This window comes from Tachyglossus aculeatus, unplaced genomic scaffold (genome assembly GCF_015852505.1).
Source record: "Tachyglossus aculeatus isolate mTacAcu1 unplaced genomic scaffold, mTacAcu1.pri scaffold_67_arrow_ctg1, whole genome shotgun sequence".
Taxonomy (NCBI): Eukaryota; Metazoa; Chordata; class Mammalia; order Monotremata; family Tachyglossidae; genus Tachyglossus; species Tachyglossus aculeatus.
In genome coordinates this window covers 260,559-332,202 of record NW_024045089.1, presented here as the reverse complement: position 1 = coordinate 332,202, position 71,644 = coordinate 260,559, and the positions used below count along the sequence as shown (strand labels likewise).

Below are 71,644 nucleotides of genomic sequence, written 5' to 3'. Positions count from 1 at the left end.
TGTTCGTGACTGTTGTGAAATGTTTTCAGTGGTTTCAGAGTTAAATGAGAAGTGCCTTCAAACATAAATGCCTCCATTTAGTGGAGAAAGAATGGGCCTGGTAGAGAGTAGTACCTGGATTCTGATCCTCTTTTCGCTCCTCGTCTGCTGTGTGACCTGGGGTCCGTCACTTACCATCTCTGTGCCTTGGTTACCTCATCTGAAAAGCGGGGGTTACAACTGTGAGCACCCTATGGGGAGTGGACTGTGTCCAACCTGATCAGCTTGTATCCACCCCAGCGCTTAGTACAGTACCTGGCACATAGTGAGCACTTAAAAACACCATAAAACAAACAAACAACAAAAAAACCCACGTATAACCCGAAAGCAATCCCATTTGCTCCCATATCTGCATTCACACTTGCACACACACAAACACAAGTATACCCCATCATTCATCGAGTCCTTTCCTATAGCATCGCTCAGCCTACATCTCTCCTCTCCTCACCCTCCTCTCATGACAATTGGTGTCTTTTCACAATGAACAAAAACTCTTGATCGGCTTGAAGACTCCCCTCCCTACGACTGCACTTCACCCCCTTTCCATCGTTCAACTCGTCTTCTCAACTCTCAAAGTAACTTTCTAGTTGTTACTCACGATCGACTCTCCCGTTTCCATCCTAGGCTGGAACTCCCTCTCTTATCAGCTCAAAATCAGAGCGAGTACAGTTCTTTCTGAATTCTTTACTGCTAAAATCCCCCCCACCTCTAACCAGCTTCCCCGATTTATTTCCCAGCCCTCTAAACCCACTTCACCTAACTCAAGCATGAATCAACTCAAGTCCAACCTCATTTAGCGGAAAAAGGATGGGCCCAGGAGTTCTCTTCTTGACCCTGTGCTCTTTGAGGGGAGAGTACACATCTCCCAGCTCTGTACCATTGTACTCTCCCAAGCATAGTTTAGTGGGAGTCAGAGGACTTGGGTTCTAATCCTGCCTCTGTCCCTTTGCTGCTGTGGGACCTTGGGCAAAGTGCTTCAATTCTCTGGCCTCAGTTTCCGCATTGGTAAAATGGCATGCAAAAATTGTACATTCATCTTTCCATTCATTTTTTTTCTTCTAGTAAGGCCAGGGAATGTGTCTGTTGCGGTGTGATAAAGTGGATAGAGAATTCCCCCCTGCCTTCAAACATGCCCACGTCTCCCACAAACTAGCTCCCTTCCCCTGTTCAAAGCCCTGACGCCTGTCTGCTTATTTTTTTTTTGTGGACTGTCTCCCTCTTCTAGACTGTAAACCCATTGTTGGATAGGCATAATCGCTATCTGTTACCGAATTGTACTTTCCAAGCACTCAGTACAGTGCTCTGCACACAGTAAGCGCTCAATAAATACGATTGAATGAATTAATTAGAGCCCAGGTCCTCTTTACTCCCGGGCCCGTGCTCTTTCCACTAAGCGACACTGCTTCTGATTTAGAGAAATGGCGATTCTGACCCTGGTCATCCCAGTTCCCTATTGCAATTTCCCTCAGCTTTCCCCCACTCCTCTCCGAACTCACCGGGCCAGTCCTGGGCTGCGGAGCGTTAACCTCTGCTGAGACAGAGGCTCACTCCATCTCGTCGGTCCTGGAGGCGGATGGGGATGACAGGAAGGTCTGGGCGAGGGATGGGGGCTGTCAGGATCCTCCCTCCCCCTCTCCGTTCTCCGGCTCGCTGCGCCGTCCCCTCAGATGACGGCTGACTATTTCCTGGAAGAGTCCCCGTGGGAGGATGGACCCGGGGCTCCGCTGAGACGGCCTGCCATCTAGGAATCTCGGATCTCCGGGATCGTGGTCTCCTTGCTGTCCCGGCCCTCACAACCTAAATAACTACCCATTCCCGTGTGGTTCCCACTCTGGGACTCCTTCAACAGACTAATCATCATTCCCTTTCTGTGATTCGTTCATTCATTCATTTAAACATATGCATTGAGCACTTACTGTGTGTAGAGCTCTGTACTAAGCGTTGGAAAAGTACAATTCGGCAACAGAGACAATCCCTACACAGCAACGAGCTCACGGTTTGGAAGGGGCAGCCAGACAATGAAACAAAAGAAGTAGACAGGCGTCAATACCATCTAAATAGATAAACTGAATCATAGATATATGCATATCATTAATAAAGTAAATAGATTATAAATAGCGTTCTGGTTATGCTCTGAGGATTGGAGTTTCCTCCCACGCCAGGCCTTGGGACCCCTTCTAGACTGTGATCCCACCGATGGGTAGGGACCGTCTCTCTATGTTGCCAACTTGTTGTTCGCAAGTGCTTAACACAGTGCTCTGCACGCAGTAAGCGCTCAATAAATACGATTGAATGAATGAATAAATACGATTGAAATAATGAATCTGAAATCTGCAGCAATCCAGCTTTGACATTCCCCTCTAGACTGTAAGCTCATCATGGGCAGGAAATGTGGCTACCAACCCTGTTACATTGTTATATCGTACTCTCCCAAGCACTTATTACCAAGGTCTGCACGTAGTAAGCACTCAGTAAATAAGATCGATTGATTGATGCGCATTATCTTCCCCTACTGAATTTCTATCTGCATTCTCCATCCCTCCCAAGCTCACCCTCTTATTGTGCCTCGTTCCCAACTCCCCAGATTCAGACCCCTACCTCACCACCTTTCCCCCTCTTGGAATTCCCTTTCCCTTCATATCCACCAGCCCTCGGGGCTTCTCATCTTCCTCACTCCTTCCCGAAACTCTATGAAATCCACGGGACCTTCTCCGATTAATTTTTTCATAATGGTACATGGTAAATGTTTCCTATTTTCTAGGGACCGCTCTAAGCGCTAAAGACCCTACAAGCTAGTCAGGTTGGACCAGTGCCCATCCCGCATAGGACTTCCAGTCTTAATCCCCCTTTTACAGTTGAGGTAGTTGAGGTAAGAAGTGAAATGACTTGCCCAAGGTCACATGGCAGACAAGGGTTGGAGGTGGAATTCGAACCCAGGCCCTCTGACGCCCAGGTCCATGCTCTATCAACAGGGCTATGCTGCTTCCCCGTGCTTCCTTTTCTCAGGGTGCTTAATTGTCTCCGTCTGGGCCTGTGTAAAAAGCCCCCCTCCCCATCCTTAATAAGAATGATAACAATAATAATAATCATGGTATTTGATAAGCGTTTATTATGTGCTGGAGTGAATAGAAGCCAATTGGGTCAGACGTGTCCCTGTCCCACACGGGCTCACAGTCTCAACCCCCATTTTACAGCCTAGGGAACTGAGGCCCAGAGATGTGAAGAGACTTGACCGAGGTCACACGGCAGACAAGTAGCAGAACTGGGATTAGAACCCACGACCTCTGACTCCCAAGCCCGGGCTCTGGATGGATGAATGGATTGATGGATGGATGGATGGATGGATAGATGAATGGTTGGAAGGATGGATGGATGGAAGGAAGGAAAGATGGATTGCTGAGAGAGGATGGATTTGACAAGACAGTAGGAGCTGCAGTCGTACTTTCTTCCCTTCACCCATACCATCTCCCATTTTCCAACTTTCATTCCCACCCCCAGAGTCATGCTAAAGAGCGTATCGTTCCATTTTCATAGTCATTACTAATAATGATATCATTGTCATATTTATTAAGAAGTCGTGTGTCTAAATAGGTCCGCTTGCTGGAGTAGAAACAAAAGAATCAGTTCGGACACAATTTCTGTCCCACAGGGGCTCAGAGTGTAAGAGGAAGAGAGATCGTAGGGATGTTACGTCATTGACCCTAGGTCCCTTCTCCCTTGTGACCCCCTGATTTTCTGATTCATAACCGCCAAGAGGGATCTTAAAGTTCATAGAATTACTATGATCATCAATAGTAGTATCGACATTATCATTATTGAATTTATTAAGAATTTACTTACAGAAAGACTGCCAAGTGTCAGAGTAGAAACAAACAAATCATATCGGAGACGTTTCCAGACCCGCGGGGGCTCAGATTGAAAGACAAAAAGAGAGCACATATGGAATGCCGATTTTACAACGAGACTCAGAGGGGTTACGTAGCTGAACCAAGGTGATACGGCAGGCCCGTGGCAGAACCGGGCAGACCTTCCTAATTTCATGACGCCCAACCACATGCTCATTCCACTAAACCATGGAGTAGCCCAAACAATCACTTGTCAGTCAGTCATTCATTCATCAATCATATTTATCAAGTGCTTACCGCGAGCAGAGCACCGTACTAAGCATTTGGAAAGTACCATTCAGAATAAAGAGAGACAATCCGTGCCCACACCGGGCTTACAGTCACACCCGGCTTGTCAGCTTCCATCCCAGACATTGTCAAATCCTCAAACGCTGGGCTTTGTCTTTGGAAAGCTCTTTATATGGCTACCCCCATGGTCGGAATCCTGATGAGAAACGGAATAGTCAGCAAAGGGAAAGAGATGTTTTGTCCCTTAGAAGAGAGAGGAGGAGTCTCCCCTTTAGGACTCTCCCCAGTCCGGCCTTCATGTCTCGGTTCCTCAGGCTGTAGATGAGGGGGTTCAGGGTGGGGGGCATCATGGTGTACGATATGGATAACAAGAGGTCCAGGGTCGAGGGGGAGTCTGACACGGGCTTGACGTTGGTGAAAGTTCCGGTCAAGAGGAAGACGATGACGACGGCGAGGTGAGGCACGCAGGTGGAGATGGCTTTGGCCCGGCTCTCTTTGTCCGGCATCCTCAGCACGGCCCGGAAAATGTGCACATACGAGACGATGATGGAGACCAAGCAGATGACAACTACAGCTACCCCACAGGTGACGGTCACGTCGACGACAACGTGGTCCTCGGAGCAGGAGATCTTCAGCAGGGAGAGGATGTCACAGAAGAACTGCTGGATGATGTTGGACCCGCAGAAGCTCCGGGAGAAAGTCGAAGCTGAATACAACACCCCCAAAATCACCCCAATGAGCCAGGAGGCGGCCGCCATCTTTCCACAGGCCGTGTCGGTCATGATGAGCTCATAACGCAGGGGGAGGCAGATGGCGGCGTAGCGGTCGTAGGACATCGCCGTGAGGAGGTACATCTCTGAACCACCAAACAGGATCACCAAGAAGACCTGGGCGGCACAGCCCAGGAGGGAGATGGCTCTACGATCGGTCAGGGAGATGACGACAGACTTAGGGACGGCGACGGAGATGTAGCAGATGTCGACGACGGACAGGTTCTTGAGGAAGAAGTACATGGGGCTGCGGATGCGCCGGTCGAGGGCGGTGACGGCGATGATGAGGAGATTCCCCGTCAGGGCCGCCAGGTAGACCAGGAGGAACAGCGCGGCGTGGACCAGCTGCAGCTCCCGGACGTCCGAGAAACCCAGCAGGAGGAATTCCTTCACCGTGGAGACGTTGGGCATTCTCGGGAGGCAGCACTGACTTTCTGCATGTGATGAGAGAAGAGCCAAAGTTAGAGTCCTTCAATGGGATGAGTGAAGGGAGTGACAGGACACTCGGTGGTGATTCTCAATGGAGAGGAGGGAGTTACTGAATTCAAAATGATCTCTGAGTTCACGGTGGAGGCACGAAACGTTCCTGGGGAATGATGTCGACTCCCTGCACAGGATGAGGGAAGACTTCAATTCAGAGACATTAATGTTGGGGGTGAAGGAATAGGACTAAGTCGATCGGTTCTATATATTGAGGACCTACAGAGGACATGGTATTTATACATATAATCACTGCCCCCGGGGAGCTTCCATTCTATTGGAGGCACCAAGCTTCGAACTGTGTAGAAGCAGGGGGCTATTGTGAAGAGCACAGGCCTGGGAATCAGAGGACCTGGGTTCTAATCCCACCTCTACCAGTTCTCTGCTGCATAGCCATGGGAAGTTGACTTAATTTCTCTACAGCTCAGTTTTCTTACTAGTAAAATGAGTATTCAATATCTGGTTTCCCTCCTAGTCTGTGAATCCGTCATGAGACACGGACTGTGTTCTACCAGATGGTCCTGAATCTCACCCAGCATTTAATACTTTGCTTGGAACATTGTAAGCACTTAATAAATATCAAGAGTATTATTTTTGGTTGAGGAAACCAAAACTAAAATGAATAGCAGACAGCAGAGGTAAGAGAATATCAAGATATGTTCGTGACTGTTGTGAAATGTTTTCAGTGGTTTCAGACTTAAATAACAAGTGCCTTCACACATAAATTCATCCATTTAGTGGAGAAAGAACGGGCCTGGTAGAGAGTAGTACCTGGATTGTGATCCTCTTTTCGCTCCTTGTCTGCTGTGTGACCTGGGGTCCGTCACTTACCGTCTCTTTGCCTCGGTTACCTCATCTGAAAAGCGGGGGTTACAACTGTGAGCACCCTATGGGGCGTGGACTGTGTCCAACCTGATCAGCTTGTATCCACTCCAGCACTTAGTACAGTACTTGGCACATTGTGAGCAGTTAAAAACACCATTAAACATACAAACAACAACAAAAAAAAACACGTATATCTCGAAACCGATGCCATTTGCTCACATATCTGCATTCACACTTGCACACACACAAACACAAGTATACCCCATCATTCATCGAGTCCTTTCCTATAGCATCACTCAGCCTACATCTATCCTGTCTTCATCCTCTTCTCATCACAATTTGTGTCTTTTCACAATGAACAAAAAACCTCTTCATCGGCTTGAAGTCTCTCCGCCCTCTGACTGCACTTCACCCCCTTGCTATCATTTAACTCGTCTTCTCAGCTCTCAAAGCAACTTTCTAGTTGTTACTCACGATCGACTCTCCCGTTACCATCCTAGGCTGGAGCTCCCTCTCTTATCAGCTCAAAATCAGAGCGAGCACAGTTCTTTCTGAACTCTTTACTGCTAAAATCCCCCCCCCGCCTCCAACAAGCTTCCCCGATTCATTTCCCAGCCCTCTAAACCCACTTCACCTAACTCGTGAATCAACTCAAGTCCATCCTCATTTAGCGGAAAAAGGATGGGCCCAGGAGTTTTCTTGACCGTGTGCTCCTTGAGGGTAGCGTACACATCTCCCAGCTCTGTTCCATTGTACTCACCCAAGCATAGTTTAGTGGGAGTCAGAGGACTTGGGTCCTAATCTAATCCTGCCTCTGTCCCTTTGCTGCTGTGGGACCTTGGGCAAGGTGCTTCACTTCTCTGGCCTCAGTTTCCGCATCAGTAAAATGGCATGCAATAATTGCATATTTATCCTTCCATTCATTTTTTTTCTTCTAGGAGGGGCAGGGAATGTGTCTGTTGCGGTGTGATAAAGTGGATAGTGCACTTCCCCTCTGCCTTCAAACATGCCCACGTCTCCCCCAAACTAGCTCTCTTCCCCTGTTCAAAGCCCTGAAATCTGTATACTTGGTTTTTTTTGTGTGGACCGTCTCCCCCTTCTAGACTGTGAGCCTGTTGTTGGATAGGGATTGTCTCTATCGGTTGCCGAATTGTACTTTCCAAGCCCTTAGTACAGTGCTCTACACATAGTAAGCGCTCAATAAATACGATTGAATGAATGAATTAGAGCTCAGGTCCTCTTGACTCCCGGGCCCGTGCTCTTCCCACGGAGACACTGCTTCTGATTTAGAGAAATTGCGATTCTGACCCTGGTCATCCCAGTTTCCTACTGAAATTTCCCTCAGCTTTCCCCCACTCCTCTCCGGACTCACCGGGCCCGTCCTGGGCTGGGGAGTGTCTAACTCTGCTGAGAGAGAGGCTCACTCCATCTCGTCAGTCCTGGACGCGGATGGGGGTGACAGGAAGGTCTGGACGAGGGATGGGGGCTGGTAGGATCCTCCCTCCCCGTCTCCGCTCTCCGGCTGGCTGCGCAGTCGCCTCAGATGATGGCGGTTTATTTCCTGGGAGATTCCCCGTGGGAGGACAGACCTGAGGCTCCGCTGAGACGGCTGGCTGCCTGGGAGTCTCAGAAGGCCGGGATCGTGTCCTCCCTGCGGTCCCGGCCCTCACAACCTAAATCACTACCCATTCCCTTGTGGTTCCAACTCTGTGACTCGTTCAACAGACTAATCATCATTCCCTTTTGTGATTCATTCATTCAATCATATTCATTGAGCGCTCACTGTGTGCAGAGCACTGTACTAAGCGCTGGAAAAGTACAATTCGTCAACAGAGACAATCCCTACACAACAACGGGCTCAGGGTCTAGAAGGGAGAGCCAGACAACAAAACAAAACAAGTAGACAAGCATCAATACCATCTAAATAGATAAATGGAATTACAGATGTATACATATCATAAATAAACTAAGCATATTAATAATAGCATTCTGGTTATGCTCTGAGGTTTGGAGTTTCATCCCATGCCAGGGCTTGGGATCCCTTCTAGACTGTGAGGCCGTTGTTGGGTGGGACCGTCTCTATTTGCTGCCAACTTGTACTTCCCAGGTGCTTAGTACAGTGCTCTGCACGCAGTAAGAGCTCAATGAGTACGATTGAATGAATGAATAAATACGATTGAATGAATGAATGAATCTGAAATCTGCAGCTATCCAACTTTGACATTCCCCTCTAGACTGTAAGCTCATCATGGGCAGGAAATGTGGCTACCAACCCTGTTACATTGTTCTATCATACTCTCCCAAGTGCTTACTACCAAGGTCTGCACATAGTAAGCACTCAGTAAATAAGATCGATTGATTGATGCGCATTGTCTTCCCCTACTGAATTTCTATCTGCGTTCTCCATCCCTTCCAAGCTCACCTTCTTACTGTGCCTCGTTCCCAACTCCACCAATTCAGACCCCTACCTCACCACCTTTCCCCCGCTTGGAATTCCCTCTCCCTTCATATCCACCAGCCCTCGGGGCTTCCCATCTTCCACACTCCTTCCCAAAACGCTATGAAATCCATGGGACCTTCCCCGATTATTTTTTTCATAATGGTACATGGTAAATATTTCCTATTTTCTAGGGACCACTCTAAGCGCTAAAATCCCCACAAGCTAGTCAGGTTGGACCAGTCCCTGTCCCGCATAGGACTTCCAGTCTTAATCCTCATTTTTACAGGTGACGTAGTTGAGGCAAGAAGTGAAATGACTTGCCCAAGGTCACATGGCAGACAAGCGGTGGAGGTGGAATTAGAACCCAGACCCTCTGATGCCAAGGTCCATGCTCTATCAACTGGGCTATGCTGCTTCCCTGTGCTTCCCTGTCTCAGGGTGCTTAACTGTCTCGGCCTGGGCCTGTGTAAAAAGCCCCCTCCCCATCCTTAATAATAACGATAACAATAATAATAATCGTGGTATTTGATAAGCATTTATTATGTGCTGGATTGGGTACAAGCAAAATGGGTCAGACAAGTCCCTGTCCCACACGGACTCACAGTCTCAACCCCCATTTTACAGCCGAGGGAACTGAGGCCCAGAGAAGTGAAGAGACTTGCCCAACGTCACACGGCAGACAAGTAGCAGAACTGGGATTAGAACCCGCGACCTCCGACTCCCAAGCCCGTGCTCTGGATGGATGGATGGATGGATGGATGGATGGATGGATGGATGGATGAATGGTTGGAAGGATGGATGGATGGAAGGAAGGAAAGATGGATTGATGAGAGAGGATGGATTTAAGACAGATGGAGCTGCAGTCAACCTTTCTTCCCTTCTCCCATACCACCTCCCACTTTCCAGCTTTCATTCCCACCCCAAGAGTCATGCTAAAGAGCGTATCGTTATATGGGGAGAGTTCAGTTTACCAGAGTTGTTAAATGCATTCCCTGCCCACAGTGAGCTAACAGTCTCCAGGGCCTCCCCTTCATTTGAGCCATGATGCCTCCCCGAAACCGGATTGTCAGTCTTGCTTCCGTCTTAGCAGCCTCCCTCCCAGACTTTGACAATTCATCGATGTCCAGCTTTTTCTGTGAACCCTGTCGGACAGGTAAGTATCTGGCTAGGTCCAAGGGCAATTCCTTGGTTAAGTGGTGGGGTGAGATGATTTGCACAAGGAAGGAGACATTTTGTCCCAGAGCGGAGGCCGGGCGAGTGACCCTTTTAGGATCCTGCCCAAGGAGGCCTTCATGTCCCGGTTCCTCAGGCTGTAGATGAGGGGGTTGAGGGCGGGGGGCACCACCGTGTAGAACACGGACACAAGCAGATCCATGATCGAGGAGGAGTCCGAAGGTGGCTTGAGGTAGACAAATAGCGTCGCCGAGATGAAAATGGTGACGATAGCAAGGTGGGGCAGGCAGGTGGAGAAGGCTTTGGCCCGGCCCATGGTGGCCGGAATCATCAGCACGGCCCGGAAGATGCGCAAGTACGAGAAAATGATGAGAATGAAGCTGGGGACGCCTAACACTACCCCAGCGGTGACGTTCACGTTGACAGTGACGTGGTCCTTGGAGCAGGAGATCTTCAGCAGGGAGGGGATGTCACAGAAAAACTGCGGGACAATGTTGGACCCACAGAAGGACAGGGAGAACGTCCCAGCTGAACACATTACTGCCAACAGGTCCCCAGTGAGCCACGAGGCGGCCGCCATCTTCCCACAGGCCGCTGTGTTCATGACGACCTCGTAGCTCAGGGGGAGGCAGATGTCATAGGACATCGCCGTGAGGATAAAATATTCCGCACCTGCAAAGAAAATCACCAGACAGACCTGTACTCCACAGCATAAGAAGGAGATTTCTCGACGGTCTGTCCGGGAGTCGTGAATGGATTGGGGGACGGTGACAGAGATGTAGCAGAGGTCAGACGGGGACAGGTGCCCGAGGAAGAAGTACATGGGGGTGTGGAGGCGCCGGACGAGGGCGGTGGCGGCGACGATGAGGAGGTTCCCCGTTAGGGCCGCCAGGTAGACCAGGAGGAACAGCGCGGCACGGACCAGCTGCAGCTCCCGGACCTCCGAGAATCCCAGCAGGAGGAATTCCCTCACCGTGGAGATGTTGGGCATTTGGGGAAAGTTGCATGGACTTTCTGCAGTGGATGAGGGAAGAGTCAAAGTCAGAGTCCATCGATGGGAAGAGTGAAGAAACTGACAAGACATTTCTTGGTGATTCTCTATGGAAAGGAGGCAGTTATTGAATTCAAAATGATCTTGGAGTTTCATATCCAGCAGGGATAAGGAAAGATCCAGATTTTCACAGTACTTTGGTCGATTGAAAGGGAATCCCTGAGATCGACCCCCACCTCAGCCACCCCAACAGAGTCGGCAGACATGTTCCCTACCCACATCGAGTTCATAGTCTGGAGGAAGATCTTTTTCTATCTTCGTCTTCAACCCTCCCCGCTGCCTGAGCTTGTTTGCTGCTTTCACTCCCCGATACTTTGTGTACGCACACACACACACTCACACCCCTCTTCTAGCACAGGGAACCTGATTGCAGCAGCTCCCGTAAAGTGGAAAATGAATGCGTTCAGTAATATTTATGAAGCGCTTGCTGTGTGCAGAGCACTGTACCGAATGCTGGGGAGAGTACACTAGAATAATAAACGGACACAGTCCCTGCCCACAGTGAGCATACAGTCTTGTTTTTACTCACGATCGACTTTCCTGTTTCCACCCTAGCCTGGAACTCCCTCTCTTATTAGCGCAAAATCAGAGAGAGCACAGTTCTTTCTGAATTCTTTACTGCTAAAATCCCCCCCGCCTCCAACCAGCTTCCCCAATTCATTTCCCAGCCCTCTAAACCCATTTCCCTTAACTCAAGAGCGAATCAACTCAAGTCCATCTTCATTTAGTGGAAAAAGGATGGGCCCAGGAGTTCTCTTCTTGACTCTGAGCTCCTTGACGGGAGCATACACATCTCCCAGCTCTGTTCCATTGTACTCTCCCAAGCATAGCTTAGTGAGAATCAGAGGACTTGGGTCCTAATCCTCCCTCGGTGGGACCTTGGGCAAGTCGCTTCACTTCTCTGGACCTCAGCTTCCTCATCTGTAGAATTGCATGTAATAATTGCATCTTCATCTTTCCATTCATTTCTTTTCTTCTAGAAGGGGCAGGGAATGTGTCTGTTATGGTGTGATAAAGTTGATAGAGCACTTCCGCTCTGCCTTCCAACATGCCTACGTCTCCCTCATCCTAAAAAGATCCTCTCTTGACCCCGCTGCCCCTTCCAGTTATCATCCTATCTCCTTCCTACCCTTCCTTTCCAAACTCCCAAAGCGAGTCATCAGCACTCGCTGCCTCGAATTCCTCAACTCCAACTCTCTCCTGGGCCCCCTCCAATCTGGCTTCTGTCCCCTCCACTCCACCGAAACTGCCCTCTCAAAGGTCACCAATGACCTCCTTCTTGCCATATCCAACGGCTCCTACTCTATCCTAATCCTCCTCGACCCCTCAGCTGCCTTCGACACTGTGAAACCCCCCTTATCCGCAACACGCTATCCGACCCTGGCTTCACAGACTCCATCCTCTCCTGGTTTTCCTCTTATCTCTCTGGCCATTCATTCTGACTCTCCTTCGCGGGCTCCTCCTCCCCCTCCCATCCCCTAACTGTAGGGGTTCCTCAAGGGTCAGTTCTCGGTCCCCTTCTGTTCTCCATCTGTACTCACTCCCTCAGTTAACTCATTTGCTCCCACGGCTTCAACTATCATCCCTACGCAGATGTTACCCAAATCTACTTCTCCACCCCTGCTCTCTCTCCCTCCCTTCAGGCTCGCATGTCCTCCTGCCTTCAGGACATCTCCATCTGGATGTCTGCCCTCCATCTAAAACTCAACATGTCCAAGACTGAGTTCCTTATCTTCCCTCCCAATCCCTGTCCTCTCCCTGACTTTCCCTTCACTGTTCATGGCACTACCATCCTTCCCGTCTCACACGTCCGCAACCTGGGTGTCATCCTCGACTCCGCTCTCTCGTTCACCCCTCACATCCAATCCCTCACCACAACCTGCCGGTCTCACCTCTGCAACATCGCCAAGATCCGCCCTTTCCTCTCCATCCAAACTGCTACCCTGTTCGTTCAGTCTCTCATCCTATCCTGACTGGATGACTGCATCGGCCTCCTCTCCGATCTCCCATCCTCCTGTCTCTCCCCACTTCAATCCATACTTCACACCGCTGCCCGGATCATCTTTGTGCAGAAACGCTCTGGGCATGTTACTCCCCTCCTCATAAATCTCCAGTGGCTACCAATCAACCTACGCATCAGGCAGAAACTCCTCGGAGACCTGGGTTCTAATCCTGGCTCTGCCCCGTGTCGGCTGGGTGACGTTGGGCAAGACATTTTGCTTCCCTGTGCCTTAAATACCGCATCTCTAAAATGGGAATTAAGATGGAGCCCTAAGTGCTCAGTAAATACCATTGTTTGATTAATTGATGGGTAAATACCCCTACCCCCTCTCAGGATCACACCTGGAGAGTTTCCAATTCCCTACCAGTCTCAGCCAAGGGAGGGAGAGTCAAGCAGAGGAATGCCCATTCCATTCCTAGCTTGGGCAATGGCTAGCAAGTGGAAGGCAGTCCGCTATAAGTCAAAACGCACCTGTTCTGGGCAGCAGTGGCAGGGGAGAGAGTCGAGGGTGGAGACTGAGGTTTACTGGGTGGAAGAGGGCAATGGTAAACCACTTCTCTATTTTTACCAAGAATAGTCTATGGATCCACTACCAGAACTCTTGCAGATGGAGTTGGGGCATTCTGGGAGAGATGCGTCCATGGAGTCACTAGGGGTCGGAGACGACTCGACAGCATAAGACAAGGCATGCTATATCCCTGCAAATATTAATACTATGAAACACAATACGTGACAAATAAATGCAACAGATTGATTTAATAATAATGATGATGGTATTTGTTAAGCACTCTGGCAAACTCCAAAAGCAATTAGTGTTTATTACTTCATCGATGCTGTCCTTCCATCGTATTTATTAAGCATTTACGGTATGCAGAGTCTACCCACTAGACTGTTACCTCCTGGTGGGCAGGAACATATCTGCCAACTCCATTGGATTGAACTATCCCAAGCACTTAGTACACTGCTCTGCACACAGTGAGTATTCAGTAAATACCATTGAGCTATTAATTGATGTGTTCATACCACTCATTGCATCAATATTATTGAACTCTATAGGTGATCAATGAATACAACTGATTTATTTATTAAAATGGGAATCAATCATATTTACTGATCACTTACAGTGTGTAGAGCACTGTACTAAGTGCTTGAGAGACTACAATATGACATAATTTGTAGAAGTGTTACCCGCCCAAAAGGAACTTACAGTCTGGAGGGAATGCCAATGATTCTAAATTGAAGTTCCCCTCTTCCTATCCAGGGAGTCAGCATCATCTCCCAGAAATGACCAACATCTCCACGGTGGCTGAATTCCTCCTCCAGGGGTTCTCTGACATCCGGGAGCTGCAGCTGCTCCATGCCACACTGTTCCTCCTTGTCTACCTAGCGGCCCTTCTGGGGAATCTCCTCATTGTTGCTGTCACCACCCTCGACCAGCGTCTCCACACCCCCATGTACTTCTTTCTCAAGAACTTGTCCTTCATAGACCTCTGCTACATTTCTACCACGGTACCCAAATCCATTGTCAACTCCTTGACCGGTGACAGCTCCATCTCCGTTCTGGGTTGTGTCTCGCAGCTCTTCCTAGTGGTCTTGTTTGCCAGTTCAGAGTTTTATGTCCTCACCGCAATGTCTTATGACCGCTATGCTGCCATCTGCTCCCCCCTCCGCTATGAGCTCATCATGAACAAAACAGCCTGTATATGCATGGCAGCAGCATCATGGCTCAGTGGGGGTCTGCTTGGGGTCTTGTTTTCAGCTTCTACCTTCTCCCTGACCTTCTGTGGGTCCAATGCCATCCAGCAGTTCTTCTGTGACGTCCCCCCTCTGCTGAAGATCTCCTGCTCTGAAGTCCACATTGCCATTGACGTGAGTGTGGCTGCTGGATTCTTCTTAGATGCTGTATGTTTCATTTGCATCATTCTCTCCTACGTCTTCCTCTTCTCAGCTGTGCTGAGGATCCCGTCCTCCGAGGGCCGAAACAAAGCCTTCTCCACCTGCCTGCCCCATCTCACTGTCATCATCATTTTTCTCTTCACCGGAGCATTTGCCTATCTCAAACCACCTGCAGCCTCGCCCTCGGCTCTGGATCTGCTGGTTTCCATGTTCTACACTGTGGTGCCCCCCACTGTGAACCCCCTTATCTACAGCCTGAGGAACAGGGACCTGAAGGCTGCCCTGGGCAGGTTCCTCAAGGGGACATTCCCCCAGCATCCATTCTGGGACAAAATTTCTGTGTCCATGCACGAATAATCCCCTATCACCCTTTAAAATAGGAATTGCCCTTAGACATAACGATATATACCACTGACCCAGAGGCCCAAACAACAAGTCGGGATATTCAGGATTTGTCAAGGTCAGGGAGGTTGGCTGATAAGACTAGTCAGCTGCACCCAAGAACTGGAGTGGAGAGAGGTCCATCCCAACCCAGCAGAGGTCAGAGTCCTCCAGCTCTACGCTGCCCCAGTGAGTGTGCCCCAGGGGGTGGTGGAAGAGGAGGCATAGACCATGATGAGGATGCAAGAGATGGAGCCATTCAGGGGAAATGCTCACACATGGGGCCAGTGTCGGACTTTGGGGCAGGGCTACATCCCCAGAGGGGCAGGTGGGCTTTCAGGAAGGTATGTATTTGACAGTGCAATAGCCCCAACCATCACTCCTCTCCCCTTCTTCATCCACCTCCAACCAGCTAACATGGAAGCCACTTGCCTGGCTGGGGCCCTGCAGCACAGCATCAGCACTTCGGCCAGGAGTTTGTCCTGGAGGTCAGAAAATGTTTCTGGTGAGAAATGACAGGGAGGGAATGAGAGAGTGTGATTGGTTCTAGACCAACAGCGCTATCATCAACTCCTCCATGCAGGAACGTTGGGTGAACGCAATGGAGGCTAGACTGATCCAAAAGAATTTACAGCTAGGGGAAAATGAGAATGGAAAGGTGGATGCACAGCTTAATAAGTGCTTACATAGTAATGTGAATCTATCGGTATGGAAGAGCTGTGAGCAGTTGCGAATGTGTAAATGCAGAGGTGGTATCTGGCCTGATGCGGCATGGGGAGGAGAAACATTACTCTGGGCAAGTTTGAAGGGAGAGGGAGATTCGGGCAGAAGGAAGGATCTAAGCCATGTGTTGGAGAAGGGAATGTCCTTGGAGAGGCACAGGGAGAATATCTGTTTCCAAGGGCTGGAGGGGAATTGGTGAAGAGGGAAGGGAAACACAGAGGACAACACCGGTAAAAAGCCTTGAAGCTAATGGCAAGGAGTTGATTGGAGTCAATGAATCTTCTGTCTTTTTCATTTTCCTCTGAGAACCACAATCGGATTTGTTGTGTTGGCGGCTGTTTGTGTGCCCTGGGTGGGGCAGGGGAGGCAGTGAACAAATCTTGGCGGTGGAGGCCTGGAGGGGAGGAGGAGAAGGGAATCTTCTCCCATCACCTTCCGGGGAAAAAGTGTGTCTGGGCCCAGGGAGAGGCAAATAGTAGTGGTAGTAGTAAGGGGACCTGGGTTCTAATTCTGACTCTGCTATTAATTAATTAATTCATTCAATCGTATTGGAAAGTACAATTCGGCAATAGAGAGAGACAATCCCTACCCAACAAAGGGCTCTGGGACCTGGATTCTAATCCTGGCTCTGCCCCTTGTCGGTTGGGTGACGTTGGGCAAGTCACTTTGCTTCTCTGTGCCTCAGAATACCACATCTGTAAAATGGGAATTCAGATTGAGCCCTAGAGGAGATAGGGACTGTGTCTACCCAATTTTCCTGTACCTTCCCCAGTGTTCAGTGTAGTGCCTGGCACCTAGTAAGCACTTAGCAAACACCATTTTTTTTAGAAAAGTATTTATTGAGCACCCACTTGATGCGGTGTATAGGACTAGGTTTTGGCAAGGTTTGAAAGCAAGTGACCCATTGCTTGTCTACAAGGAGATGAAAATAAAAAGACTTACAGCACTGAGAGTTCATCCCAGCCCGCACCCTCTGCTCCTCTGCCGATAATCTCCTCACCGTGCCTCGTTCTTGCCTGTCCCACCGTCGACCCCCGGCCCACATCATCCCCCTGGCCTGGAATGCCCTCCCTCCCCACATCCTCCAAGCTAGCTCTCTTCCTCCCTTCAAGGCCCTACTGAGAGCTCACCTTCTCCAGGAGGCCTTCCCAGACTGAGCCCCCTCCTTCCTCTCCCCCTTCTCCCCCTCTCCATCCCCCGCACCTTACCTCCTTCCCTTCCCCACAGCACCTGTATATATGTGTATATGTTTGTACATATTTATTACTCTATTTATTTATTCATTTTACTTGTACATATCTATTCTATTTATTTTATTTTGTTAATATGTTTGGTTTTGTTCTCTGTCTCCCCCTTCTAGACTGTGAGCCCACTGTTGGGTAGGGACCGTCTCTATATGTTGCCAACTTGTACTTACCAAGCGCTTAGTATAGTGCTCTGCACACAGTAAGCGCTCAATAAATATGATTGATTGAGTCATTGATTGATTGATTGTAGATGAGTGTAAGGAGCTTGCAAGTCACCACAGTCAAGCCAGAGTTTTCTGTAGGAATGATATGGGTTAGTGTGCCGGGAAATTAATCGGGGAAGCCGGTTAGGGGAGGTAAGATTTAGCAGGACTCTGAATGTGGGGAAAACTGTGGTCTGTCTGATATGGAAAGGAGGAGGGAAGTCACTTGGGTAAGTCACTTCAATTCTCTGTGCCTCAGTTATCTCATCTGTAAAATGGGGATTAAGACCATGAGCCCCATGTGGAACATGGACTGTGTCCAACCTGATTAACTTGTCTCTACCCCAGTGACTAGTACAGTGCCTGGTACATAGTAAGCTCTTACTAAATACTATTAAAAAAAGAAGAATTCCAGGCCCAGGCCAGGGGAACAGTGAGTCAAAGGATGGAGAAGGGAGAATCAAGAGTGAGTTACAGCTTGAAATTTGGCTTGGGAGCAATGAAGAGGAACTGAATAGAGGAGATGGACAAGGGCTGGGGGGTGGGGGTGGGGGACCTCACATGGTAGAATGCCTGGAAGTTGATTGTGAGGTGTTTTTGTTTCATGTGAAAAGATACATGATGCATGCAGGTGAAGGGTTTGAAGGAGAGGAGAGATACTGCCTTGGCGATGCTTTGTCTTTTCTTATGCTGTTGAGTCATCTCCTACCTATCAGTGGGCACATGTCTCCCAGAACACCCCATTCTCCATCTGTAAGTTTATCCAAAATTTTTCTTGGTAAAAATACAGAAGTGGTATTCCATTGTCTTCTTCCCTGCAGTAAACCTGAATCTCCACCCTCGGCTCTCTCCCTTGCTGCTGCTGCCCAGCACAGGTGAGTTTTGACTTAGAGCAGTTTCCCTTCCACTCACTAGCCACTGCACAAGCAAGGAATGGAATGGGTATGCTTCTGCTTGACTCTCCTTCCCATAGCCAAAACTGGTAGAGTACTGGAAACTCACCAGGTACGATTCTGAGTCCGGGGAGCGATGCTTTAGCAAATTGTTAAATGAGTAAAGGAGTGGCTAAATAGGTGTAGGTTTGTGTGGTTGTGGGTGTTGATGTGTAAGTAATCACAGTCAGTTGAAGCTTGTGTGTGAGCTTGTGTGTGTGTGTGTGTGTGTGTGTGTGTTTGTGAGTGGCTGTGTGTGTGTGCTCGTGTATATCTCCATGATAAGTGTGTTTACATATGAGGGTGTTGTTTGTCTGTCTCCCCCTTCTTGACTGTGAGCTCATTGTTTGGTAGGGACCATCTTTATATGTTACCAACTTGTACTTCCCAAGCACTTAATACAGTGCTCTGCACACAGTAAGTGCTCAATAAATACGACTGAATGAATGAACGAATCGAGAGCAATTCATAGCCATCATGTGCATCTCTTGATCCTCTCTGGCCTTCTCCTATCTTATTTTAGTTTCTGCCTTCTCCACGAATAATGCTAATTGTGGTATTTATCAAGACCTTACAATAGACTAATCAAAATATTGAGGGCCGGGTTCAAATCATGATAATCGAGTCAGACACAGTGTCCATCTCGCGTGGGACTCAGGGTCTAAGTTGGAAGGAGAAGTATCAAATCCCCATTTTACAGAGGAGGAAACTGAAGTAGAGAAAAGCTACATGCCTATGGTGACAGCAGGAAAGTGGCGGAACCAGGATTACACACCAGATCCTCTGACTCTCGGGCTTGGGATCTTTCCACTAGGCCCCTCCACAATGGAATGGAAGCACTGTGAGGGAAGGGATCATATGAACTATTAGCTCCGGTGATCATGCCACAAAACCACAACAAGGAGGCACTCAGAAGTTCCTAAAAGCAGGGTTATTGTCACACATCAAAAAAGACACATCCATGAATACACTCTCCAGAACTACTAGAGAATAAACCCGCAACAATACCACCACCCTCATATCCATTGGTCTCCAGTATTAACACTGGATGTCCAATCCGTGTTGGACGTCTGTGTTACCCTTGTCCCACCTTGGCTGTTATGAGGTCACCTAGCCCTCATGCCACTATTGCAATGTGGCAAGTGATATCTCCTCAAGCTGGCCTCTGTACTTCAACACAGTTACTTCTTTGTTGTCGCTACATGTAGACTTCAAGCAAACCTTCCTCCCCCTCCATCTCTCTGTCATGCTATAAATGTCACCCTAATCTAGGACCTCGAAGGACTCCAGCTAAGTACCACCTTCCCATAAAGCACGACATACAGTTATAAATTATGAAGCATACCACAGTCAGTTATGTTTAGTTACATTCTATATAGTGTTGTGCAACATAAACTTGCAAGCCTTGTGAGTATGCACTATGCCACATATTATCTTCTATATTTTATTACTGTTGCCATTTCTCTAAGCCCCCTTTTTATGCACCATATAATCAACAGTCTTATTAGTTCCCCCTCTAGACTGTAAGCTCCTGGTTGTCAGGGAATGTGTCTACCAACTCTGTTGGAATGTACTCTCCCAAGTGCTTAGTACAGTGCTCTGCAAATGGTAAGTGTTCAGTACATACCATTGCTTGATTAATTGATTGGTACACACTCCTGCCCCCTCTCAGGATCACAGCTGGAGAATTTCCAGTACCCTACCAGTCTCGGCCAAGGGAGGGAGAATCCAGCAGAGGCATACCTATTCCATTCCTGGCTGGGGCAGTGGCTAGCGAGAGGAAGGCAAGTCAAAACACACCCGTTCTGGGCAGCAGTGTCAGGGGAGAGAGTTGAAGGTGGAGACTCAGGTTTACTGTGTGGAAGAAGGCAGTGGTAAACCACTTCTCTATTTTTACCAAGAAAACTCTATGGATCCACTATCAGAATGCTTGCAGATGGAGGTGGGGCATTCTGGGAGAGATGCGTCTATGGAGTCGCTACGGGTCGGAGACGACTCGACGACATAAGACAAGACGTGCCAGACCCCTGCACATATTAATCATATGAAACACTATAGGTGGTAAATAAATACAATGGATTGATTTACTCCAAAGGGAAGTTGTGTTGATTCCTTCATCGATGCTACCAATCTATCGTATTTATTAAGCATTTATCATACGAGGCGCACTGTACTAACTGCTTGAGAGAGTACAATTTGATATGGTTGGTAGACATGTTACCTGACCTCAAGGAACTGACAGTTCAGTGGGAATGCCAATGTTTCTAAATTGAAGTGTCCCTCTTCCTTTGCAGGGAGTCAACGTCAACTCCCAGAAATGACCAACATCTCCACTGTGACTGAGTTCCTCCTCCTGGGGTTCTCTGACATTCGGGAGCTGCAGCTGCTCCATGCCACGCTGTTCCTCTTTGTCTACCTAATGGCCCTTCTGGGGAATCTCCTCACTGTTGCTGTCACCACCCTTAACCAGCGTCTCCACACCCCCATGTACTTCTTTCTCAAGAACCTGTCCGTCATAGACCTCTTCTACATTTCTACAACAGTACCCAAATCCATTGTCAACTCCTTGACCAGTGACAGCTCCATCTCCATTCTGGGTTGTGTCTCACAGCTCTTCCTACTGATCTTCTTTGGTGCTTCAGAGCTATTTGTCCTCACTGCAATATCCTTTGACCACTATGCCACCATCTGCTCCCCTTTGCGTTATGAGCTCATCATGAACAAAACAGCCTATGTGCGCTTAGTAGCAGCATCATGGCTCAATGGGGGGTCTGTTTGGAGTCAGGCTTTCAGCTTCTACATTCTCCCTGAACCTTTATGGGTCCAATGCTGTCCAGCAGTTCTTCTGTGACGTGCCCCCTATGCTGAAGATCTCCTGCCCTGAGGACCACATTGCCATAGATGTAAGTGTGGTTAGTGTGATAGTCTTAGATGGCATCTGTTTCTTTTTCATCATCTTCTCCTATGTCCGCATCTTCTTAGCCGTGCTGAGGATGCCGTCCTCCGAGGGCTGGGCCTAAGCCTTCTCCACCTGCCTGCCCCATATCACTGTCATCATCATTTTTCTCTTTACCGGAGCATTTGCTATCTCAAACCACCTTCAGACTCGCCCTCGGCTCTGGATCTGCTGGTTTCCATGTCCTACACTGTGGTGCCCCCCACTGTGAACCCCCTTATCTATAGCCTGAGGAACAGGGACCTGAAGGCTGCCCTGGTCAGGATCCTAAAGGGAACATTCCCCCAGCATCCATTCTGCGACAAAATGTCTGTGTCCGTGTACTAATAATCCCCTACCACCTCTTTGAAAGAGGAATTGCCCTTAGACATATGCATATATATCACTGACCCAGAGTCCCAAAGAACAAGTCTGGATATTCAGTATTTGTCAAGGTCTGGGAGGTTAGCTGATAAGACTAGGTCATGAGTGGCAATGCATTCCCTAGGAGGCCTCATGGCTCAATGGCATGTGAATGGGTGTCACATGACCTGAGTTCTAATCCCAGCTCGGCCACTGGTCTGCTGTGTGACCTGGCATTAGTGTCCTACCATTCCTGGGCTCTTACTTCCTCTTACACTCTGAGCCCCTGTGGGACAGGAAACGTGTCTCTTTGGACTGTAATTTCATCCTTGGACTGTAAGCTCATTGTGGGCACTGATTGTATCTATCAACTCCATTGCATTGTACTCCTCAAAGCGCTTAGTACAATGTCATGCACACAGTAAACACTCAACAAATACCATCAACGATTAAATTATTTATCATCACGTGGCACAGACTTTGACACAGAAATTGTTAACACTGAATAATAAAAATAATAATAATAATGGTGTTTGAAAAGAGGAGGCTGGTGCAGTAATCCAGTCGGGATAGGATGAGAGATTGAACCAGCAAGGGAGCGGTTTGGAACTCTAGTTTCCGGAACCCAGGTTAGTAAATCATCACAACAGGAGGAGCCATTTCCATCTTATTCTTCCTCAGGCCAGGAATTTCTCCTTCCCATCATCCCATTCTCAAAACCTCCGTCCCCTGCCCCAACCCACTCAGCCTGGGGGAGGATCAGAGGATGGATTCAGAGGAATCTTTTGCTCTCTCGAGCCTTGAAATCAGAAGGTGTCAGAAAATGAAATCTGTCAATTGACTGACTGAATGAGAAGCTGATTGTCTAAGGTGGTATATGAGATGAAGCTGAAACCACCCACAGTTGATGTAGATTGTCAGTAACATTAGAAACAGTTGGGATGTTGGGATGCACGTGCTGTTGTTACCATGGGAACCCTGGGGTGCAACACCATTGCTGCAGCTTTAGGGACTGAGCCTTCATCTCTACTGGACCTCAGGGACCTCACAGGCAGAGGATTTTGGCATCGGCCGGGACACGAGGTCCCACCTGAGTTGATCCTCCAAGGGTTCCCCACAGAGCAATAGCTGCTTTATCTTTAGGGATGGGGGACTCTCTGAAGAACATCTCCCTGCCCAGAGGAGATCAGAGAGGGGCTGAGGGTGCCATGCTGTCCCTTCCTTCATAGCCAGCTGCACCCAAGAACTGGAGTGGAGAGAGGACAATCCCACCCCAACAGAGGTCGGAGCCCTACAGTCTTACGCTGCCCCAGTGAGTGTGACCGGGGGGTGTTGGAGGGAGAGGGAGAGACCATGATGGGGATGCAAGAGATGGAGCCATTTAGGGGAAATGCTCACACATGGGTCCAGTGTCAGACTTTGGGTCATGGCTACATCCTCAGAGGGGCAGGTGGGCTATTAGGAGGGTAAGTATTTGACAGTGCCGTGGCCCCAACCATCACTCATCTCCCCTTCCTCATCCACCTCCATCCAGCTAACATGTCCAGCTGGGGCCCCACTGTACAGCATAAGCATTATGCTGTGGTCACTTCAGCCAAGAGTGTGTCCTGAACGTCGAAAAATGTTGCTGGTGAGAAATGACAAGAAGGGAATGAGAGAGTGTGATTGGTTCTAGACCACGAGCATTATCATCAACTCCTCCATGCTGGAATGTTGGGTGAACACAATGGAGGTAAGAGATTCAATCCCTTCCCTCCTGGACTTACCAATCTGCTGGCCTAGACTGATCCAAAAGAATTTACAGCTAGGGGGAAATAAGAATGGAAAGGTGGATGCACAGCTTAAGAAGTGCTTAGTAATGTGAACCTATTGGTAGGGAAGTGCAATGACCAGTTGTGAATGTGTAAATGCAGAGGTGGTATCTGGCCTGATTCGGCATGGGGGGAAGAAACATCAATCTGGGCAAATTTGAAGGGAGAGTGAGATTCGGGAATAAAGAAGGATCTAAGCCATGTGTTGGAGAAGGGAATGTCCTTTTTCATTCATTTATTTATTCATTCATTCATTCATTCATTCAGTTGTCTTTATTGAGTGCTTACTGTGTGCAGAGCAGTGTACTAAGCGCTTGGGAAGTACACATCGGCAACATATAGAGAGGGTCCCTACCCAAATATGGGCTCACAGTCTAGAAGGGAGAGACAGACAAAACAAAACAAGTAGACAGGTGAAAATACCATCAGAATAAATAGAATTATAGCTATGTACACATCAATAATAAAATAAATAGAGTAATAAATACGTATAAACATACACAAATGCTGCCGGGAAGAGAGGGGGATAGGGCAGGGGGAGGATGGGGGAGTGGGGAGAGGAGGAGAGGAAAAGGGAGATCTATTTCCAAGGGCTGCAGGGTAGTTGGTAAAGAGGGAAAGGGAAACACAGAGGAGAACACCGGTCAAAAGCCTTGAAGCTAGTGGCAAGAAATTGATTGGAGTCAACCAGACTTCAGTCTGTTTCATTTTCCTCTGAAAACCGCAATCAGATTGGTTGTGTCGGCGGCTGTATGTGTATCCAAGGTGGGTCAGGGGAGGCAGTGAGCAAACCTTGGCTGGAAAAAGTCTGGAGGGGAGGAGGAGAAGGGAATCTTCTCCCATCACCTTCCAGGGAAAAAGTGAGTCTGGGCCCAGGGAGAGGCAAATAGTAGTGGTAATAGTAAGGGGACCTGGGTTCTAATCCTGACTCTGCCATTCATTCTTTCATTCATTCTTTCAATTGTATTGATTGAGCACTTACTGTGTGCAGAGCACTGTACTAAGCACTTGGAAAGTACAATTTGGCAACAGATCGGGACAATCCCTACCCAACAACCGGCTCGGGGACCTAGTTTCTAATCCTGGCTCTGCTTCTTGTCTGCTGTGTGATGTCGGGCAAGTCATTTTGCTTCTCTGTGTCTCGGATACTGCATCTGTACAATGGGCACTAAGAGTGAGTCTCACATAGTAGAAAGCCTTGAAGATAATTGTGAGGTGTTTTTGTTTCATGTGAAAAGATGCATGGTTCCAGTGAAGGGTTTGGAGGAGAGATGTTTTTGCACTTCTTCATCTTTTCTTAGGCTATCGTGTTGTCTCTGACCCGTAGCGAATGAATGGACACATCTCTCTTGGAACGCCCCATTCTCCAACTGCAAATGTTCTGGTAGATTATCCATAGAGTTTTCTCGGTAAAAATACAGAAGTGGTTTACCATTGCCTTCTTCCCTGCAGTAAGCTTGAGTCTCCTCCTCGACTCTTTCCCATGACACTGCTGCCTGGTGGAGGTGAGTTTTGAATTGCAGCAGATTGCCTTCCACCCGCTAGCCACTGCCCAAGCTGGGAATGGAACAGGTATGCCTCTGCTTAACCGGCCATCTGGTAGCCGAGACTGGTAGAGTACTGGATACCCTCCAGGTACGATACTAATTTAGGGGAGTGATGTTTTAGCAAATAGTTAAATAAATAAATGAGTGGCTAAATAGGTGTGGGTTTGTGTGACTGTGTGTTTTTTATGTGTAAGTAACCACAGTCAGTTGAAGCGTGTGTGTGTGTGTGTGTGTGTGTGTGTGTGTGTGTGTGTGTGTGTGTGTGTCTGAGCAGCTGGCTGGGGCCCTGCAGCCACAGCGTCAGCATTATGCTGTGGTCACATCAGCCAGAAGTGGATCCTGGATGTCAGAAAATGTTTCTGTTGGGAAATGATAGGGAGGGAATGAGAGAGTGTGATTGGTTCTAGACCACCAGCACTATCATCAACTCCTCCATACAGAAATGTCAGGTGAACACAATGGAGGTAAGAGATTCATTCCCTTCCCCACCTTGGACTTACCAGTCTGCTGGGCTAGACTGAGGCAAACTAATTTACAGCTGGGGGAGATACGCATGAAAATGTGAATGCACAGCTTAATTACCTCTTCCATAGTAATGTGAATCTATCCGTAGGGAAGAGGTATGAGCAGTTGTTAAAGTGTAAATGCAGAGGTGGCATCTGGGCTGATTCAGCATGGAGAGAAGAAACATTAATCTGGGCAAGTTTGGAGGGAGAGGGAGATTCGGGCAGAAGGAAGGATCTGAGCCATTTGTTGGAGAAGGGAATGTCCTTGGAGAGGCACAGGGAGCAGATCTGTTTCCAAAGGCTGGAGGGGAGTTGGTGAAGAGGGAAGTCAAACACGGAGAAGAACATGGGTCAAAAGCCTTGAAGCGAATGGCAAGGAGTTGATTGGAGTCCACCAAACCTCAATCGGATTCATTTTCCTCTGAGAACCACAATCTGATTTGTTGTGTCGGCAGCTGTGTGTGTATCCAAAGTGGGGCAGGGGAGACAGTGAACAAACCTTGGCTGGCAGACGTGTGGAGGGGAGGAGGAGAAGGGAATCTTCTCCCATCACCTCCCAGGGAAAAAGGGCGTCTGGGCCTAGGGAGAGGCAAAGAGTAGTGGTAGTAGTAAGAGGACCTGGGTTCAAATCCTGACTCTGCTACTAATTCATTCATTCATTCAATCGTATTTATTGAGCACTTACCATGTGCAGAGAACTGCACTGAATACTTGGCAAGTACAATTCGGCAACAGACAGAGACAATCCCTACCCAACCATTAGCTCGGGGACCTGGGTTCTAATCCTAGCTCTGCCCCTTGACTGCTGGGTGAGGTCGGGCAAGGCACTTTGCTTCTCTGTGCCTCAAATACCGCATCTGTAAAATGGGAATTGACGGAGCCCTAGGTGCTCAGTAAATACCATTGTTTGATTAATTGATGGGTACATACCCCTGCCCCCTCTCAGGATCACAGCTGGAGAGATTCCAGTACTCTACCAGTCTCAGCCAAGGGAGGGAGAGTCAAACAGAGGGATACCCATTCCATTCCTAGCTTAGGCAGTGGCTAGCGAGTGGAAGACAATCTGTTGCATGTCAGAATGCACCTGTTCTGGGCAGCAGTGGCAGGGGAGAGAGTCGAGGGTGGAGAATCAGGTTTACTGGGTGGAAGAAGGCAATGGTAAACCATTTCTCCATTTTTACCAAGAAAAGTCTATGGATCCACTACCAGAATGCTTGCAAATGGAGGTGGAGCATTCTGGGAGAGATGCATCCATGGAGTCGCTATGGGTCATAGGTGAATCGACAGCATAAGTCAAGAAGTGCCAGACCACTGCACATATCAATACTATTGAACACTACAGGTGAAAAATAAATACAACAGATTGATTTAATAATAATGATGATGGTATTTGTTAAGCGCTCACTATGTGTGAAGCACTGTTCTAAGTGCTGGCAAACTCCAAAAGGAATTAGTGTTGATTACTTCATCGATGCTATCATTCCATTGTATTTATTAAGCATTTATGGTATGCAGAGTCTACCCACCAGACTGTTACCTCCAGGTGGGCAGGAACATGTCTGCCAACTCCGTTGGATTGAACTATCCCAGGCACTTAGTACAGTGCTCTGCACACAGTGAGTATTCAGTAAATACCATTGAGCTATTGATTGATGTGTTCATACCCCTACATAATAATAATGATGGCATTTGTTAAGCGCTTACTGTGTGCAAAGCACTGTTCTAAGCACTGGGAGGTTACAAGGTGATCAGGTTGTCCCACGGGGGGCTCACAGCTTTTAATCCCCATTTTCCAGATGAGGTAACTGAGGCCCAGAGAAGTGACTTGCCCAAAGTTCCACAGCTGACAACCGGCGGAGCCGGGATTTGAACCCATGACCTCTGACTCCAAAGCCCGTGCTCTTTCCACTGAACCACACTGCTTCTCTAATTCTGGTTATCACACCTCCTGCACAGTAAGCGCTTAGGGACCCCCCAACGGTTACTGTGTGGATGCCCATTTCTGGTTATCACACCTCCTGCAGAGTATGCACTTAAGAAAGTCTCCCCCCCCAACGGTTATTGTGAGAACACCCATTTCTGGTTAGCCCCCTCCAGTACAAAAAGCGCTTAAGAAGGACCCCGAAACGCTTACTGTGAGGATGCCCATTTCTGGTTATCACACCTACCGCACAGTAAACTATTGAACTCTATAGCTGATCAATGAATACAACTGCTTTATTTAATAAAATGGGAATCAATCATATTTATTGATCACTTACAGTGTGTAGAGCACCGTACTAAGTGCTTGAGAGAGTACAATATGACATAATTTGTAGAAGTGTTACCTGCCCAAAAGGAACTTACAGTCTGAAGGGAATGCCAGTGATTCTAAATTGAAGTTCCCCTCTTCCTTTCCAGGGAGTCGGCATCATCTCCCAGAAATGACCAACATCTCCACTGTGACTGAGTTCCTCCTCCAGGGGTTCTCTGACATTCGGGAGCTGCAGCTGCTCCATGCCACGCTGTTCCTCCTTGTCTACCTAGTGGCCCTTCTGGGGAATCTCCTCATTGTTGCTGTCACCACTCTCGACCAGCATCTCCACACCCCTATGTACTTCTTTCTCAAGAACTTGTCCTTCATAGACCTCTGCTACATTTCTACAACGGTCCCCAAATCCATCGTCAACTCCTTGACCAGTGACAGGTCCATCTCCTTTCTGGGTTGTGTCTCACAGCTCTTCCTACTGGTCTTGTTTGCCGCTTCAGAGTTTTTTCTCCTCACTGCAATGTCTTATGACCGCTATGCCGCCATCTGCTCCCCGCTGCGCTATGAGCTCATCATGAACAAAACAGCCTGTGTGTGCATACTAGCAGCATCATGGCTCAGTGGGGGTCTGTTTGGAATCTTGTTTTCAGCTTCTACCTTCTCCCTGACATTTTGTGGGTCCAATGCTGTTCAGCAGTTCTTCTGTGATGTCCCCCCTCTGCTGAAGATCTCCTGTTCTGAAGTCCACATTGCCATTGACGTGAGTGTGGCCGCTGGGTCAGTCTTAGATGCTGTCTGCTTCATTTACATCATCCACTCCTACGTCTTCATCTTCTCAGCCGTGCTGAGGATGCCGTCCTCCGAGGGCCGAACCAAAGCCTTCTCCACCTGCCTGCCCCATCTCACTGTCATCACCATTTTTCTCTTTACCACAGCATTTTCCTATCTCAAACCAACTTCAGACGCGCCCTCGGCTCTGGATCTGCTAGTTTCCATGTTCTACACTGTGGTGCCCCCCACTGTGAACCCCCTTATCTACAGCCTGAGGAACAGGGACCTGAAGGCTGCCCTGGGCAGGATCTTAAAGGGGACATTCCCCCAGCATTCATGCTGTGACAAAATGTCTGTGTCCAGGTACCAATAATCCCCTACCACTCCTTAAAAGAGGAATTGCCCTTGGACTTAACGATATATACCACTGGCCCAGAGGCCCAAAGATCAAGTTGGGATGCCTAGTACAGTGCTCTGCACACAGTAAGCGCTCAATAAATACGATTGAATGAATATTCAGAATTTGTCAAGGTCTGTGATATTGGCTGATAAGACTAGGTCTTATCTTGTGAGGAGACAGAGACATTCACTGATGGAACTCTAGTTTCCAGAATGCAGGTTAGTAAATCATCACAACAGGAGGAGCCATTTCGATATAATTCTTCCTTAAGCCAGGAATTTCTTCTTCCCATCACCCCATTCTCAAAGCCTCAGTCCCATCCCACTCAGCCTGGGGAAGGATCATAGGATGGATTCAGATGAATCTCTTGCTCTCTCAAGCTTTGAAATCAGAAAGTGTCAGAAAATGAAATTGATCAATTTACAGATTGAATGGGAAACTGATTGTATAAGGTTGTATATGAGATGAAGCTGAAACCACCCACAGTTGATGTAGATTGTCAGTAATATTAGAAACAGTTGGGATGTTGAGATGCAGATGATGTTGTTTCCATGGGAACCTTGGGGTGCAGCACCATTGCTGCAGCTCTAGGGACTGGGCCTTTATCTCTGCAGGACCTCAGGGACCTCACAGGCAGAGGTTTTTGGCATCGGACAGCACACAGGGTCCCAGCTGAGTTGATCCTCCAGTGGTTCCCCACGGAGCAGTGAATGCTTTATCTTTGGGTATGGGGGACTCGCTGGAGATCATCTCTCTGCCCACAGGAGATCAGAGAGGGGCTGGGGGTGTCATGCTGTTTCTTCCTTCATAGCCAGCTGCACCCAAGATCTGGAGTGGAGAGAGGACCATCACAACCCGGCAGAGGTCAGAGTCTTCTAGCCCTATGCTGCCCCAGTGAGTGTGACCGGGTGGTGGTGGAGGGGCAGGGAGAGACCATAATGGGGATGCAAGAAATGGAGCCATATTGGGCAAGTGCTCACCTGCTGGACCAATGTTGGACTTTGGGGAAAGGTTTAATTCCCAGAGGGGCAGGTGGGCTTTCAGGAGGGTAGGTATTTGACAGTGCAGTGGCCCCAACCATCACTCATCTCACCTTCCTCTTCTACCTCCATCCAGCTAACATGGAAGTGGCTTCCCTGGCTGGGGCCCTGCAGCACAGCGGCAGCACATCATGCTGTGGTCACATTGGACAGAAGTGGGTCCTGGATGTCAGAAAATGTTTCTGGTGGGAAGTGAGAGGGAGGGAATGAGAGAGTGTGATTGGTTCTAGACCACGAGCACTATCATCAACTCCTCCATACAGAAATGTCAGGTGAACACAATGGAGATAAGAGATTCAATCCCTTCCCTCATGGACTTACCAGTCTGCTGGGCTAGACTGATTCAAAATAATTAACAGCTAGGGGGAAATAAGAATGGAAAGGTGGAGGCACAGCTTAATAACTGCTTACATAGTAATGTGAATCTATAGGCAGGGAAGAGCTATGAGCAGTTGTGAATGTGTAAATGCAGATGAGTTACCTGGACTGATTCAGCATGGGGAGAAGAAACATCAATCTGGGAAAATTTGAAGGGAGAGGGAGATTCGGATAGAAAGAAGGATCTAAGCCATGTGTTGGTGAAGGGAATGTCCTTGAAGATGTAGAGGGAGAAGATCTATTTCCAACGGCTGGTGGGTAGTTGGTGAAGATGGAAGGGAAACATGGAGAACACTGGTAAAAAGCCTTGACGCTAATGGCAAGGAGTTGATTGGAGTCAACCAAACCTCAGTCGGACTTATTTTCCTCTGAGAAGTGCAATCGGATTTGTTGTGTTGGCGGCTATGCGTGTGACCAGCTTGGGGCAGAGGAGGCATTGAACAAACCTTGGCTGATGGTGCTCTGGAGGGGAGGAGGAGAAGGGAATCTTCTCCCATCACCTTCCAGGGAAAACGTGTGTCTGGGCCCAGGGAGAGGCAAATAGTAGTGGTAGTAATAATAATAATGATGATGGTATTTGTTAAATGATTACTAGGTGCGAAGCACTGTTCTAAGCACTGGGGGGATATAATGTGATCAAGTTGTCCCACCTGGAGCTCACAGTCTTAATCCCTATTATAGAGATGAGGTACCTGAGGCACAGAGAAGTTAAGTGAATTCCCCAAAGTAACACAGCTGACAGGCAGAGGCGGGATTAGAACCCATGACCCGTGCTCTTTCCACTGAGTGACACTGCTTCTCTAGTAGTAAGGGGACCTGGGTTCTAATCTTGACTCTGCCATTCATTTGTTCATTCAATCATATTTATTGAGCACTTACTGTGTACAGAGCACTGTACAAAGTGCTTGGAAAGTACAATTTGGCAACAGATAGAGACACTCTCTAACCAACAACGAGCTCGGGGACCTGGGTTCTAATCCTGACTCTGCCCCTTGTCTGCTGGGTGACGTTGGGCAAGGTACTCTGCTTCTCTGTGCCTCAGATACCACATCTATAAAATGGGAATTAAGACTGAGCCCTATATGAGATAGGGACTGTGTCTACCCAGTTATCTTGTATCTTCCCCAGTGCTTAGTACAGTGCATGGCACCTAGTAAGAATTTAGCAAATGCCATTTTTTTTTACAAAAGTATTTATTGAACACCCACTTGATGAAGTGTCTTCGACTAGGTGTTGGCAAAGTTTGAAAGCAAGTGACCCATTCCTTGTCTACAAGGAGATTAAAATAAAAATAGTTACAGCACTGAGAGGACATATACAGATGAGTGTAAGGAGGATGCAAGTCACTTCATTCATGCCAGAGTTTCCTGAAGAAATGATATGGGTTAAGGTGCTCGGATATTAAATGGGGGAAACTGGTTAGGAGAGGTGTGATGGAGTGGGACTCTGAATGTGGGTAAAGCTGTGGTCTGTCTGATATGGAAAGGAGGAAGGAAGTCACCTGGGTAAGTTCCTTCGATTCTCTGTGCCTCAGTTATCTCGTCTGTAAAATGGGGATTAAGACCGTGAGCCCCGTGTGGAATATGGACTGTGTCCAACCTGATCAGCTTGTCTCTACCCCAGTGACTAGTACAGTGCCTGGTATATAGTAAGTTCTTACCGAATACCATAATAATAATAATAATAATGGCATTTATTAAGTGCTTACTATGTGCAAAGCACTGTTCTAAGCACTGGGGAGGTTACAAGGTGATCAGGTTGTCCCACAGGGAGCTCACAGTCTTAATCCCCATTTTATAGATGAGGTAACTGAGGTCCAGACCAGGACATCCAGATGGAGATGTCCTGAAGGCAGGAGGAGATGCGAGCCTGGAGGGAGGGGAGAGAGCAGGGGCAGAGATGTATATCTGGGTGTCATCAGCATAGAGATGATAGTTGAAGCCGTGGGAGCGAATGAGGTCACCAAGGGAGTGAGTGTAGATCGAGAACAGAAGGGGACCAAGGGGACTGAACCTTGAGGAACCCCCACAGAAAGGGGATGGGAGGGGGAGGAGGAGCCTGCAAAAGAGACTGAGAATGAATGACCGGAGAGATGAGGAGAACCAGAAGAGGACGGAGTCTGTGAAGCCAAGGTTGGATAGTGTGTTGAGGAGAAGGGGGTGGTCCACAGTGTCGGAGACAGCTGAGAGGGTCGAGGAGGATTAGGATAGAGTATGAGCCGTTGGATTTGGCAAGCAGGAGGTCATTGGTGCCCTTTGAGAGGGCTGTTTCCGTGGAATGTAGGGGACAGAAGCCAGACTGGAGGGGGTCGAGGAGAGAGTTGGTGTTGAGGAATTCGAGGCAGCGCGTGTAGACGACTCGTTCAAGGAGTTTGGAAAGGAATGGTAGGAGGGAGATGGGGCGATAACTAGAAGGTGAGGTGGGGTCAAGAGAGGTTTTTTTTAGGATGGGAGAGACATGGGCATGTTTGAAGGCAGAGGGGAAGGAACCAGTGGAGAGTGAGCGGTTGAAGATGGAAGTTAAGGAGGGGAGAAGGGACGGAGCGAGAGATTTCATGAGATGAGAGGGAATGGGGTTAGAAGCACAGGTGGCCGGAGTAGCACTTGAGAGGAGGGAGGAGAGCTCCTCTGAGGATACTGCTGGGAAGGATGGGAGAGTAGCAGAGAGTGTTGAGAGCCGGGTGGTTGGAGAAGGAGGGGGGAGTGACTTTGGGGAGGTCGGACCTGATGGAGTTAATTTTATTAATGAAGTAGGAGGCTAGATCGTTGGGGGTGAGGGAAGGAGGAGGGGGAGGAACCGGGGGCCTGAGAAGGGAGTTGAATATACGGAAGAGCTGACGGGGATGATGGGCATGGGTGTCAATAAGGGAGGAGAAATAGTTTTGTCTGGCAGAGGAGAGGGCTGAGTTAAGGCAGGAAAGGATAAACTTGAAGTGAACGAGGTTGGTATGGTGTTTAGACTTTCGCCAGCAGCGTTTGGCAGCTCGAGCATAAGAGCGAAGGAGGCGGACAGTGGCAGTGATCCAGGGCTGTGGGTGGAGGAATTGCCCTCAGACATATCCAAATATATCACTGATGCAGAGTCCCAAACAACAAGTCTGGATATTCAGGATTTGTCAAGGTCTGGGAGGTTGGCTGATAAGACTAGGTCATGAGTGGCAATGCATTCCCTAGGAGGCCTCATGGCTCAACGGGTGTCACATGTCCCGAGTTCTAATACCAGCTCAGCCACTGGCCGACTGTGTGACCTGGCATTAGTGTCTTACCCTTCCTGAGATCTTACTTCCTCTTACACTCAGAGCCCTTGTGGGACAGGAAACATGCCCGTTTGGATTGTAATTTCATCTTTGGGCTGTAAGCTCATTGTGGTCACGGACTGTATCTACCAACTCCATTGTATTGTACTCTTCAAAGCGCTTAGTACAGTGTAATGCACACAGTAAACACTCAACAAATACCATCAATAGATTGAATTACTTATCATCATGTGGCACAGACTTTGACACAGAAATTGTTAACACCGAATAATAAAACTAATAATAATAACAGTGTTTGAAGAGAGATAGAGACATTCACTGATGGAACTCCATTCATTCAATTGTATTTATTGAGTGCTTACTGTGTGCAGGACACTGGACTAAGCACTTGGGGAGTACAAGTCGGCAACAGATAGAGACGGTCCCTATCCAACAACGGGCTCACGGTCTAGAAGGGGGACACAGACAACAAAACAAAACATGTAGACAGGTGTCAAAACTGTCAGAATAAATGGAATTATAGCTATATGCACATCATTAAAAAATAGATTAGTAAATATGTACAAGTAAAATGAATAGAGTAATAAATCTATGCAAGTATATACAAGTGCTGTGGGGAGGGGAAGGAGGTAGAGCAAAGGGAGGGGGATGGGGAGGAGGAGAGGAAAAAGGGGAAACAGTCTGGGAAGGCCTCCTGGAGGAGGTGAGCTCTCAGTAGGGCTTTGAAGGGAGGAAGAGAGCTAGTTTGGAGGATGTGTGGAGGGAGGGCATTCCAGGCCAGGGGAAGGACGTTTGTCGGGGGTCGACGGAGGGACAGGAAAGAACGAGGCACAGTGAGGAGGGTAGCGGCAGCAGAGGAGCGGAGGGTACAGGCTGGGCTGTAGAAGGTGAGAAGGGAGGTGAGGTGGTAGGGGGCGAGGTGATGGAGAGCCTTGAAGCCGAGAGTGAGGAGTTTTTGCATGATTCATAGGTTGACGGGCAACCACTGGAGATTTTTGAGGAGGGGAGTGATGTGCCCAGAGCGTTTCTGTACAGAGAAAATCCAGGCAGCAGAGTGAAGTACAGACTGAACCGGGGAGAAACAGGAGGATGGGAGATCAGAGAGAAGGCTGGTGCAGTAATCCGGTTGGGATAGGATGAGAGATTGAACCAGCAAGGGAGCGGTTTGGAACTCTAGTTTCCAGAACCTAGGTTAGTAAATCATCACAACAGGAGGAGCCATTTCCATCTTATTCTTCCTCAACCCAGGAATTTCTCCTTCCCATCACCCCATTCGCAAAACCTCAGTCCCCTGCCCCACCCCACGCAGCCTGGGGGAGGATCAGAGGATGGATTCAGAGGAATCTCTTGCTCTCTGGGGCTTTGAAATCAGAAGGTGTCAGAAAATGAAATCTATCAATTGACTGACTGAATGAGAAGCTGATTGTCGAAGGTGGTATATGAGATGAAGCTGAAACCACCCACAGTTGATGTAGATTGTCAGTAACATTAGAAACTGGTGGGATGTTGGGATGCAGATGCTGTTGTTTCCATGAGAACCCTGGGGTGCAGCACCATTGCTGCAGCTTTAGGGACTGGGCCTTTATCTCTGCAGGACCTCAGGGACCTCACAGGCAGAGGACTTTGGCATGGGCCGGGACACGAGGTCCCACCTGAGTTGATCCTCCAGGGGTTCCCCATGGAGCGGTGGCTGCTTTATCTTTGGAGTTGGGGGACTCTCTGAAGAACATCTTCCTGCCCACAGGAGATAAGAGAGGGGCTGAGGGTCCTATGCTGTTCCTTCCTTCATAGCCAGCTGCACCCAAGAACTGGAGTGGAGAGAGGACCATCCCAAGGTAGCAGAGGTCAGTGCCGTAGAGCCTTACGCTGCCCCAGTGAGTCTGACCCGGGGGGGTGTTGGAGTTGGAGGGAGAGACCGTGATGGGGATGCAACAGATGGAGCCATTCAGGGGAAATGCTCACACATGGGGCCAGTGTCCGACTTTGGATCAGGGCTACATCCTCAGAGGGGCGGGTGGTCTTTCAGGAGGGTACATATTTAACAGTGCAGTGGCTGCAACCATCACTTATCTCCCCTACCTCATCCACCTCCATCCAGCTAGCATGCCTGGATGGTAGAAGTAAGGGGACCTGGGTTCTAATCCTGACTCTGCCATTCATTCATTCATTCAATCGTATTGATTGAGCACTTACTGTGTGCAGAGCACTGTACTAAGTGCTTGGAAAGTACAATTTGGCAACAGATAGGGACAATCCCTACCCAACAACCGGCTCGGGGACCTAGGTTCTAATCCTGGCTCTGCCCCTTGTCTGCTGTGTGACATCAGGCAAGTCACTTTGCTTCTCTGTGCCTTAGACACCACATGTGTAAAATGAGAATTAAGAGTGAGTCTAACATGGTAGAAAGCCTTGAATATAATTGTGAGGTATTTTTGTTTCATGTGAAAAGATACATGGTGCCAGTGAAGGGTTTGGAGGAGAGGTGTTTGAACTCTTCTTTGTCTTTTCTTATGCTATCGTGTCCTCTCTGACCCATAGCGAATGAATGGACATATCTCTCCAGGAATGCCCCATTCTCCAACTGCAAATGTTCTGGTAGTTCTTCCATAGAGAGGCAGTGTGGCTCAGTGGAAAGAGCACGGGCTTTGGAGTCAGAGGTCATGGGTTTGAATCCCGACTCCGTCACGTCTGCTGTGTGACCTGGGGCAAGTCACTTAACTTCTCTGAGCCTCAGTTACCTCATCTGTAAAATGGGGTTAAAGCTGTGAGCCCCACGTGGGACAACTTGATCACCTTGTATCCCCCCAGCGCTTAGAACAGTGCTCTGCACATAGTAAGTGCTTAGCAAATGCCATCATTATTATAGAGTTTTCTTGGTAAAAATACAGAAGTGGTTTACCATTGCCTTCTTCCCTGCAGTAAACTTGAGTCTCCTCCTGGACTCTCTCCCATGACACTACTGCCCAGCACAGGGGAGTTTTGAATTGCAGCAGATTGCCTTCCACCCGCTAGCCACTGCCCAAGCTGGGAATGGAACGGGTATGCCTCTACTTAACTGTCCGTCTGGTAGCCGAGACTGGTAGAGTACTGGAAACTCTCCAGGTACGATTCTGAGTTGGGGGAGTGATGCTTTAGCAAGTAGTTAAATTAATAAATGAGTGGCTAAATAGGTGTGGGTTTGTGTGACTGTGTATTTACGTGTACGTAACCACAGTCAGTTTAAGTGAGTGTGTGTGTGTGTGTGTGTGTGTGTGTGTGTGTGTGTGTGTGTGTGTGTGTGTCTGAGTGGCTGGCTGGGGCCCTGCAGCACAGCGTCAGCATTATGCTGTGGTCACATCGGACAGAAGTGGGTCTTGGATGTCAGAAAATGTTTCTGGTGGGAAGTGAGAGGGAGGGAATGAGAGAGTGTGATTGGTTCTAGACCACCAGCACTATCATCAACTCCTCCATGCAGAAATGTCAGGTGAACACAATGGAGGTAAGAGATTCAGTCTCTTCCCTGCTGGACTTACCAGTCTGCTGGGCAAGACTGATCCAAAATAATTTACAGCTAGGGGGAAATAAGCATGAAAATGTGAATGCACAGCTTAATAACTTCTTCCATAGTAATGTGAATCTATATGTAGGGAAGACCTATGAGCAGTTGCGAATGTGTAAATGCAGAGGTGGCATCTGTGCTGATTTGGCATGGGGAGAAGAAACATCAATCTGGGCAAATTTGGAGGGAGAGGGAGATTTGGGCAGAAGGAAAGATCGAAGCCATGTGTTGGAGAAGGGAATGTCCTTGGAGAGGCACAGGGAGCAGATCTGTTTCCAAGGGCTGGAGGGGAGTTGGTGAAGAGGGAAGGGAAACACGGAGGACAACACTGGTCAAAAGCCTTGAAGCTAGTGGCAAGGAGTTGATTGGAGTCAACCAGACTTCAGTCTGTTTCATTTTCCACTGAGAACCACAGTCAGATTGGTTGTGTCGGCGGCTGTGTGTGTATACAAGGTGGGGCAGGGGAGGCAGTGAACAAACCTTGGCCGGCAGAGGTCTGGAGGGGAGGAGGAGAAGGGAATCTTCTCCCATCATCTTCCAGGGAAAAATGTCTCTGGGCCCAGGGAGAGGCAAGGAGTAGTGGTAGTAGTAAGGGGAGCTGATTTCTAATCCTGACTCTGCTATTAATTAATTAATTCATTCACTCGTATTAACTGAGCACTTACTATGTGCAGAGAACTGTACTGAATGCTTGGAAAGTACAATTCGGCAACAGATAGAGACAATCCCTACCTAACAACAAACTTGGGAAACTGGGTTCTAATCATGGCTCTGCCCCTTGACTGCTGGGTGACTTGGCCAAGGCATTTTGCTTCTCTGTGCCTCAAATACTGCATCTGTAAAATAGGAATTAAGACTGAGCCCTAAGTGCTCAGTAAATACCATTGTTTGATTAACTGATGGGTACATACCCCTGCCCCCCCTCAGGATCACACCTGGAAAGGTGTGGCTTTCCAGTGGCTACCAATCAGTCTGCGCATCAGGCAGAAACTCCTCACCCTGGGCTTCAGGGCTCTCCATCACCTCGCCCCCTCCTACCTCACCTCCCTTCTCTCCTTCTACAGCCCACCCCGCACCCTCCGCTCCTCTGCCGCTAGTCTCCTCACCGTGCCTCGTTCTCGCCTGTCCCGCCATCGACCCCCGGCCCACGTCATCCCCCGGGCCTGGAATGCCCTCCCTCTGCCCATCCGCCAAGCTAGCTCTCTTCCTCCCTTCAAGGCCCTACTGAGAGCTCACCTACTGCAGGAGGCCTTCCCAGACTGAGCCCCTTCCTTCCTCTCCCCCTTGTCCCCCTCTCCATCCCCCCCACCTTACCTCCTTCCCTTCCCCACTGCACCTGTATATATGTATATATGTTTGTACATATTTGTTACTCTATTTATTTATTTATTTTACTTGTACATATCTATTCTATTTATTTTATTTTGTTAGTATGTTTGGTTTTTTTCTCTGTTTCTCCCTTTTAGACTGTGAGCCCACTGTTGGGTAGGGACTGTCTCTATATGTTGCCAACTTGTACTTCCCAAGCGCTTAGTACAGTGCTCTGCACACAGTAAGCGCTCAATAAATACGATTGATGATGATGATGATGATGAAAGTTTCCAGTACTCTTCCAGGCTCAGCCAAGGGAGGAAGAGTCAACCAGAGGGATGTCCATTCCATTCCTACCTTGGGCAGTGGCTAGCAGGTGGAAGACAATCTGCTGCATGTCAAAATGCACCTGTTCTGGGCAGCAGTGGCAGGGGAGAGAGTCGAGGGTGGAGTCTCATGTTTACTGGGTGGAAGAAGGCAATGGTAAACCATTTCTCTGTTATTACCAAGAAAACTCTGTGGATCCAGTACCAGAATGCTTGCAGATGGAGGTTGGGCATTCTGGGAGAGATACGTCCATGGAGTTGCTATGGGTCAGAGGCCAATCCACAGCATAAGTCAACACATGCCAGAGCACTGCTCATATTAATCCTATTGAACACACAGGTGACAAATACAATAGATTGATTTAATAATAATGATTATGGTATTTGTTAAGCGCTCACTATGTGTGAAGCACTGTTCTAAGCGCTAGCAAACTCCAAAAGTAATTAGTGTTGATTACTTCATCGATGCTATCAATCCATCTTATTTATTAAGCATTTATGGTATATGGAGTCTACCCACTAGACTGTTACCTCCTGGTGGGGAGGAAAATATCTGCCAACTCCGTTGGACTGAACTCTCCCAAGCACTTACTACAGTGCTATTCAGTAAATACCATTGAGCTATTGATTGATGTGTTCATACCCTGCCAGTCTCACCTCTGCAACATTGCCAAGATCCACCCTTTCCTCTCCATCCAAACCTCTACCCTGCTCATTCAAGCTCTCATCCTATCCCGTCTGGATTACTGTATCAGCCTCCTCTCCGATCTCCCATCCTCATGTCTCTCCCCACTTCAATCCATACATCATGCTGCTGCCCGGATTGTCTTTGTCCAGAAACGCTCTGGGCATGTTACACCCCTCCTCAAAAATCTCCAGTGGCTACCAATCAACCTACGCACCAGGCAAAAACTCCTCACCCTCGGCTTCAAGGCTCTCCATCACCACGCCCCCTCCTACCTCACCTCCCTTCTCTCCTTCTCCAGCCCAGCCCGCACCCTCCGCTCCTCTGCCGCTAATCTCCTCACTGTGCCTCGTTCTCGCCTGTCCCGCCGTCGACCCCCGGCCCACGTCATCCCCCTGGCCTGGAATGCCCTCCCTCCACACATCTGCCAAGCTAGCTCTCTTCCTCCCTTCAAGGCCTTACTGAGAGCTCACCTCCTCCAGGACGTCTTCCCAGACTGAGCCCCCTCCTTTCTCTCCCCCACTTCCCCCTCCCCTTCCCCCCGCCTTACCTCCTTCCCCTCCCCACAGCACCTGTATATATGTATATATGTTTGTACATATTTATTACTCTATTTATTTATTTTATTTGTACATGTTTATTCTATTTGTTTTATTTTGTTAATATATTTTGTTTGGTTCTTTGTCTTCCCCTTCTAGACTGTGAGCCCACTGTTGGGTAGGGACCATCTCTATATGTTGCCAACTTGTACTTCCCAAGTGCTTAGTACAGTGCTCTGCACACAGTAAGCACTCAATAAATACAATTGAATGAATGAATGAATGAATACCCCTACATTTATCAATACTATTGAACTCTATAGGTGATCAAAGAATATAACTGCCTTATTTATTAAAATGGGAATCAATCATATTTATTGATCACTTACAGTGTGTAGAGCACTGTACTAAGTGCTTGGGAGGGTACAATATGATATCATTTGTAAAAGTGTTACCTGCCCAGATGGAACTTACAGCCTGGAGCGAATGCCAATATTTCTAAATTGAAGTTCCCCTCTTCCTTTCCAGGGAGCCAGAATCATCTCCCAGAAATGACCAACATCTCCACCGTGACTGAGTTCCTCCTCCTGGGGTTCTCTGACATCCTGGAGCTGCAGCTGCTCCATGCCATGCTGTTCCTCCTTTTCTACCTAGTAGCCCTTCTGGGGAATCTTCTCATTGTTGCTGTAACCACTCTCGACCAGCGTCTCCACACCCCCATGTACTTCTTTCTCAAGAACTTGTCCTTCATAGACCTCTGCTATATTTCTACCACGGTACCCAAATCCATTGTCATCTCCTTGACCGGTGACAGCTCCATCTCCTTTCTGGGTTGTGTCTCACAGCTCTTCCTAGTGGTCTTGTTTGCCGGTTCAGAGATTTTTGTCCTCACCACAATGTCTTATGACCGCTATGCTGCCATCTGCTCCCCCCTGCTTTATGAGCTCATCATGAACAAAACAGCCTGTATGCGCATGGCAGCAGCGTCATGGCTCAGTGGGGGTCTGGTTGGAGTCTTGCTTTCAGCTTCCACCTTCTCATTGACTTTTTGTGGGTCCAATATTGTTGAGCAGTTCTTCTGTGATGTCCCCCCTCTGCTGAAGATCTCCTGCTCTGAAGTCCACATTGCCATTGACGTGAGTGTAGCTGCTGGGTAAGTCTTAGATGCCATCTGCTTCACCTACATCACCCTCTCCTACGTCTTCATCTTCTCAGCCGTGCTGAGGATGCCGTCCTCCGAGGGCCGAGCCAAAGCCTTCTCCACCTGCCTGCCCCATCTCACTGCCATCATCATTTTTCTCTTTACCGGATTCTTTGCCTATCTCAAACCACCTTCAGACTCGCCCTCGGCTCTGGATCTGCTGGTTTCTGTGTTCTACACTGTGGTGCCCACCACTGTGAACCCCCTTATCTACAGCCTGAGGAACAGGGACCTGAAGGCTGCCCTGGGCAGGATCCTAAGGGGGACATTCCCCCAGCATCCATTCTGGGACAAAATGTCTGTGTCAATGTACTAATAGTCCCCTACCCTCAATAAAAGGAGGAATTGCCATTAAGCATATCCATATATATTCCACTGAACAAGAGGCCCAAAAACAATTTGTCAAGGTCTGGGAAGTTGGCTGATAAGAGTAGGTCATGAGTGGCATTGCATTCCCTAGGAAGCCTCATGGCTCAATGGCATGTGAATGGGTGTCACATGACCTGAGTTCTAATCCCAACTCGGCCACTGGCCTGCTGTGTGACCTGGAGTTTGTGTCTTACCATTCCAGGGCTTTCACTTCCTCTTACACTCTGAGCCCCTGTGGGACAGGAAACATGTCTGTTTGGAATATAATTTCATCCTTGGACTGTAAGCTCATTGTGGGCACGGATTGTATCTACCAACTCCATTGTATTGTACTTTTCAAAGCGCTTAGTACAATGTAATGCACACAGTAAGCACTCAACAAATACTATCGATCGATTGAATTATTTATCATCACGTGGCACAGACCTTGACACAGAAATTGCTAACACCGAATAATAAAAATGATAATAATAATGGTGTTTGAAAAGACACAGACACATTCACTGATGGAACTCTATTCATTCTTTCATTCATTCATTCAATCGTATTTATTGAGCACTTACTGTGTGCAGAGCACTGGACTAAGTGCTTGGGGAGTACAATTTGGCAACATATAGAGGCGGTCCCTACCCAACAACGGTCTCACAGTCTAGAAGGGGGAGACAGAGAACAAAATAAAACATGTAGACACGTGTCAAAACTATCAGAATAAATAGAATAATAGCTATATGCACATCATTAACAAAATAGAGTAGTAAATATGTACAAGTAAAAGAAATAGAGTAATAAATCTGTATAAATATACACAAGTGCTGTGAGGAGGGGAAGGAGGTAGGACAGAGGGGACGGATGGGGAGGAGGAGAGGAAAAAGGAGGCTCAATCTGGAAAGGCCTCCTGGAGGAGGTGAGCTCTCAGTAGAGCTTTGAAGGGAGGAAAAGAGCTAGTTTGGTGGATGTGTGGATGGAGGGCATTTCACGCCGGGGGAGGACATGGGCTGGGGGTCAACGGTGGGACAGGAAAGAATGAAGCACAATGAGGAGGTTAGAGGCAGAGGAGTGGAGGGTGCAGGCTGGGCTGGAAAACGAGAGAAGGGAGGTGAGGTAGGAGGCGGCGAGGTGATGGAGAGCCTTGAAGCCGAGAAGAGGAGTTTTTGCATGATTTGTAGGTTGACAGGCAACCACTGGAGATTTTTGAGGTGGGGGGTAACGTGCCCAGAGCATCCCCGGATCTCCCAGAATGTGCCCAGGGAGAGACAGGAGGATGGGAGATCAGAGAGGAGGCTGGTGCAGTAATCCAGTCAGGACAGGATGAGAGATTGAACCAGCAAGGTAGTGGTTTGGAAGTCTAGTTTCCAGAAGCCAGGTTAGTAAATCATCACAACAGGAGGAGCCATTTCCATCCTATTCATCCTCAACCCAGGAATTTCTCCTTCCCATCATCCCATCCTGAAAACCTCAGTCCCCTGCCCCACCCCACTCAGCCTTGGGCAGAATCATAGGATGGATTCAGAGGAATCTCTTGCTCTCTCAAGCTTTGAAATCAGAAGGTGTCAGAAAATGAAATCTATCAACTGACTGACTAAATGAGAAGCTGACTGTCTAAGGTGGTATATGAGATGAAGCTGAAACCACCCACAGTTGATGTAGATTGTCAGTAACATTAGAAACAGTTGGGATGTTGGGATGCAGATGCTGTTGTTTCCATGGGAACCCTGGGGTGCGGCACCATTGCTGCAGCTTTAGGGACTGGCCCTTTACCTCTACAGGACCTCAGGGACCTCGCAGGCAGAGGATTTTGGCATTGGCCAGGACACGAGGTCCCACCTGAGTTGAACCTCCAGGGGTTCCCCACGGAGCAGTGGCTGTTTTATCTATGGGGATGGGGGACTCTCTGAAGAACATCTCCCTGCCCACAGGAGATGAGAGGGGCTGAGGGTGCCACGCTGTCCCTTCCTTCATAGCCAGCTGCACCCAAGAACTGGAGTGTAGGGAGTAGCATCCCAACCCGGTGGAGGTCAGAGCCCTACAGCCTTACACTGCCCCAGTGAGTGTGACCGGAGGGTGTTGGAGGTGGAGGGAGGGACCATGATGGGGATGCAAGAGATGGAGCCATTTAGGGGAAATGCTCACACATGGGGCCATGGTTGGACTTGGGTCAGGGCTACATCCTCATAAGGGCGGATGGGCTTTCAGGAGGGTAGGTATTTGACAGTGCAGTGGCCCCAACCATCACTCATCTCCCCTTCCTCATCCACCTCCATCCTAGCTAACGTGTCCAGCTGGGGCCCCACTGCACAGTGTAAGCATTATGTTGTGGTCACTTCAGCCAAGAGTGTGTCCTGGATGTCAGAAATGTTTCTGGTGAGAAATGACAGGGAGGGAATGAGAGAGTGTGATTGCTTCTAGACCACGAGCACTCTCATCAACTCCTCCATGCAGGAACCTTGTGTGAACACGATGGAGGTAAGAGATTCAATCCCTTCCCTCCTGGACTTACCAGTCTGCTGGGCTAGACTGATCCAAAAGAATTTACAGCTAGGGGGAAATAAGAATGGAAAGCTGGATGCACAGCTTAATAAGTGCTTAGTAATGTGAATCTATGGGTAGGGAAGTGCAATGAGCAGTTGTGAATGTGTAAATGCAGAGTAGATATCTGGCCTGAATCAGCATGGGGAAAATAAACATCAATCTGGGCAAGTCTGAGGGGAGAGGGAGATTCGGGAAGAAAGAAGGATCTAAGCCATGTGTTGGAAAAGGGAAGGTCCTTTTTCATTCATTCATTCATTCATTCATTCATTCATTCAATCGTGTTTATTGAGCGCTTACTGTGTGCAGAGCACTGTACTAAGTGCTTGGACAACAAAACAAAACAAGTAGACAGGTGACAATACCATCAGAATAAATAGAATTATAGCTAAATACACATCATTAATAAAATAGAGTAATAAATATGTACAAACATGTACAAGTGCTGTGGGGAGGGGAAGGGGATTGAGCAGCGGGCAGATGGGGAGATGGGGAGGGGAGGAGGAGGAGAGGAAAAGGGAGAAGATCTATTTCCAGGGGCTGGAGGGTAGTCAGTGAAGAGGGAAGGGAAACACGGAAGAGAACACTGGTCAAAAGCCTTGAAGCTAGTGGCAATGAGTTGATTGGAGTCAACCAGGCTTCAGTCTGTTTCATTTTCTTCTGAGAACCACAATCAGATTGGTTGTTTTGGCGGCTCTGTGTGTATCCAAGGTGGGGCAGGGGAGGCAGTGAGCAAACCTTGGCTGGCGGAGGGCTGGAGGGGAGGAGGAGAAGGGAATCTTCTCCCAACACTTCCCGGGGAAAAAGGGTGTCTGGGCCCAGGGAGAGGCAAAAAGCAGTGGTAGTAGTGAGGGAACCTGGGTTCTTATCCTGACTCTGCCATTCATTCCTTCATTCATTCATTTACTCAATTGTATTGATTGAGTGCTTACTGTGTACAGAGCACTGTACTAAGCGCTTGGAAAGTAAAATTTGGCAACAGATAGGGACAATCCCTACCCAACAACCGGCTCAGGGACCTAGGTTCTAATCCTGGCTCTGCCCCTTGTCTGCTGTGTGATGTCGGACAATAATAGTAATAATAATGATGGCATTTATTAAGCGCTTACTACGTGCAAAGCACTGTTCTAAGCGCTGGGGAGGTTACAAGGAGATCAGGTTGTCCCATGGGGGGCTCAGTCTTAATCCCCATTTTACAGATGAGGGAACTGAGGCCCAGAGAACTTAAGTGACTGGCCCAAAGTTACACAGCTGACAATTGGTAGAGCCGGGATTTGAACTCATGACCCCTGACTCCAAAGCCCAGGCTCTTTCCACTGAGCCATGCTGCTGTACACATCACCTTGCTTCCCTGTGCCTCAGATACTGCATCTCTAAAATGGGAATTAAGAGTGAGTCTCACATGGTAGAAAGCCTTGAAGAAAATTGTGAGGTATTTTTTCATGTGAAAAGATACATGGTGCCAGTGAAGGGTTTGGAGGAGAGATGTTTGAACGCTTTGCTTTTTCTTATGCTATCATGTCATCTCTGACCAATAGCGAATGAATGGACATATCTCTCCAGGAATGCCCCATTCTCCAACTGCAAATGTTCTGGTAGTTCATCCATAGAGTTTACTTGGAAAAATACAGAAGTGGTTTACCATTGTCTTCTTCCCTGCAGTAAACTTGAGTCTCCTCCTCGACTCTCTTCCATGACACTGCTCCCCAGCACAGGGAAGTTTTGAATGCAGAGCACTGTACTAAGCGCTTGGGAAGTACAAGTCGGCAACATACAGAGACGGTCCCTATCCAACAATGGGCTCACAGTCTTGAAGGGGGAGACAGACAGCAAAACAAAACATGTAGACAGGTGTCAAAATCACCAGAATAAATAGAATTAATGCTATATGCACATCATTAATAAAATAAACAGAATAGTAAATATGTACACGTTAAATAGAGTAATAAATCTGTACTATATGTATATGTATATATATATGTATATATATATACATCACCTTGTATCACCTTATATATATATACAAGTGCTGTGAGGATGGGAAGGAGGTAGGGTGGTGGGGGGGGATGGGGAGGAGGAGAGGAAAAAGGGGGCTCAGTCTGGGAAGGCCTCCTGGAGGAGGTGAGCTCTCAGTAGGGCTTTGAAGGGAGGAAGAAGGCTAGCTTGGTGGATGTGTGGAGGGAGGGCATTCCAGGCCAGAGGAAGGACGTGGGCCGGGGGTCGACGGCGGGAGAGGCTAGAACGAGGTACAGTTAGGAGGTTAGCGGCAGAGGAGTGGAGGATGCGGGCTGGGCTGTAGAAGGAAAGTAGGGAGGTGAGGTAGGAGGGGGCAAGGTGATGGAGAGCCTTGAAGCTGAGAGTGAGGAGTTTTTGCTTGATTCGTAGGCTGACAGGCCGCCACACTGCAGATTTTTGAGGAGGGGAGTAACATGCCCAGAGCGTTTCTGCACAAATATGATCCGAGCAGCAGAGTGAAGTATAGACTGAAGTGGGGAGAAACAGAAGGATGGGAGATCAGAGAGGAGGCTGATGTGGTAGTCCAGTTGGGATAGATTGAGAGACTGAACCAGTAAGGCAGCATTTTGGATGGAGAGGAAAGGGCAGATCTTGGCGATGTTGTGGAGGTGAGACCAGCAGGTTTTGGTGACGGATTGGATGTGTGGGGTGAACGAGAGAGCTGAGTCGAGGATGACACCAAGGTTGCGGGCTTGTGAGACGGGAAGGGTGGTAGTGCTGTCTACAGTGATGGGAAATTCAGGGAGAGGGCAGGGTTTGGGAGGGAAGATAAGGAGTTCAGTCTTGGACATATTGAGTTTTAGATCGCGGGCAGACATCCAGATGGAGATTTCCTGAAGGCAGGAGGAGAAACCAACCGTGGAGGGAGGGAGAGAGCAGGGGCAGAGATGTAGATTTGGGTGTCATCAGCGTAGAGATGATAGTTGAAGCCATGGGAGTGAATGGGTTCACTAAGGGAGTGAGTGTAGATATAGAACAGAAGGGGACCAAGAACAGACCCTTGAGGATCCCCTACAGTAAGGGGATGGGAGGGGGAGGAGGAGCCCACAGAGGAGACTGAGAATGAACGGCCGGAGAGATAAGAGGAGAACCAGGAGAGGACGGAGCCTGTCAAGCCAAGGTTGGATAGCGTGTTGAGGAGAAGGGGGTGGTCCACAGTGTCGAAGGCAGCTGAGAGGTCGAGGAGGATTAGGATAGAGTAGGTTCACTTAGTACAGTGCTCTGCACACAGTGAGTATTCAGTGAACACCATGGAATGAGCTATTGCTTGATGTGTTCATATCCCTACATGTATCAATACTATTGAACTCTATAGGTGATCAATGAATACAACTGCTGTATTTATTAAAAGGGGAGTCAATCATATTTATTGATCACTTACAGTGTGTAGAACGTTGTACTAAGTGCTTGGGAGGATGCGATATGATATAATTTGTAGGAGTGTTACCTGCTCAAAAGGAACTTACAGCCTGGAGGGAATGCCAATGTTTCCAAAATGAAGTTCCCCTTTTCCTTTCCAGGGAGTCAGCATCATCTCCCAGAAATGACCAACATCTCCACGGTGACTGAATTCCTCCTCCTGGGGTTCTCTGACATCCGGGAGCTGCAGCTGCTCCATGCCACACTGTTCCTCCTGGTCTACCTAGTAGCCCTTCTGGGGAATCTCCTCATTATTGCTGTCACCACCGTCGACCAGCGTCTCCACACCCCCATGTACTTCTTTCTCAAGAACTTGTCCTTCATAGACCTCTGCTACATTTCTACCACGGTACCCAAATCCATTGTCAGCTCCTTGTCCAGTGACAGCTCCATCTCCTTTCTGGGTTGTGTCTCGCAGCTCTTCCTGGTGGTCCTGCTTGCCGCTTCAGAGTTATTTGTCCTCACTGCAATGTCTTATGACCGCTATGCCGCCATCTGCTCCCCCTTGCGCTATGTGCTCATCATGAACAAAACAGCTTGTATGCGCATGGCAGCAGTGTCATGGCTCAGTGGGGGTCTGCTTGGAGTCTTGTTTTCAGCTTCTACTTTCTCCCAGACCTTTTGTGGATCCAGTGCTGTCCAGCAGTTCTTCTGTGACGTCCCCCCTCTACTGAAGATCTCCTGCTCTGAAGTCCACATTGCCATTGATGTGAGTGTGGCTGCAGCATTCGTCTTGGACGCCCTCTGCTTCACTAGCGTCACCCTCTCCTACATCTTCATCTTCTCAGCCATGCTGAGGATGCCGTTCTCTGAGGGCCGAACCAAAGCCTTCTCCACCTGCCTGCCCCATCTCACTGTCTTCATCATTTTTGTCTTTACCGCAGCATGTGCCTATCTCAAACCACCTGCAGACTCGCCCTCAGCTCTGGATCTACTGGTTTCCATGTCCTACACCATGGTGCCCCCCACTGTGAACCCTCTCATTTACAGCCTGAGGAACAGGGACCTGAAGGCTGCCCTGGGCAGGATCCTAAAGGGGACATTACCCCAGCATCCGTGCTGGGACAAAATGCCTGTGTCCATGTACCAGTAATCCCCTACCCTCCCTTAAAGGAGGAATTGCCATTGGACATATCCATATATATCCCACTGAACCCAAAGAAGAGGTCTGGATATTCAGGAGTTTTCAAGGTCTGGGAGGTTGGTTGATAAGATTAGGTCATGAGTGACAATGCATTCCCTAGGAGGCCTCATGGCTAAATGGCATGTGAATGGGTGTCACATGATGACCTGAGTTAATAATAATAATAATGATGGCATTTATTAAGCGCATACATTGTGCAAAGCACTGTCCTAAGCGCTGGGGAGATTTCAAGGTGATCAGGTTGTCCCACGTGGGGTTCACAGTCTTAATCCCCATTTTACAGACGAGTTCTAATCCCAGCTCGGCCACTGGCCTGCTGTGTGATCTGGCATTAGTTCTTACCATTCCAGGGCTCTCACTTCCTCTTACACTCTGAGCCCTTGTTGGACAGGAAACATGTCTGATTGGATTGTAATTTCACTTTTGGCCTGTAAACCCATTGTGGGCACGCACTGAATCTACCAACTCCGTTGTATTGTAGTCTTCAAAGTGCTTACTACAATGTTCTGTGCACAGTAAACAAACAACAAATACATTCGATCGATAGAATTATTTCGTTACTGCTTCATCATGTGGCACAGACGTGGACACAGAAATTGTTAACACCTGATAATAAAAATGATAAGAATCATAATAGTGGTGTTTGAAAGGGGACAGAGACATTCACTGTTGGAACTCTAGTTTCCAGAACCCAAGTTATTAAATCATCACATCAGGAGGAGCCATTTCCATCCTATTCTTCTTCAAGCCAGGAATTTATCCTTCCCATCATCCCATTCCCAAAACCCCAGTCCCCTGCCCCACCCCACTCAGCCTGGGGGAGAATCATAGGACAGATTCAGAGGAATGACTTGCTGTGTCTAGCTTTGCAATCAGAAGGTGTCAGAAAATGAAATTATTCAGTTGACTGAATGAGAAGCTGATTGACTAAGGTTGTATATGAGGTGAAGCTGAAACCACCCACAGTTGTTGTAATTTGTCATTAATGTTAGAAACAGTGGGGATGTTGCGATGCAGATGCTGTTGTTTCCATGGAAACCCTGGGGTGCAGCACCATTGCTGCAGGTTTAGGGACTGGGCCTTTATCTCCGCAGGACCTCAGGGACCTCTCAGGCAGAGGTTTTTGGCATCGGCCAGGACACGAGGTCCCACAAGCGTTGATCCCCCAGGGATTCCCCACGGCGCAGTGGCAGCTTTATCTTTGGGGAGGGGGACTCGCGGGATAACATCTCCCTGCCCAGAGGTGATCAGAGAGGGGCTGAGGGTACCATGGTGTCCCTTCCTTCATAGCCAGCTGCACCCAAGAACTGGACTGGAGAGAGGACCATCCCAAGCCAGCCGAGGTCACAGCCCTCCAGCCCTACGCTGCCCCAGTGAGTGTGACTGGGGGGTGGTGGAGCAAGAGGGAGAAACCATGATGGGGTTGCCAGAGATGGAGCCATTCTGTGGAAGTGCTCCCACATGGAGCCAGTTTCGGGATTTGGGGCAGGGCTACATCCCCGGGGGGGGGGGCAGGTGGGCTCTCAGGAGAAGCAGCATGGCTCAGTGGAAAGAGCACGGGCTTTGGAGTCAGAGGTCATGGGTTCAAATCCCAGCTCCACCGGTTGTCAGCTGTGTGACTTTGGGCAAGTCACTTAACTTCTCTGTGCCTCAGTTACCTCATCTGTAAAATGGGGATTAAGAATGTGAGCCCCACGTGGGACTCCCTTCTCTCCTTCTACAGCCCAGCCCACACCCTCTGCTCCTCTGCCACTCATCTCCTCACTGTGCCTCGTTCTCGCCCATCCCACCGTCGACCCCCAGCCCACGTCCTCCCCCTGGCCTGGAATGCCCTCCCTCCCCACATCCACCAAGCTAGCTCTCTTCCTCACTTCAAAGACCTACTGAGAGCTCACCTCCTCCAGGAGGCCTTCCCAGATTGAGCCCCCTCCTTCCTCTCCCCCTCCCCCACTCCCCATCCCCCCCAACTTACCTCCTTCCCCTCTCCACAGTACCTGTATATATGTATATATGTTTGTACATATTTATTACTCTATTTATTTTACTTGTACATATTTATTCTATTTATTTTATTTTGTTAATATGTTTTGTTTTGTTGTCTGTATCCCCCTTCTAGACTGTGAGCCCACTATCGGGTAGGGACCATCTCTATATGTTGCCAACTTGTACTTCCCAAGCACTTAGTACAGTGCTCTGCACACAATAAGCGCTCAATAAATACGATTGAATAAATGACTGAATGAATGGGACAACCTGATCACCTTGTAACCTCTCCAGTGCTTAGAACATTGGTTTGCACATAGTAAGCACTAAATAAGTACTATTATTATTATTATTATTACTACGTATTTGACATTTCAGTGGTCCCAACCATCACTTATCTCCCCTTCCTCAACCATCTCTATCCAGCTAACATGGAAGTCGCTTCCTGGCTGGGGCCCTGCTGCACAGCAGCAGCACTTCGGCCAGGAGTTTGTCCTGGACGTCAGAAAATGTTTCTGGAGAGAAGTGACAGGGAGGGAATTAGAGAATGTGATTGTTTCTAGACCAAGAGCACCATCATCAACTCCTCCATGCAGGAATATTGGGTGAACACAATGGAGGTAAGAGATTCATTCCCTTCCCTCCTGGACTTACCGGCCTGCTGGGCTAGACTGATCCAAAAGGATTTACAGCTAGGGGGAAATAAGAATGGAAAGGTGGATGCACAGCTTAACAAGTGCTTAGTAATGTGAATCTACAGGTACGGAAGTGCCATGAGCAGTTGTGAATGTATAAATGCAGAGGTTGTATCTGGCCTGATTCGGCATGGGGAGAAGAAACATCAATCTGGGCAAATTTGAAGGGAGAGGGAGATTCGGGAAGAAAGAAGGATCCGAGCCATGTGTTGGAGAAGGGAATGTCGTTAGTCTTAGATTAGTCTTAGATGCTGTCTGCTTCATTTACATCATCCTCTCCTATGTCTTCATCTTCTCAGCCGTGCTGAGGATGCCATCCTCCGAGGGCCGAACCAAAGCCTTCTCCACCTGCCTGCCCCATCTCACTGTCATCATCATTTTTGTCTTTACCGCAGTATTTGCCTATCTCAAACCACCTTCAGACTCTCCCTCCGCTCTGGATCTGGTGGTTTCCATGATCTACAGTGTGGTGCCCCCCACTGTGAACCCCCTTATCTACAGCCTGAGGAACAGGGAGCTGAAGGCTGCCCTGGGCAGGATCCTAAAGGGGACATTCCCCCAGCATCCGTTCTGGGACAAAATGTCTGTGTCCATGTACCCATAATCCCCTACCCCCCTTAAAAGAGGAATTGCCCTTCAACATATCCAAATATATCACTGACCCAGAGTCCCAAAAATCAAGTCTGAATATTCAGGATTTGTCAAGGTCTGGGCAGTTGGCTGATAAGATTAGGTCGTGAGTGACAATGCATTCCCTAGGAAGCCTCATGGCTAAATGGCACGTGAATGCGTGTCACATGACCTGAGTTAATAATAATAATAATAATAATAATAATATTGATGGCATTTATTAAGCACATACTATGCGGAAAGCACTGTTCTAAGTGCTGGGGAGGTTACAAAGTGATCAAGTTGTCCCACCTGGGGCTCACAGTCTTAATCCCTATTTTACAGACAAGTTCTAATCCCAGCTCAGCCACTGGCCTGCTGTGAGACCTGGCATTAGTGTCTTACCATTCCAGGGCTCTCACTTTCTCTTACACTCTGAGCCCTTTTGGGACAGGAAACGTGTCTGATTGGATTGTAATTTCATCTTTGGGCTGTAAACCCATTGTGGGCACGGATTGAATCTATCAACTCTATTGTATTGTACTCTTCAAAGTGCTTACTATGATGTTCTGTGCACAGTGAACACACAACAAATACATTCGATGGATAGAATTAATTTGTTTCTGCTTCATCACGTGGCATGGACATGGACACAGAAATTGTTAACACCAGATAATAAAAATGATAATAATCATAATAATGGTGTTTGAAAGGGGAACAGAGACATTCACTGTTGGAACTCTAGTTTCCAGAACCCAGGTTATTAAATCATCACATCAGGAGGAGCCATTTCCATCCTATTCTTCCTCAAGCCAGGAATTTCTCCTTCCCATCATCCCATTCCCAAAACCCCAGTCCCCTGCCCCACCCCACTCAGCCTGGGGGAGAATCATAGGATGGATTCAGAGGAATGTCTTGCTCTATCTAGCTTTGCAATCAGAAGGTGTCAGAAAATGAATCTGTTCAACTGACTGATTGAATGAGAAGGTCATTGACTAAAGATGTATATGAGGTGAGGCTGAAACCACCCACAGTTGCTGTAGATTGTCAATAACATTAGAAACACTTGGGATATTGGGATGCAGATACTGTTGTTTCCATGGAAATCCTGGGGTACAGCAACATTGTTGCAGCTTTGGGGACTGGGCCTTTATCTCTGCAGGACCTCAGGGATCTCTCAGGCAGAGGATTTTGGCATTGGCCAGGACACAAAGTCCCACCTGAGTTGATCTTCCTGGTATTCCCCACGGTGCAGTGGCAGCTTTATCTTTGGGGAGGGGGACTCGCTGAATAACATCTCCCTGCCCAGAGGTGATCAGAGAGGGGCTGAGGGTGCCATGCTGTCCCTTCCTTCATAGCCAGCTGCACCCAAGAACTGGACTGGAGAGAGGACCATCCCTAGCCCGCTGAGGTCAGAGCCCCCCAGCCCTATGCTGCCCTAGTGCATGTGGCCGGGGGGTATTGGAGGGGGAGGGAGAAACCATGATGGAGATGCAGGAGATGGAGCCATTCTGGGGAAGTGCTCCCACACGGAGCCAGTTTCAGACTTTGGGGCAGGGCTTCATCCCCTGAGGGGCAGGTGGGCTTTCAGGAAGGTATGTATTTGATAGTGCAGTGACCCCAACCATCACTCATCTCCCCTTCTTCATCCACCCCCATTCAGCTAACATGGAAGCCACTTGCCTGGCTGGGGCCCTGCAGGACAATGTCATCACTTCAGCCAGGAGTTTGTCCTGGACGTCAGAATAAGTTTCTGGTGAGAAATGACAGGGAGGGAATGAGAGAATGTGATTGCTTTCTAGACCACTAGCACTATCATCAACTCCTCCATGCAGGAATGTTGGGTGAACACAATGGAGGTAAGAGATTCAATCCCTTCCCTCCTGGATTTCCAGTCTGCTGGGCTAGACTGATCCAAAAGAATTTACAGCTAGGGGGAAATAAGAATGGAAAGGTGGATGCACAGTTTAGTAAGTGCTTAGTAATGTGACTTTATAGCTAAGGAAGTGCAATGAGCAGTTGTGAATGTATAAATGCAGAGATGGTATCTGGCCTGAATCGCATGGGGAGTAGAAACATCAATCTGGGCAAATTTGAAGGGATAGGGAGGTTCGGGAAGAAAGAAGGATCTAAGCCATGTGTTGGAGAAGGGACTGTCCATTTTCATTCATTCAGTTGCATTTATTGAGCACTTACTGTGCGCAGAGCAGGGTACTAACCGCTTGGGAAGTTCAAATCGGCAACATATAGAGAAGGTCCCTACCCAGTAACGGGTTCACAATCTAGAAGTGGGAGACAGACAACAAAAGAAAACAAGTAGACAGGGGGCAATACCATCAGAATAAATAGAATTATAGCTAAATACACATCATTAATAAAATGAATAGAGTAATAAATATGTCCAAAATACACAAGTGCTGAGGGGAGGGGAAGGGGATAGGGTGGAGGGGGGGGATGGGGAGGGGAGGAGGAGGAGAGGAAAAGGGAGAAGATCTATTTCCAAGGGCTAGAGGGTAGTTGGTGAAGAGGGAAGGGAAACACGGAGGAGAACACCAGTCAAAAGCCTTGAAGCTAGTGGTTGTAGTAGTAGTCCAATCAAGCTAGTTGATTGGAGTCAACCAGACTTCAGTCTGTTTCATTTTCCTCTGAGAACCACAGTCAGATTTGTTGTGTCGGTGGCTGTGTGTGTATCCAAGGTGGGGCAGGGAAGGGAGTGAGCAAACCTTGGCTGGCGGAGGTCTGGAAGGGAGGAGGAGAAGGGAATTTTCTCCCATCACCTTCCTGGGAAAAAGTGTGTCTGGGCCCAAGGAGAGGCAAATAGTAGTGTTAATAGTAAGGAGACATGGGTTGTAATCCCGACTCTACCATTCATTCTTTCATTCAACCGATCGTATTGATTGAGTGCTTACTGTGTGCAGAACACTGTACTAAGAGCTTGGAAAGTATAATTTGGAAAAGTGCAACCGGCTCGGGGACCTAGCTTCTAATCCTGACTCTGCCTCTTGTCTACTGTGTGACATCGGGCAAATCATTTTGCCTCTCTGTGCCTCAGATACCGCATCTGTAAAATGGGAATTTAGAGTGAGTCTCACATGGAAGAAAGCCTTGAAGATAATTGTGAGGTGTTTTTGTTTCATGTGAAAAGATAGATGGTGCCAGTGAAGGGTTTGGAGGAGAGATGTTTGTGCTCTTTGTCTTTTCTTTTGCTATCGTGTCGTGTCTGACCTATAGGGAATGAATGGACAAATCTCTCTTGGAACGCCCCATTCTCCAACTGCAAATGTTGTGGTAGTTTACCCATACAGTTTTCTTGGTAAAAATACAAAAGTGGTTTACCATTTCCTTCTTCCCTGCAGTAAACCTGAGTCTCCTCCTCAACTCTCTCCCATGACACTGCTGCCCAGTACAGGGGAGCTTTGACTTGTAGCAGATTGCCTTCCACCTGCTAGCCACTGCCCAAGCTGGGAATGGAACAGGTATGCCTCTGCTTAACCATCCGTCTGGTAGCCAAGACTGGCAGAGTACTGGAAACTCTCCAGGTATGATACTGATTTGGGGGAGTGATGCTTTAGCCAATATTTAAATGAACAAATCAGTGGCTAAATAGGTGTGGGTTTGTGTGACTATGTGTGTTTATGTGTATGTAACCACAGTCAGTTTAAGCAAGTGTGTGTGTGTGTGTGTGTGTGTGTGTGTGTGTGTGTGTGTGTGTGTGTGTCTGAGCGGCTGGCTGGGACCCAGCAGCACAGCGTCAGCATTATGCTGTGGTCCCATTGGACATAAGTGGGTCCTGGATGTCAGAAAATGTTTCTGGTGGGAAGTGAGAGGGAGGGAATGAGAGAGTGTGATTGGTTCTAGACCACCAGCACTATCATCAATTACTCCATGCAGAAATGTCAGGTGAACACAATGCAGGTAAGAGATTCAATCCCTTCCCTCCTGGATTTGCCAGTCTGCTGGGCAAGACTGATCCAAAATAATTTACAGCTAGGGGGAAATAAGCGTGAAAATCTGAATGCACAGCTTAATAAGTTCTTACATAGTAATGTGACTCTATATGTAGGGAAGAGCTATGAGCACTTCTGAATGTGTAAATGCAGAGGTGGCATCTGGGCTGATTCAGCATGGGGAGAAGAAACATCAATCTGGGCAAGTTTGGAGGGAGAGGGAGATTCGGGCAGAAGAAAGGATCTGAGCCATGTGTTGGAGAAGGGAATGTCCTTGGAGAGGCACAGGGAGCAGATCTGTTTCCAAGGGCTGGAGGGGAGTTGGTGAAGACGGAAAGGAAACACGGAGGAGAACACGGGTAAAAAGCCTTACAGCTAATGGCAAGGAGTTGATTGAAGTCAACTAAACTTAATTCGAATTCATTTTCCTCTAAGAACCACAATCAGATTTGTGTGCCCAGGGTGGGGCAGGGGAGGCAGTGAACAAACCTTGGCTGGAGGAGGTCTGGAGGGGAGGAGCAGAAGGGAATCTTCTCCCATCACCTCCCAGGGAAAATGGGTGCCTGGGCCCAGGGAGAGGCAAAGTATAGTGGTAGTAGTAAGGGGACCTCGGTTCTAGTCCTGACTCTGCTACTAATTTATTCATTCATTCAATTGTATTTATTTAGCGCTTACCATGTGCAGAGAACCGTACTAAGCACATCGAAAGTACAATTTGGCAACAGGTAGAGACAATCCCTACCCACCAATGAGCTCAGGGACCTGGATTCTAATACTGGCTCTGCCCCTTGATTGCTGGGTGATCTTGGGCAAGGCACTTTGCTTCTCTGTGCCTCAAATACTGCATCTGTAAAATGGGAATGAAGACTGAGCCCTAAGTGCTCAGTAAATACCATTGCTTGATTCACTGATGGGTACATACCCCTGCCCCCTCAAAGGATCACACCTGGAGAGTTTCCAGTACTCTACCAGTCTCAGTCAAGGAAGGGAGAGTGAAGCAGAGGGATACCCATTCCATTCCTAGCTTGGGCAGTGGCTAGCGAGTGGAAGGCAATCTGCTGCCAGTCAAAACGCACCTGTTCTGGGCAGCAGTGGCAGGGGAGAGAGTCGAGGGTGGAGACTCAGGTTTACTGGGTGGAAGAAAGCAATGGTAAACCACTTCTCTATTTTTACCAAGAAAACTCTACGGATACAATACCAGAATGCTTGCAGATGGAGGTGGGGTATTCTGGGAGAGAAGCTTCCACGGAGTCACTATGGGTCGGAGGCGAATCGACAGCATAAGTCAAGACACGCCAGACCACTGCACATATAAATACTATTGAACACTACAAGTGAAAAATAAACAGATTGATTTAATAATAATGATGATGGTATTCGGTAAGCGCTCACTATATGTGAAGCACTGTTCTAAGCGCTGGCAAGCTCCAAAAGGAATTAGTGTTGATTATGTCATCGATGCTATCCTTCCATTGTATTTATTAAGCATTTATGGTATGCAGAGTCTACCCACCAGACTGTTACCTCTTGGTGGGCAGGAAAGTAGCTGCCAACTCCGTTGGATTGAACTCTCCCAAGCACTTAGTACAGAGCTATTCAGTAAATACCATTGAGCTATTGATTGATGTCTTCATACCCCTGCATGTATCAATACTGTTGAACACTATTGGTGATCAATGAATAAAAATGCTTTATTCATTAAAATGGGAATCAATCATATCTATTGATCACTTGCAGTGTGTAGAGTACTGTACTAATTGCTTGAGAGGGTACAATATGCTATAATTTGTAGAAGTGTTACCTGTCCAAAAGGAACTTGCAGTCTGGAGGGAATGCCAATGCTTCTAAATTGAAGTTCCCCTCTTCCTTTCCAGGGAGTCAGCATCATCTCCCAGAAATGACCAACAACTCCACTGTGACTGATTTCTTCCTCCTGGGGTTCTCTGACATCCGGGAGCTGCAGCTGGTCTATGCCATGCTGTTCCTCCTTGTCTACCTGATGGCCCTTCTGGGGAATCTCCTCATTGTTGCTGTCACCACCCTCGACCAGCGTCTCCACACCCCCATGTACTTCTTTCTCAAGAATCTGTCCTTCATAGACCTCTGCTACATTTCTACCACGGTCCCCAAATCCATTGTCAACTCCTTGACCAGTGACAGCTCCATCTCCTTTCTGGGTTGTGTCTCGCAGCTCTTCCTAGTGTTCTTGTTTGCTGCTTCAGAGTTTTATGTCCTCACTTCAATGTCTTATGACCGCTATGCCGCCATCTGCTCCCCCTTGCGTTATGAGCTCATCATGAACAAAACAGCCTGTGTGCACTTAGTAACAGCATCATGGCTCAGTGGGGGTCTGTTTGGAGTCCGGCTTTCAGCTTCTACCTTCTCCCTGAACTTTTGTGGGTCCAATACTGTCCAGCAGCTCTTCTGTGATGTCCCCCCCTCTGCTGAAGATCTCCTGCTCTGAGGACCACATTGCCATAGATGTGAGTGTGGCTACTGTGATAGTCTTAGATGGCATCTACTTTTTTTTCGTCATCTTCTCCTATGTCCACATCTTCTCAGCCGTTCTGAGGATGCCGTCCTCCAAGGGCCGAACCAAAGCCTTCTCCACCTGCCTGCCCCATCTCACTGTCATCATCATTTTTCTCTTTACCGCAGCATTTGCCTATCTCAAACCACCTTCAGACTTGCCCTCGGCTCTGGATCTGCTGGTTTCCATGTTCTACACTGTGGTGCCCCCCACTCTGAACTCCCTTATCTACAGTCTGAGGAACAGGGACCTGAAGGGTCCTAAATGGGAAATTCCCCCAGCATCCATTCTGGGATAAACTGTCTGTGTTCATGTACTAATAATCCCCTATGACCTCTTTGAAAGAGGAATTGCCTTTAGACATATGCATAGATATCACTGACTCAGAGTCCCAAAAAAACAAGTCGGGATATTAAGGATTTGTCAAGGTCTGGGAGGTTGGCTGATAAGACTAGGTCATGAGTGGCAATGTATTCATTCCCTAGGAGGCCTCATGGCTCAGTGGCATGTGAATGGATGTCACGTGACCTGAGTTCTAATTCCAGCTCGGCCACTGGCCAGCTGTGTGAGCTGGCGTTAGTGTCTTACCATTCCTGTGCTCCTGGGCTCTCACTTCCTCTTACTTGCTGAGCCCCTGTGGGATGGGAAAAATGCCTATTTGGATTGTAATTTCATCTTTGGACACTGTGGGCACGAATTGTATCTACCAACTCCATTGTATTGTACTCTGCAGAGCGCTTAGTACAATGTAAGGCACACAGTAAACACTCAACAAGCATCGTGGCTCAGTGGAAAGAGCAGGGGCTTTGGAGTCAGAGGTCATGGGTTCAAATCCCGGCTCCGCCAACTGTCAGCTCTGTGACTTTGGGCAAGTCACTTCACTTCTCTGGGCCTCAGTTACTTTACCTGTAAAATTGGAAGTAAGACTGTGAGCCCCACCTGGGACAACCTGATCACCTTGTAACCTCCCCAGTGCTTAGAACAGTGCTTTGCACATAGTAAGCGCTTAACAAAAACCACCATTATTATCATTATTACTAAAAATACCATTGATCGATTGAATTATTTATCATCAGGTGGCACAGACTTCGACACAGAAATTGTTAATACCAAATAATAAAAATAATAGTGATAATGGTGTTTGAAAAGAGATAGAGACATTCACTGATGGAACTCCATTCATTCAATCGTATTTATTGAGCACTTACTGTGTGCAGAACACTGGACTAAGCACTTGGGGAGTACAAGTCAGCAACATATAGAGACGGTCCCTACCCAACAACGGGCTCACGGTCTAGAAGGGGGAGACAGACAACATGTAGACAGGTGTCAAAATCATCAGAACAAATAGAATTAAAGCTATATGCACATCATTAACAAAATAAATAGAATAGTAAATATGTATAATTAAAATTAATAGAGTAATAAATCTGTACAAATATATACAAGTGCTGTGGGGAGAGGAAGGAGGTAGGGCTGGGGGGGTGATGGGGAGGAGGAGAGGAAAAAGGGGGCTCAGTCTGGGAAGGCCTCCTAGAGGAGGTGAGCTTTCAGTAGGGCTTTGAAGGGGGGAAGAGAGCTACTTTGGGGGATATGTGGTGGGAGGGCATTCCAGTCCGGAGGAAGGACGTGGGCCGGGGGTCGATAGCGGGACAGGTGAGAACGATGCACAGCGAGGAGGTTAGCGGCAGAGGAGCAGAGGTTGCGGGCTGGGCCATAGAAGGAGAGAAGGAGGGTGAGGTAGAAGGGGGCGAGGTGAAGGAGAGCCTTGTTTCCGAGTGTTAGGATTTTTTGCATAATTCATAGTTTGACAGGCAACCACTATGAGATTTTTCAGGAGGGGAGTGACATGCCTAGAGTGTTTCTGTACAAAGAAAATCCGGGCAGCAGAGTGAAGTATAGACTGAACCAGGGAGAGACAGGAGGATGGGAGATCAGAAAGGAGGCTGGTGCAGTAATCCAGTCAGGATAGGATGAGAGATTGAACCAGCAAGGCAGTGGTTTGGAAGTCTAGTTTCCAGAACCCAGGTTAGTAAATCATCACAACAGGAGGAGCCATTTCCATCTTATTCTTCCTCAAGCAAGGAATCTCTCCTTCCCATCCCCCCATTCGCGAAGCCTCAGTCCCCTGCCCCACCCCACTCAGCCTGGGGGAGGATCAGAGGATGGATTCACAGGAATCTCTTGGTCTTTCGAGCTTTGAAATCAGAAGATGTCAGAAAATGAAATCTATCAACTGACTGACTAAATGAGAAGCTGACCATCTAAGGTGGTATGTGAGATGAAGCTGAAACCACTCACAGTTGATGTAGATTGTCAGTAACATTAGAAACAGTTGGGATGTTGGGATGCAGATGGTGTTGTTTCCATGGGAACGCTGGAGTGCGGCACCATTGCTGCAGCTTTAGAGCCTTGTCCTTTATCCCTAAAGAACCTCAGAGACCTCACAGGCAGAGGATTTTGGCGTTGGCCAGGACACGCGGTCCCACCTGAGTTGATCCTCCAGGGGTTCCCCAGGGAGCAGTGGCTGTTTCATCTATGGGGATGGGGGACTCTCTGAAGAACATCTCCCTGCCCACAGGAGATAAGAGAGGGGCTGAGGGTGTCACGCTGTCCCTTCCTTCATAGCCAGCTGCACCCACAAACTGGAGTGGAGGGAGGAGCATCCCAACCCGGTGAAGGTCAGAGCCCTACAGCCTTACACTGCCCCAGTGAGTGTGACCGGAGGGTGTTGGAGGTGGAGGGAGAGACCATGATGGGGATGCGAGAGGTGGAGCCATTGAGGGGAAATGCTCACGCATGGGGCCATTGTCGGACTTTGGGTCAGGGCTACATCCTCATAAGGGTGGGTGGGTTTTCAGGAGGGTAAGTATTTGACAGTGCAGTGGCCCCAACCATCACTCATCTCCCCTTCCTCATTCACCTCCTTCCAGCTAACATGTCTGGCTGGGGCCCCGCTGCACGGTGTCAGCATTATGTTGTGGTCACTTCGGCCAAGACTGTGTCCTGGATGTCAGAAAATGTTTCTGGTGAGAAATGACAGGGAGGGAATGAGAGAGTGTGATTGGTTCTAGACCATCAGCACTCTCATCAACTCCTCCATGTAGGAACGTTGTGTGAACATGATGGAGGTAAGATATTTAATCCCTTCCCTCCTGAACTTACCGGTCTGCTGGGCTAGACCGATCCAAAAGAATTTACAGCTAGGGGGAAATAAGAATGGAAAGCTGGATGCACAGCTTAATAAGTGCTGAGTAATGTGAATCTATGGGTAGGGAAGTGCAATGAGCAGTTGTTAATGTGTAAATGCAGAGGAGGTGTCTGGCTTGAATCGGCATAGGGAAAATAAACATCAATCTGGGCAAGTCTGAAGGGAGAGGGAGATTCAGGAAGAAAGAAGGATCTAAGCCATGTGTTGGAAAAGGGAAGGTCCTTTGTCATTCATTCATTTATTCATTCAATCGTGTTTATTGAGCGCTTACTGTGTGTTGAGCACTGTACTAAGTGCTTGGACAACAAAACAAAACAAGTAGGTGACAATACCATCAGAATGAATAGAATTATAGCTAAATACACATCATTAATAAAATAGAGAAATAAATATGTACAAACGTGTACAAGTGCTGTGGGGAGGGGAAGGGGATGGAGAAGTGGGCAGATGGGGAGATGGGGAGGGGAGGAGGAGGAGAGGAAAAGGGATAAGATCTATTTCCAGTGGCTGGAGGGTAGTCGGTGTGGAGGGAAGGGAAACACAGAGGAGAACACCGGTCAAAAGCCTTGAAGTTAGTGGCAAGGAGGTGATTGGAGCCAACCAGACTTCAGTCTGTTTCATTTTCCTCAGAGAACAGCAGTCAGATTTGTTGTGTCGGCGGCTTTGTGCGTATCCAAGGTGGGGCAGGGGAGGCAGTGAACAAACCTTGCCCAGCGGAGGGCTGGAGGGGAGGAGGAGAAGGGAATCTTCTCCCATCACCTTCCAGGGAAAAAGTGTGTCTGGGCCCAGGGAGAGGCAAATAATAGTGGTAGTAGTGAGGAAACCTGGGTTCTTATCCTGACTCTGACATTCATTAATTCCTTCCTTCATTCATTTACTCGATCGTATTGATTGAGCGCTTACTGTGTACAGAGCACTGTACTAAGTACTTGGAAAGTACAATTTGGCAACAGATAGGGACAATCCCTACCCAACAACCGGCTCGTGGACCTAGGTTCTAATCTTGGCTCTGCCCCTTGTGTGCTGTGTGATGTCAGACAATAATAGTAATAATAATGATGGCATCTATTAAGTGCTTACTATGTCCAAAGCACTGTTCTAAGCACTGGGGAGGCTACAAGGAAATCAGGTTGTCCCACGGGGGGCTCACAATCTTAATCCCCATTTTACAGGTGAGGGAACTGAGGCCCAGAGAAGTTAAGTGACTGGCCCAAAGTCACACAGCTGACAACTGGTAGAGCCGGGGTTTGAACCCATGACCCCTGACTCCAAAGCCCAGGCTCTTTCCACTGAGCCATGCTGCTGGACAAGTCACTTTGCTTCCCTGTGCCTCATAAACCGCATCTCTAAAATGGGAATTAAGAGTGAGTCTCACATGGTAGAAAGCCTTGAAGATAATTGTGAGGTATTTTTTCATGTGAAAAGATACATGGTGCCAGTGAAGGGTTTGGAGGAGAGATGTTTGAACGCTTCTTTGCTTTTTCTTATGCTATCGTGTCATCTCTGACCAATAGCGAATGAATGGACTTATCTCTCCAGGAATGCCCCATTCTCCAACTGCAAATGTTCTGGTAGTTCATCCATAGAGTTTACTTGGAAAAATACAGAAGTGGTTTACCATTGTCTTCTTCCCTGCAGTTAACTTGAGTCTCCTCCTTGACTCTCTTCCATGACACTGCTCCCCAGCACAGGGGAGTTTTGAATGCAGAGCACTGTACTAAGCGCTTGGGAAGTACAAGTCGGCAACATACAGAGACGGTCCCTATCCAACAACGGGCTCACAGTCTTGAAGGGGGAGACAGGCAGCAAAACAAAACATGTAGACAGGTGTCAAAATCACCAGAATAAATAGAATTAATGCTATATGCACATCATTAATAAAATAAACAAAATAGTAAATATGTACACGTTAAATAGAGTAATAAATCTGTACTCTCTCTCTCTCTCTCTCTCTCTCTCTATATATATATATATATATATATATATATATACAAGTGCTGTGGGGATGGGAAGGAGGTAGGGCAGTGGGGGGTATGGGGAGGAGGAGAGAAAAAAGGGGGCCCAATCTGGGAAAGCCTCCTGGAAGGGGTGAGCTCTCAGTAGGGCTTTGAAGGGAGGAAGAAGACAAACTTAGCAGATGTGTGGAGGGAGAGTATTCCAAACCAGGGGAAGGACATGGGCCGGGGGTCGACGGCTGGAGAGGCTAGAACAAGGTACCGTGAGGAGCTAGCGGTGGAGGAGTGGAGGGTGCGGGCTGGCCCGTAGAAGAAAAATAGGGAGGTGAGGTAGGAGGGAGCGAGGTGATGGAGAGCCTTGAAGCCAAGAGTGAGGAGTTTTTGCTTGATTCGTACGTTGACAGGCAGCCACACTGGAGATTTCCGAGGAGGGGAGTAACATACCCAGAGCGTTTCTGCACAAATATGATCCAGGCAGCAGAGTGAAGTATAGACTGAAGAAAAATCTCCAGTGGCTACCAATCAATCTGCGCATCAAGCAGAAACTCCTCACCCTGGGCTTCAAGGCTGTCCATCACCTCGCCCCCTCCTACCTCACCTCCCTTCTCTCCTTCTACAGCCCACCCCGCACCCTCCGCTCCTCTGCCGCTAATCTCCTCACCGTACCTCGTTCTCTCCTGTCCCGCCATCGACCCCCGTCTCACGTCATCCTCCGGGCCTGGAATGCCCTCTCTCTGCCCATCCGCCATGCTAGCTCTCTTCCTCCCTTCAAGGCCCTACTTAGAGCTCACCTCCTCCAGGAGGCCTTCCCAGACTGAGCCCCTTCCTTCCTCTCCTCCTCATCCCCCTCTCCATCCTCCCCATCTTACCTCCTTCCCTTCCCCACAGCACCTGCATATATGTATATATGTTTGTACATATTTATTACTCTATTTATTTATTTATTTATTTTACTTGTACATATCTAGGCTATTTCATTTTGTTAGTATGTTTGGTTTTGTCTCCCCCTTTTGGACTGTGAGCCCACTGTTGGGTAGGGACTGTCTCTATATGTTGCCAACTTGCACTTCCCAAGCGATTAGTACAGTGCTCTACACACAGTAAGCACTCAATAAATACGATTGATGATGATGATGGGGAGAGACAGGAGGATGGGAGATCAGAGAGGAGGCTGATGCGGTAATCCAGTCGGGATAGATTGAGAGATTGAACCAGTAGGGTAGCAGTTTGGATGGAGATGAAAGGGCAGATCTTGGCGATGTTGTGGACGTGAGACCGGCAGGTTTTGGTGATGGATTGGATGGGTGGGGTGAACGAGAGAGCTGAGTCGAAGATGACACCAAGGTTGCGGGCTTGTGATACGGGAAGGTTGGTTGTGCCTTCTACAGTGATGGGAAATTCAGGGAGAGGGCAGGGTTTGGGAGGGAAGATACGGAGTTCAGTCTTGGACATACTGAGTTTTAGATGGCAAGCAGACATCCAGATGGAGCTGTCCTGAAGGCAGGAGGAGACACGAGCCTGGAGGAAGGGAGCGAGCAGGGGCAGAGATGTAGATTTGGGTGTCATCAGCACAGAGATGATAGTTGAAGCCATGGGAGTGAATGAGGTCACCAAGGGAGTGAGTGTAGATCGAGAACAGAAGGGGACTAAGAACTGAACCTTGAGGAACCCCCACAGTAAGGGGATGGGAGGGGAAGGAGAAGGAGGAGGAGGAGCCTGCAAAAGAGACTGAGAATGAACGACCATGAGAGATAAGAGGAGAACCAGGAGAGGACGGAGTCAGTGAAGCCAAGGTTGATTAGCATGTTGAGGAGAAGGGGGTGGTCCACAGTGTCGAAGGCAGCTGAGAGGTCGAGGAGGATTAGGATACAGCATGAGACGTTAGATTTGGCAAGCAGGAGGTCATTGGTGACCTTTGAGAGGGCAGTTTTTGTGGAGGGACGGAAGCCAGACTGGAGGGGATCAAAGAGAGAGTTGGTGTTGAGGAATTTGTGGCAGCACGTGTAGACGAATCATTCAAGGAGTTTGGAAAGGAATGGTAGGAGGGATATGGAAGGTTGGTAGTGTGGTCTACAGTGATGGGAAATTCAGGGAGAGGGCAGAGTTTGGGAGGGAAGATAAGGAGTTCAGTCTTGGACATACTGAGTTTTAGATGGAGGGCAGACATCCAGATGGAGATGTCCTGAAGGCAGGAGGAGACACGAGCCTGGAGGGAGGGAGAGAGGAGGGGCAGAGATGTAGACTTGGGTGTCATCAGCGTAGAGATGATAGTTGAAGCCGTGGGAGCGAATGAGTTCACCAAGGGAGTGAGTGTAGATAGAGAAACGAAGGGGGGCCAAGAACTGACCCTTGAGGAACCCCTACAGTAAGGGGTTGGGAGGGGGAGGAGGAGCCCACAGAGGAGACTGAGAATGAACGGCCGGAGAGATGAGGAGAACCAGGAGAGGACGGAGCCTGTCAAGCCAAGGTTGGATAGTGTGTTGAGGAGAAGGGGGTGGTCAACAGTGTTGAAGGCAGCTGAGAGGTCGAGAAGCATTAGGATAGAGTAGGATCACTTAGTACAGTGCTCTGCACACAGTGAGTATTCGGTGAACACCATTGAGCTATTACTTGATGTGTTCATATCCCTACAAGTATCAATATTATTGAACTCTATAGGTGATCAATGAATACAGCTGCTTCATTTATTAAAATGGGAGTCAATCATATTTATTGATCACTTACAGTGTGTAGAGCGCTGTACTAAGTGCTTGGGAGGGTGCGATATCATATAATTTGTAGGAGTGTTACCTGCCCAAAAGGAACTTACAGCCCGGAGGGAATGCCAGTGATTCTAAATTGAAGTTCCCCTCTTCCTTTCCAGGGAGTCAGCATCATCTCCCAGAAATGACCAACATCTCCACAGAGACTGAATTCCTCCTCCTGGAGTTCTCTGACATCCGGGATCTGCAGCTGCTCCATGCCACGCTGTTCCTCCTGGTCTACCTAGTAGCCCTTCTGGGGAATCTCCTCATTATTGTTGTCACCACCCTCGACCAGTGTCTCCACACCCCCATGTACTTCTTTCTCAAGATCTTGTCTTTCATAGACCTCTGCTACATTTCTACGATGGTACCCAAATCCATTGTCAACTCCTTGTCCAGTGACAGCTCCATCTCCTTTCTGGGTTGTGTCTCGCAGCTCTTCCTGGTGGTCCTGCTTGCCGCTTCAGAGTTATTTGTCCTCACTGCAATGTCTTATGACCGCTATGCCGCCATGTGCTCCCCCCTGCGCTATGTGCTCATCATGAACAAAACAGCTTGTATGCGCATGGCAGCAGTGTCATGGCTCAGTGGGGGTCTGTTGGCCATCTTGATTTCAGCTTCTACCTTCTCCCTGACATTTTGTGGGTCTACTTCTGTTCAGCAGTTCTTCTGTGACATCCCCCCTCTACTGAAGATCTCCTGCTCTGGAGTCCACATTGCCACTGACATGAGTGTGGCTGCTGGATTCTTCTTAGATGATGTATGCTTCCTTTGCATCACCCTCTCCTACGTCTTCATCTTCTCAGCCGTGCTGAGGATGCCATCCTCCGAGGGCCGAACCAAAGCCTTCTCCACCTGCCTGCCCCACCTCTCTGTCATCATCATTTTTCTCTTTACTGCAGCATTTGCCTATCTCAAACCACCTTCAGACTCACCTTCAGCTCTGGATCTGCTGGTTTCCATGTTCTACACCGTGGTGGCCCCCCACTGTGAACCCCCTTATCTACAGCCTGAGGAACAGGGAGCTGAAGGATGCCCTGGGAAGGATCCTAAAGGGGACATTCCCCCAGCATCCATTCTGGGACAAAATGTCTGTGTCCAGGTACCAATAATCCCCTACCACCCCTTAAAAGAGGAATTGCCCTGTGACATAACGATATATATACCACTGACACAGAGGCCCAAACAACAAGTTGGGATATTCAGGATTTGTCCAGGTCAGGGCGGTTGGCTGATAAGACTAGGTCTTATCTTGAGAGGAGACAGGGATATTCACTGATGGAACTCTAGTTTCCAGAACCCAGGTGAGTAAATCATCACAACAGGAGGAGCCATTTCCATATAATTCTTCCTCAAGCCAGGAATTTCTCCTTCCCATCATCCCATTCTCAAAACCTCAGTCCCCTGTCCCACCCCACTAAGCCTGGGGGAGGATCATAGGATGGAATCAGAGGAATCTCTTGCTCTCTCGAGCTTTGAAATCAGAACGTGTCAGAAAATGAAATTGATCAATTTACGGATTGTATGAGAAACTGATTGTCCAAGGTGTTATATGAGATGAATCTGAAACCACCCACAGTTGATGTAGATTGTCAGTAACTTTAGAAGCAGTTGGGATGTTGGGATGCAAATGCTGTTGTTTCCATGGGAACCCTGGGGTGCAGCACCATTTTCTAGCTTCAGGGACTGGGCCTTTATCTCTACAGGACCTCAGGGACCTCACAGGCAGAGGTTCTTAGCATCGGCCAGATCACGAGGTCCCACCTGAGTTGACCCTCCAGGGGTTCCCCGTGGAACAGTGGCTGCTTCATCTTTGGGATTGGGGGACTCTCTGAAGATCATCTCCCTGCCCATAGGAGAGCAGAGAGGGGCTGAGGTTGCCATGCTGTCCCATCCTTCCTAGCCAGCTGCACCCAAGAACTGGAGTGGAGAGAGGTCCATCCCAACCCAGCAGAGGTCAGAACCCTCCATTCATTCATTCAATCATATTTATTGAGCGCTTCCTGTGTGCAGAGCACTATACTAAGTGCTTGGGAAGTACAAGTTGGCAACATATAGAGACGGTCCCTACCCAACAACGGGCTCACAGTCTAGAAGTGGGAAACAGACAACAAAACAAAACATGTGAACAGGTGTCAAGTCATCAGAATAGATAGAAGTAAAGCTAGATGCACATCATTAACAAAATAAAATAAGTAGAATAGTAAATATGTACAAGTAAAATGAAGTAATAAATCTGTACAAACATATATACAGGTACTGTGGGAAGGAGAAATAGGTAGGGTGGGGGGGAGGGGTTGAAGAAGGAGGGGGCTCAGTCTGGGAAGGCCTTCTCGAGGAGGTGAGCCCTCAGGAGGGCTTTGAAGAGAGGAAGAGAGCTAGCTTGGCGGATGTGTGGAGGGAGGGCATTCTAGGCCATGGGGAGGACGTGGGCCGGGGGTCGACAGTGGGACGAGCGAGAACAAGGCACAGTGAGGAGGTTAGCGGCAGAAGAGCAGAGGGTGCGGGCTGGGCTGTAGAAGGAAAGAAGGGAGGTGAGGTAGGAGGGGGCGAGGTGATGGAGATCCTTGAAGCCGAGAGTGAGGAGTTATTGCCTGATGCGTAGGTTGACTCGTAGCCACTGGAGAGTTTGGAGGAGGGGAGTAACATGCCCAGAGCGTTTCTGCACAGAGATGATCCAGGCAGCAGCGTGAAGTATAGACTGAAGTGGGGAGAGACAGGAGGATGGGAGATCAGAGAGGAGGCTGATGTAGTAATCCAGTCGGGATAGGATGAGAGATTGAACCAGCAGGGTAGCTGTTTGGATGGAGATGATGGGGAAGATCTTGGCGATGTTGCGGAGGTGAGACCGGCAGGTTTTGGTGACGGATTGGATGTGTGGGGTGAACGAGAGAGCAGAGTCGAGGATGACACCAAGGTTGCAGGCTTGTGAGACGGGAAGGATGGTAGTGCCGTCTACAGTGATGGGAAAGTCAGGGAGAAGGCAGGGTTTGGGAGGGAAGATAAGGAGTTCAGTCTTGGACATATTGAATTTTAGATGGCGGACAGACATCCAGATGGAGATGTCCTGAGAGCAGGAGAAGATATGAGCCTGAAGGGAGGGAGAGAGAGCAGGGGCTCTCTCTGCTATGTTACCCCATTTAATGTGACCTGGTGGAGGAGGAGGCAAAGACCATGATAGGGATGCAAGAGACTGAGCCATTCAGGTGAAAAGCTCACACACGAGGCCAGTTTCGGACTTTGGGGCAGAGCCACATCTCCAGAGGGGCAGATAGGTTTTCAGGAGGGTAACTATTTGACAGTGCAGTGGCCCCAACCATCACTCGTTTCCCCTTCCTCATCCACCTCCATCCAGCTAAAATGGAAGCCGCTTGCCTGGCGGGGGCCCTTCAGCACAGGGTCAGCATTTCAGCCAGTAGTGGGTCCCGGACGTCAAAAAATGTTTCTGGTGGGAAATGACAGGGAGGAAATGAGAGAGTGTGATTGGTTCTAGACCGACAGCACTATCATCAACTTCTCAGTACAGGAATGTCGGGTGAACGCAATGGAGGTAATCAAACAATCAATCAATCGTATTTATTGAGCACTTACTGTGTGCAGGTAAGAGATTCATTCCTTCCCTCCTGGATTTACCAGTCTGCTGGGCTAGACCGATCTAAAAGAATATACAGCTAGGAGGAAATAAGAATGGAAAGGTGGATGCACAGCTTAATAAGTGCTTACATGTGAATCTATAGGTATGGAAGAGCTGTGAGCAGTTGCAAATCTGTAAATGCAGAGGTGGTATCTGGGCTGATATGGCATGGGGAGGAGAAACATTAATCTGGGCAAGTTTGAAGGGAGAGGGAGATTCAGGCAGAAGGAAGGATCTAAGCCATGTGTTGGAGAAGGGAATGTCCTTAGAGAGGCACGGGGAGCAGATCTGTCTCCAAGGGCTGGAGGGGAGTTGGTAAAAAGGGAAGGGAAACACGGAAGAGAACACCGGTCAAAATCCTTAAAGCTAGTGGCAAGAAGCTAACTGGAGTCAACCAGACTTCAGTCTGTTTCATTTTCCTCTGAGAACCACAGTCAGATTGGTTGTGTTGGCAGCTGTGTGTGTATCCAAGCTGTGGCAGAGGAGGCAGTGAACAAACCTTGGCTGGTGGAGGTCTGGAGGGGAGGAGGAGAAGGGAATCTTCTCCCATCACCTCCCAGGGAAAAAGGGCGTCTGGGCCCAGGGTGAGGTAAACAGTAGTGGTAGCAGTAAGGGGACCTGGGTGCAAATCCTGACTCGGCTATTAATTCATTCATTTATTCAAACGTATTGATTGAGTGTTTACTATGTGCAGAGCTCCGTACTAAGCCCTTGGAAAGCACAATTTGGCATCAGGTAGAGAGAATCCCTACCCAAAAATGGTCTCGGGGACCTGGGTTCTAATCTTGGCTCTGCCCTTTGTCTGCTGGGTGACGCTGGGCAAGGCACTTTGCTTCTCTGTGCCTCGGAATACCCCATCTGTAAAATAGGAATTAAGACTGAGCCCTAGATGAGATAGGGACCGTGTCTACCCAATTTTCTTGTATCTTCCCCAGTGCTTAGTATAGTGCCTGGGATCTAGAAAGCACTTAGCAAACGCCATTTTTTTTTGAAAAGTATTTATTGAGCACCCACTTGAAGCAGTGTATTGGACTAAGTGTTGGCAAAGTTTGAAAGCAAGTGACCCACTGTTTGTCCACAAGGAGATGAAAATAAAAATACAGCACTGAGAATTCATTTGTTGATGAGTGTAAAGAGGATACAAGTCACCAATTCCAGCCAGAATATCCTGTAGGAATGATATGGGTTAAGGTGCTGGGAAATTAATTAGGGGAAGCTGGTTAGGGGATTTAGCAGGACTCTGAATGTGGGGAAAGCTGTGGTCTGTCTGATATGGAAAGAAAGAGGGAAGTCACTTGGGTAAGTCACTTCAATTCTCTGTGCCTCAGTTATCTCATCTGTAAAATGGGGATTAAGACCATGAGCCCCATATGGAACATAGACTGTGTCCAACCTGATTAGCTTGTCTCCACCCCAGTGACTAGTACAGTGCTTGGTAATAATAATATTAAGGATGGCATTTATGAAGCGCTTACTATGTGCAAAGCACTGTTCTAAGCACTGGGTAAATAGTAAGCTCTTACCATGTACCAAAAAAAAAAAAAGAATTCCTGGCCCAGGCCAGGGGGACAGTGAGTCAAGGGATGGAGATGGAAGAATCAAGAGTGAGTTACAGCTTGAAGGTTGGCTTGGGAACAATGAAAAGGAACTGAATAGAGGAGATGGACAGGGGCTGGGGGTGGAGGGTGGGGGGTCGGGAGGGGTCTCACATG

The 71,644-nt window shown here is 48.3% G+C and overlaps 2 protein-coding genes and 2 non-coding genes across 4 annotated transcripts; all 4 read left to right on the top strand.

The window, feature by feature from the left end:
- The first annotated feature begins 14,197 nt into the window (after positions 1 to 14,197).
- On the top strand, positions 14,198 to 24,705 carry LOC119923896 (olfactory receptor 14A16-like). The gene is made up of 5 exons (XM_038743078.1): positions 14,198 to 15,112; positions 20,799 to 20,837; positions 20,940 to 21,029; positions 21,136 to 21,279; positions 24,643 to 24,705. Exons 1-5 carry the CDS (start codon positions 14,198 to 14,200, stop codon positions 24,703 to 24,705), a joined length of 1,251 nt encoding a protein of 416 aa, XP_038599006.1.
- A 182-nt stretch (positions 24,706 to 24,887) lies between these two features.
- On the top strand, positions 24,888 to 60,886 carry LOC119923895 (olfactory receptor 14A16-like). The gene is given in 7 exon segments (XM_038743077.1): positions 24,888 to 24,909; positions 27,858 to 28,789; positions 28,791 to 28,927; positions 49,812 to 49,867; positions 51,725 to 51,783; positions 58,309 to 58,436; positions 60,820 to 60,886. Coding segments are annotated over 7 exon segments (1,401 nt in total).
- Positions 26,394 to 26,531, top strand: LOC119923903. Its single transcript, XR_005448999.1, has one exon. It is a non-coding gene; the product is annotated as a small nucleolar RNA SNORA7 (small nucleolar RNA).
- LOC119923904 lies at positions 56,787 to 56,924 on the top strand. Its single transcript, XR_005449000.1, has one exon. It is a non-coding gene; the product is annotated as a small nucleolar RNA SNORA7 (small nucleolar RNA).
- Positions 60,887 to 71,644: the final 10,758 nt, after the last annotated feature.

Excerpts from the sequence above, each read along its gene's own strand:
- LOC119923896 (XM_038743078.1), top strand. The coding sequence starts at position 14,198 with ATGACCAACATCTCCACGGTGGCTGAATTCCTCCTCCAGGGGTTCTCT. Across the intron at positions 20,838-20,939 it reads TCTTCTACATTTCTACAACA|CTATTTGTCCTCACTGCAAT; the intron begins GTACCCAAATCC and ends GGTGCTTCAGAG. Across the intron at positions 21,030-21,135 it reads TCATGAACAAAACAGCCTAT|TTCTTCTGTGACGTGCCCCC; the intron begins GTGCGCTTAGTA and ends GCTGTCCAGCAG.